This window comes from Nannobrachium achirus (genome assembly GCF_963921795.1).
Source record: "Nannobrachium achirus genome assembly, chromosome: 2".
Taxonomy (NCBI): Eukaryota; Metazoa; Chordata; class Actinopteri; order Myctophiformes; family Myctophidae; genus Nannobrachium; species Nannobrachium achirus.
In genome coordinates, this window is record NC_137811.1 from 44,210,736 (window position 1) to 44,271,683 (window position 60,948).

The 60,948-nt window shown below is 41.8% G+C and overlaps 1 protein-coding gene across 2 annotated transcripts; it reads left to right on the plus strand.

Moving 5' to 3' along the window:
* Positions 1-19,379: 19,379 nt before the first annotated feature.
* Positions 19,380-59,873, plus strand: dgat1b (diacylglycerol O-acyltransferase 1b). 2 transcript variants are annotated; one of them, XM_080745161.1, is made up of 17 exons: positions 19,380-19,768; positions 21,076-21,163; positions 28,044-28,084; positions 28,354-28,439; positions 37,209-37,261; positions 39,285-39,390; positions 50,023-50,151; positions 51,752-51,820; positions 52,104-52,207; positions 53,268-53,306; positions 54,007-54,048; positions 54,566-54,610; positions 55,562-55,674; positions 56,345-56,410; positions 57,171-57,258; positions 57,783-57,845; positions 58,222-59,873. In XM_080745161.1, exons 1-17 carry the CDS (start codon positions 19,500-19,502, stop codon positions 58,372-58,374), a joined length of 1,554 nt encoding a protein of 517 aa, XP_080601287.1. In that variant the 5' UTR covers positions 19,380-19,499; the 3' UTR covers positions 58,375-59,873. The 2 variants fall into 2 exon arrangements, with proteins under 2 accessions (XP_080601287.1, XP_080601288.1); XM_080745162.1 differs by lacking the exon at positions 19,380-19,768 and adding an exon at positions 19,920-20,069.
* The last annotated feature ends 1,075 nt before the right edge of the window (positions 59,874-60,948 follow it).

Below are 60,948 nucleotides of genomic sequence, written 5' to 3' on the forward strand. Positions count from 1 at the left end.
ACTCTGCAGCAGAGCGCTCCGTGGGCTGCGAAAATTTCTCTGTGATCCTAAAAGTCAGCGTCCTTAGGCGTGGTTTCATTGTTATGGTCAGCTAAAGCTAAGATTGTAATTTCTGCGGCAAGCACATGCGGTCACCAAGGCCAGGCTTAAGATGCGACTAGCACATGGCCTCTGAAGATTGCAGCTCGCAGTTTAAGCAGGGAAGGTACACCAGTGTCAGTCGCAGAACTAACTCTCCCTTCTGTCCTTTCATGTCCATGCTGAACACCGGGCCGTCTGCCCGACGTCCTCGTCACACGACCCCCGGAGAGAGCTGCCAGATTTGCGGCCCGCCCCTCTTCACTCTGCATTCTCTCCGGATCGGAGCAGCCACACCACCAGCACTTCTGGTGCCCTCAGCTAACTCAAGATCCTGCACGCCAAGCTATCAAGCACACACAACACAGGACTGACCGAAGCGTAATGGTTCCAAGCTGGAGTTGGACGCGTTTCAGTTAACGCTTCTGCTGCTGATGTTAATAGTGCTGCAGGCACTATTAGCAGGGTTGTTCCATAGGGTTTTATTTTGCATCGCTGCGAGTTATAAATTCTATCATGCAAAAGCTAGGTGGTTGCTGGGGTGTTAGTTAGGTAGGATGTGAAGCTGTATGGCGCTGTAGTTATATGAATTAAAGGTTTCATCGCTGCTTCTGGTTCTGCTGTCTATATATATATACGTCCATGTTGCTGCTCCCGCTTTTCTCTAGGGTGTTTTAGTATGGCTTCAGTCAGATTGCAGTATATCGTTATAGTCAGCAGTACCACCTTCCTCACCGTTGGTTCGGTCTGCCAGCTGCTAACATTCTTAATTATTAAATTGCTTTAGCAGTACTTATAGCGTTTTTGGCAAGCTGCCAATATCATTGCTTAGTATTTTGCCTTAGTAATATTCGCTCTGCCAGATGCTAATATGCTTAATTATTATTTTTGCGTTAGCAGGAAAGGCAGTTCATAGTTTGCCCCGCAGTAATGATAACTTAATCGCTAGAGTCACAGCAGAGCTGCCTTCCTCGCAGTTGGCTAGCACTGGCATGGGATTCTGAGATTTTGGCGTGCTTTGGGGGTTTGTAGTTTTGGGGGGTATCGGGCCAGGGCTCGCTGTAATTAGATTATGCCCTCGATGCTCATGGTAACATGAGGATCGTGGGTTCAGCGAGCCATGGCCCGAGGCAGAACCCCATGCCAAACCATGCTAACTTAGGCTATAGATTCTATGCTGTCTTATAGTAGAGCTAAGGTAGGCTGCCAATACTATGTGCTTAGATATAGGCTTAGATTCTATGCTGTCTCTATAGTAGGGTGCTCAATATGCCATGTTGTGTGATGCTTGCTTTCTGCTTCATTCTGGTCAATAAAGTATATCTTAACCCAAGTGATCGTCTCCTGAAATAGTGCGACGATTCGTAAGGATCAAAGCGAGTTCAGGGGGCGGTCCCAAGGGAGCGCACGCGCGGAGGGGGGTGGGTCACTAGGTCCTGCCCCCCCCCTTACCCATAGTTCTTAGGGAAGTCAGATGGTGGGACTCAGTCTTGTTGCATAGCACTGCCCCGCCACCACCCCAGCGCCACCTTCAGGTTCTGCCTTAGATCCCCCTCGGGGGGTATCGGGCCAGGGCTCGCTGTAATTAGATTATGCCCTCGATGCTCATGGTAACATGAGGATCGTGGGTTCAGCGAGCCATGGCCCGAGGCAGAACCCCATGCCAAACCATGCTAACTTAGGCTATAGATTCTATGCTGTCTTATAGTAGAGCTAAGGTAGGCTGCCAATACTATGTGCTTAGATATAGGCTTAGATTCTATGCTGTCTCTATAGTAGGGTGCTCAATATGCCATGTTGTGTGATGCTTGCTTTCTGCTTCATTCTGGTCAATAAAGTATATCTTAACCCAAGTGATCGTCTCCTGAACTACTGTAGGCCTCCATTCTACCGGTATACTCAACATTCTTTCTTTCTTTCTCTTTATTTCTTCCTCCCCCCTCCCTCTATCCCAGGCTCCTACAGATGTTAACCTTGTAGCACATTTTTCCTCACATTGGACAAGTGAGTGAAGTGAGAGAACAAAAGAGGACATGCGATTTGGAGCTCAATAGCCCCACCTTCAGGTCACACTGTGCACCGGTTGCAGTAATAAAAATAAAAAATCATCTTAAGTGTGATGATTCATGTTGTTTTACAGCAGTGCCGTATAGGACTGTAAATCAGTTAAAGATACCGTGCTCATATACCCGGACACAGAGTTATTATTATTATGCAGATAGAGATGTATGAGCCTCCGCTACTAACGAGGGCACTTTCAGGGTACATTCAAGCTGTTATATATTCGAGTGCAGGCGCAGTAAAACTCCTCAGTGTTAATTGGACTCTGAGAAAAGGCTTTTACTGTGGCCAAAGTCCAAATGTTGAAATGTGGCTCTGGCTGGCACAGCGCCAAACAATAACCAAGTGCAATTTCTGGTGGGTTTGTATTTTGCCCCCTTGTCTGTCTGTCTGTCTGTCTGTCTGTCTGTCTGTCTGTCTGTCTGTCTGTCTGTCTGTCTGTCTGTCTGTCTGTCTGTCTGTCTGTCTGAGTGTTCCTTTCAGTATAGTATTAGTATTGGTATCACTTGCAACAGGAGAAGGGCTGGGAGGCGGGATGAAGAGGATGGACACTGAAGTGTGTGTGTGTGTGTGTGTGTGTGTGTGTGTGTGTGTGTGTGTGTGTGTGTGTGTGTGTGTGTGTGTGTGTGGATATCAGTCTCTGCTCCCTGACTGTCAGCCTGCGTCAGTTAAAACGCTGAAACTGGCAGTTTCCCTGGAACACCACACACACACACACACACACACACACACACACACACACACACACACACACACACACACACACACACACACACACACACACACACACACACACACACACACACACACACACACACACACACACACACACACAATGCACTTGCACACAAGCATGCATGTACGCACGCACGCACATACATAGTTGTTGCATTTTTGTAACCAGACTCTAAATTACCTCGATATGTCCTTCTAGGTCCACAGATCTTATCCTTTATGGGAGTGCAGTTAAATATTTATCAGTTTGACTCTTCTAAAATTGGCCAGTCTATGAAATCAGCATAATGAGGAAAAGGTCCATGAATGCAGAATATGAGATAAAGCGTTATTGATCCCCAGAGGGACATTCCGGTGTCGTACTTTAGCAGCAACAGCAGCGAGAGTGAAACAGAGGAGAGTTACAGGTGAGAGTCAAGAACCAAACCTAGATAAATAAAATAATAAAAAGATAAAATAAAATATAGAGCTGCTGGCTCTAGATATGTGCAATGGGCCTCTGAATGAGTAAACATACTGTATGTACAACTAATCTATCATACATAAACAGAATATGAAATAAATAATACAAGTCCTTACCCGTTCAAAAATTATGTGCTCCGAATGATGTGCAGTTTGGGTTATGGGGTGTGCACAGTATTATGATGAGGGATTGAATGTAGGAGTCTCAGAAGTAATGTTGGAGAACCCAGATGTATCAGTGATGTCAGTCATCTCCAAATTTGGGCACAGCACCCTGTATTTAAATTAACATAAAAAAAACATATGATAGAAAAAGAAAAAAGAAAACATGCTCTGAGTATGCATGCAGCCCACCCATCTGACTACTTAAAGTGGTCAGATGGGTGGGCCCTGATCTAGAAAAGGTTAAGAACCACTGGACTATACAGTAGGTCAGTGTTTCTCAATTGGGGGTATGTGTACTGCAGGGGATAAAAAATGGGAATATGTTTAAACCAAATTACATCAATACCTTGACTAGTACAACTGTTATTGAATAGAAAGCAATGCTGATTTGCCATTATGCTGTATTTTAAACATGTTGGCATTGGAACTGGACTATTGATGTAAATGTTATAAGCAAAATGCTGTAGTCAGGGGAAGGGGGTACTTGGCTTCAGAAATCAGTTTAAGGGGGTACTGCAACCAAAAGGGTTTGAGAACCAGTGCAGTATAGGTTAAGGGGAACCTGTAAGATTGTATATTTGGGCGTCAACACAGTTATTAGAACATCTAACGAAGGCAGAGCTGAAGCAGTTAACAGTGAAGCTTCCACACATAGAGAGGACCGGAAAGAATCTCTTATGTTTCTCTTAGCGCCACTTCAAATGGTTAGCCTTCTCACACACACACACACACACACACACACACACACACACACACACACACACACACACACACACACACACACACACACACACACACACACACACACACACACACACACACACACACACACACACACACACACACACACACACACACTCCTTTCCCTGATCTGATGCCAGAATCTGAGGCTTTTGTGTGTGTGTGTGTGTGCACGTGCGTATGTGCGTGCGTACGTACGTGTGTCTTTGTGAATGTTTGTGTGTGTGCGCGTGTGGAGAGAGAATAAAGAGAACAGCTCCTCGGACAAATTCTGTCTAAATAATCTTCCTGTCCTGGCTGTTCAGATAGCAACACTGGGTCCCAGGAGGCTTCATTACTGTTGCTGCTAATTAACTAGCCCCAAATAAACACCACGCACTGCCTTCATTAACACAAACACAGCATCATCATCATCATTACACACTAGCAACGCTTTTATTTGTTGCTTCTTTTGCTACCATTTGGGGCAAATATGGAAATATAAACACCAACAACGTATAAAACAAAACACAATCCGCATCCACTACTATACAGTAAATCTAAATAGCAGTGTAACATTTCTCAGATATTATCCACTATGTCATTTCTAGTCAATTAACCCAAATAATTATTTAAAGGACGATTTCACCACTATTTCCGATATTTTTACATGACACTGCTATACAACGAAGCATAAAATGTTATGTGGTTAATCAGACTGATTTAAGGCTCGGACACACTGTACGATATTTAAGTGGTCGGTGATAATTGGATCATTAGTGTATTTCACACTACACAAGTGTCTTTCTTGAAATCGGCTGTCATAATATCGTTGTGGTTTTCACAATGTAAGATTGATCGCCGACAAGGGATCACACACTGCCAGATATTTCACGGGATCATCATCATCATCATCATGGGATATGACGTTTTTCCGCTCACCAGAGGCGGTAGCAGCAGCAGCAGCAGCACCTGTTTACCTGGTAACCATGGTAACCAGGTAAGACGTCTGTGAGCGTCTTTACGGGGACGTGGCACACCACGGGGGGTAAACGTTAAGGCGCATGTGGACGTATTGGTGACATCAGGGATCTCCATATATGGGTATAAAAGGGACAAGGGTGGAATTCATTTACAAGTGTGACTTGCGTCGCAACAACCACGCTGGTTATCATGAGGCTGACACAATATGTCCATACAGTATATGGGCATTCCCAGATATGGGCTTAATACTGATGACATCAGGCATCTCCATATATGGGCATAAAAGGGACAAGGACAGAATTAATTTGCAAGTGTGGTTTCGGTGACGCGAGTCACACTTACAAATTAATTCTGTCTTGGCCATATACGTATGGAGCGTGACATGAGGCGTGATTGACTGATGCACATGAGCTGCAGGTTTTCATAGTAATTGCGATCTACGGTCGCAATACACTGTAACAAGGACAACTGCAACAACAGCAGCAGCAACAACAGTAAAAACAAAATCATCATTAACAACAAAACAAAAGCAACAGGACAGAAACAACAGGAAAAACACGACAACAGGAAACAACAGGAACGAGGACAACAAAAACAACGGCAACAAGCGCAATAACAACGGCAGGGACAATCAACAATAAAACAGCAGTTACAGCAGCACCAATGATGAAAGAAGATTAATTATGCGTCTGAGAAAGTATAGCACAGGGAGGAATGAAGGGAGAACATTGTATTAGTGTGTATTACATCAGAATAGTTAGAGGAGAAATACTTCAAAGTCCTTTTAGGACAAGAATAACGCTTCATTACAATGCTTTACATAACACTGCCCGTGTGTGCATGTGCTTGTGTTCGTTGGTTCATGCATACAGTATGTGTACATACTGTACACAGGTGGGCTTGAATACCGGTATGGATAATGTGTTTGACCTTAGTACATGGTCATACACATTATCCATACTGTCTAAGTGTCAATGTATCTTTAAATGTGTGCAACTGTGTATGTATCTTTACGTGTGTGTGTGTGTGTGTGTGTGTGTGTGTGTGTGTGTGTGTGTGTGTGTGTGTGTGTGTGTGTGTGTGTGTGTGTGTGTGTGTGTGTGTAAAATAATGAGTAGGAGTTACAACATAATTGTATGCTGAATGTTCAGTGCTTCATTCTGTTCCTCCATTACAGCCCAGAGTTCAACAAACTGCAGAGAGAAACCCCTTTGAGTTAGAGGCTGTTAAAAGCCAGTGCAGAGCATAAACAATAGGAGACAGCTACACTGTACTCCTATGATCTCTTTCTTCAAAAATACGGAATTGATTACTTATTTGCATGCAAAGGCATTTGGCTACATAACTGCTCTGAATGTGCAACTCTTTGAAACGTCTGTTTGAACATGCTGCAGTATAGGACTATTCTTGATTTCTTTCAATAAGTGCAAGGTTGATTGTGTAAAAAGAAGAGAAAAAGCTGCAGTGTTGGAGTCACCATGTAGCCTACAATCAAGATTAGGCTTAATCTTTTAACCCAAGTTAATTTAATGCATGATTAATGGAAATCCTAATAAGACTGCAAGTGTGAATACAGTAGGTGCACCAAACCTGATCACATCTAGTATACAAATACCAAATACCAAAATATTTCACTCACTCACTAAATATTTATTATAACAAAGGCACTTCTCTATTTACCTATCTCTGAGCTACATTTTGATTGAGTGTTGAAATCAAGATATCATTACACTTCTACTAAAATTACATACAGTCACAAAATACGTTTTGCACACATTTCTAAAGTTAGGCAAAAGAGGAAGTTCTCAGGGATTGAATCTGCACCTTTATGTCTTTATGACTTCAATAAATAAAATCATTCAGTCATCATCACGTGGAGGCATTTGGAATGAAATAACTTCACAAGGATTTATATTTTATTATAAAGGTTGTTTTAGGAGCTTTTATAGGCAGACACATGAATGCCCTACATCATACAAGAGTGTTACAAAAGTAGTGAAAATAGCAGATAGCTTGCAGAACGGCTATATTAACTATTTTAAAATGTTTTATAAAAAAGGGACGGTTTTGGACATACCAGGTTTTCACTCGGCAGCACCGGCAATATGGTGCCACACTGTGTTTACCTTTTAGAAAGGTCTTCTCTGCCATGCAGGGTAAACAGCTTTTAAACCATGAGGTGACACTGGAACTCTCCAGTGAAACATAATGGAATTCTTTTAGGCAAGGTGGCTCAGCTCAGCCACTTCATAATAAAAGAGAGAAAAGTGGTGCAGCACATAAAACACTAGATAAAATCTCTCTTCATTCTGTCCCATATAAAATAACTTCCCTCAAACATCACAACACTCAGGAGTGAATGACATTTCCCAAGGCCAAGTATCAAATACAGTCTACTTCACACGCACAGACGCACGCACCCTCTCATTTTATAACTCCCACTCCTGGCCTTTACCTACTTTAGGTGGCATTAAAGTCCACCTGCTGTGTGGTTTGTCTCATGTGGAGGCAGGCAATACAATTTTCTATAACAAATTCTCTTTAAATTAAAAGAAAACGCATGCATCATGAGTGTGAACAAAATGTATTTTCTAAACATAACTTTCACCACAAAAGGTTGTTTTACTGGTATAATCCACAGGTAAGGTCCATAAGGAAAGCAAAGGTCCAAGGCCAGCCTGATGACAGGCAGCCAGTGGTCATTCCTGGTCAGATAACTAAAATCCAATCTCTAAGCTCCATAGTAATTTTTCTTTTATTTTTCTTGTTTTCTGTTCTTTTCTATACAGAAATCAACATGAAAATATTCATTCCAATAGATTTGTTATACTTGACTAAATCAGTTTATCATTCCTTTAAATGTGTATGTCCGAAACTGAAAAGCGATAAAAAGCATTAATCACACACAAAACAAGACTAAAGTCTGATTAACCAAATAACATGTTATGCTTCGTTGTATAACGATGTCATGTAAAAGTATTGGAAATAGGTGAGACTAGGAGAGAATTTGATTAACTGCTGCACCCTACAATCACGTTTATAACCACATATAAATAATATTGTTGAATGCGTAGTCATTCATAAAACACAAACATTTATTTCGCTTTGGGGGGGTGGGGGGGGGGGTGCCTTTATTTGGATATTACAGTGAAGACTGACAGGAAACTCGCTGATAGGCTGCATCAGTTCTTATCCAGTGTCTTTTAATAAAGACATAAGCTTAAGATTAAAAGCACCTGGATTGCCTACCTCACAACAAACAAGTTCAAGGGTCAAAGCCAGAAGACCGACAACAGAATTAGGCAAGACGCAAATATTGCTCCAGCCAATGATTGCCTAGATAAAAAAGTAGAGAAATAAAAGCCAAAAAAAGGTATACGTTTTCATTTTGAAGAACAGGTAGGAGCATTTTTAGAATGGCATTTCATTCGGGGAAGAGTAGTATTTCTTGGAGAGAGATTAGGCTGCAGGATTTTGACATATGATGACAGAAAGTAAAGCTTGAGTTTTGCTTCGACGACGAAGTGTTGTGTGGCGCGTCACTCGAAAAAAATAATGTGTTTTTTTAAAGACTATGTCACCTTCTCTGTCTCTGAGACAGGCTCCTTGACCAGAGAACGTTTGGGAATGGCATTCGTAGATGAACACGCACGCACGCACGCGCGCGCGCACGCACGCACGCACGCACGCACGCACGCACGCACGCACGCACGCACGCACGCACGCACGCACGCACGCACACACACACACACACACACACACACACACACACACACACACACACACACACACACACACACACACACACACACACACACACACACACAAACTATTTGTCGTCGAAGCATAAATCAGGTTGGACTGTGCTGTTCTCACAGGGGCTGGAAGGTCAGGCCACCACTGGAGAGCCAGGATGTCATGGCCGGTCAGAGCAATAGCTGCAGTGAAGGCAGAGCTCCGTGGGAGGTAGGGCAATGATCTCAACGTGGGTTCCGGGGTCCTTGAGAGGGTTCCAGGGGGTTCCAGGCAGTGTTGATTTCGTAGACTTAAACTAGAATATGAAAAAAGCGTTGACTACCTTTTTGCCAGACCCAGGGGGTCGGCCTACAAAAGGCTTTGTCGGTCTGTCGGTCTGTCGGTCGGTCCCTCTTTTCCTCAGTGTGCCTGTGTTTGCCTCTGACTGCTCATCTGCCCCTCCCTTCCCTTGCTCGGCTGATTGCCTTGAGTGCCGTCACCTGTACAGGACCAGCTGAGTTGAGTTGGCTGACGAGCTGCTGACACTATAAATTCCTCAGCCCATCTACAAGCTCACAAACATTTCCAGCTGCTCAGCCTATACAATCCTGTGTGTTCATGTGTTAGTTCAGTGCCATACTAGTCAAAACAGCCGATCTACAAGTTTTCATTGCGGGTCTGGCAGAACCAGGTGACCTGGTCTAGTTTCACTCAGGAAAACTAAACAAAACTAAGCAATGAGGGCGGCATAGCTCAGGGGTAGATAAACCGGTATTAGAGCACGAAGGGTTCCCGAAGGGTTCCCAGCTCGAATCCGGGCTCCCCCTGAGTTAATGTCGAAGAGTCCTTGAGCAAGACTCTGAACCCCTAGTTGCTCCCGGTGAGTAGGTTGGTGCCTTGCATGGTTTCCTCTGCCACCGGTGTATGAATGTGTGCGTGAATGGGTGAATGTAATGCACAATCTATGCAAAGCGCTTTGGATAAAAGTGATGCACCATTTACCATTTATTTTACCAATGAGGACTAAAACTATAAGACAATTTCGTCAACAAATAAAAACTAGACTACAAAGTTAGGTAGGGACTGATGGAGAAGAGTTCCAATAGAACTAAAAGACAAGACAAGTAATTTTATGTTTAGTTGCACTCGGGTGTTGCGCTCTGAAAATAGCTGATCTACAAGCTCACAACATGAAGGCGTTTTGAGCTTGTAGATCGGCTATTATTTAGCAAACGACCACATGTAAAATCACCATTGAGGCCTGCCAAAATACATTTTTGTTGACAAAATAACTGTAGATTTAGTGGACTAAAACAAAAACTTTTCAGATGACTAAAATATGACTAAAACTAAATGTAATTTTATTCAAATGACTGACTAAAACAAAATCTAAATTTGCTGTCAAAACACTGTTCCTCATGCAGCTCAATAAATAAGAACCAAATGGACCCTTATGGGTATCTTCCAGTTTACAAATGGAATGAACACTGAGGATTTTACTGTGTAGATTACGGTAAAAAGAAAAAAAAAAGATTATATATATCTAGCCTCGTGAGTTACCCTCCCCCCGGAAATCTAAATTCATTTGAAAGCAAATGAATTTAGATTTCCGGGGGGAGGGTGGTTCACGAGGCTAATATATATCAGCCTGCAGCAAGCTAATCCTTGAAAAGTACCGTCAACTCCTGACTCTTACTACACATTACAAATAGAAAAATCATACCCAATGTGAAGTGAGCGGTGGTCGTTCTTGCATAACGTCTTCAGACTAGGATTTGAGTCTAGGATGTACAGGGTATGCTACACACACGTTTTGCTATGGCAAAACGCTGAGGAAAAAGGCTACAGACACACGACGATGACATCACTAGACAAATATGATACTACGTACACACATTTTGCTATGGCAAAACGCTGAGGGAAAAGGCTACAGACACACGCACAGCCACGTATAGGAGCGGTTTACCACCGCTAAAAAAAACAATATATATATATATATATACTAGTAAGACACCTGAGGGTGACATGCGACCTGAGGGTGACATGCGACCTCGCCCTAAATGGCGAGGTCGCGCCAATTCTTGACCATCTGGCCAACCACAGCGTTTCTCTGACGATTCTAGTTGTTGTCATTCTGGGGGGAGTTTGTTCATGTTTTTGTGAGGGTATCAACCCTAGGAGACACAGGGAGAACATGCAAACTCCACACAGAAAGGCCCTATCGCCCACACCCTAGGTGGCGTTGGCGATAGGGCCTTTCTGTGTGGAGTTTGCCTAAACATGTAGATGTGGTACAGAATGACTCATATGGGCATAACAAGTATGTCATGTGACATCACTTCCTGTACAGACAATCAGACAGACAGCCATTGACTCCGGCCTAACAATGGCTACTGTCTATGACGGTAGTCCCATATGACATGATGGACTGGACTATCTCCATATATAGTGTTCTCCACATCTCCATGTTTAGGCCAATCAGGTTTTCTCCATTTCTCCATGGATAGGTCCAAATGCCCAACGTTGAGCTTGACAACGAAACGTTCTTAACACAGCCGCCCCCATATTTACTTTAGAACATATGTTAAATTCTAAGAACGTTTCGAGTACCGGTTTGATACAAGAGCGAATAAGCGCTACACTTCTGGAATCCTGTGCGGCGACTTAAAGTCGGATCCAGGCCTAATAACTTTATCTGGCCTTATCCGTTGCCACCTCCGTTACATTTTCTTTTCTCCAGGTGGATGGACATTCTTTCATAGGTGATCTAAGTACCGCACATTGTACCTCATCCACCCTTTCTTCTCTCTCCTTTCGGTATCTTTATCCTCCTCCTCCTTTTTTTCTTTTTTATTCTTCTCTTTTTTTGTCTTTCTTAGTCTTGTGTATCATTCTCTTTTTTTTTCTTTCTTAGTCTTAGCCGCCCCGTACAGGAAGTGATGTCACAACTCGCTGACATCACACTGACATCACACTGACATCACTTCCTGTACAGAATACACTCAAGCGACAAGGTTTTTCAGGGTAAATGCGACCTTCGGTCGCAATAAAAAAACACAATCACTGAATCCTCATGATAGTTTTCCCAAGCTCAGTCTGGGTTAGATTCCTCCTATAGTATCCGATCATTTCAACTCACTCATACAGGAACACAAACGAGGGACACCCGCGGTTGGTTAGATCATTGGTTCTCAAAGTGGGGTCCATGGACCCCCAGGGGTCCTTGAAGGAGTTGCAGGGGGTCTAAATGATAGTTAGGAACCAAATGGACCCTTATGGGTATGTAACTCAGAGAGTGTACAAATGGAACCAAAATGGTTCCATTTGACCAATCTGAGTTAAATTAACATTGATTGAATATAAACATGAATATAGATTGGGGTCTCATAGATAGAAATGCTATTAAATGGGGGTCCAAAGCCTAATGCACGTCAAACTGAAAATCACTGCTAAAGCCACTGGCCTTTTACCAATGCCAGACAATGAGGAAAATGTGAGGAGAAAGTGACAACTAGTCTCAGGGTCTGAACACTGATCAGCTCTGTAGAGCGGATAAAAATCAAACGGGGATACATGGCCAAATAAAATTAAACTGGGGTCCTTGAGGTTCAGAGTCACTGTGGTAGGGTAAGGCACTGGCTCCGAAACAGTCGGTCAGGACCCATTTTTGGGTCGCGGATTTTTTTTTATGGGTCCCTTAATTTTTTGTTTCCTACATTTAGTTTTTATTATTATTATTATTTCAAAACATTAAAAAAAGGATTTTCAATAGTTAAAAAAACAAAAAAAAAGTAAGTAATTTCGAATTAATAAATAAAAAGAAAACTAAGAACTTCCATAAATTTGAAAACAAGCTGATCTACAAGCTCACAACATGGCACGAAGCGACGCGTTGTGAGCTTGTAGGTCTGCTATTTTCAATAGTTTGGGTCCCGGGCCAACGTCTAACTTCTCTTTTGGGTCTCGAGCTAAAAGGTTTGGGAACCACTGAGGTAAAGACTGCATAACAGTGGCTTGTAGGTATGGGGTTGGAGACAGTTCCCATAGCAGTACGTTGGTATGCCCGACGCGCTCGGGATTTGAGTTTGTATGAACTGATTCGAATCGAGTCCTTCATCTCTCCCTCCATCATTCTCCCTCTTTCCCTCTGCCTCCAGTACACGTTTTTTTCCCCTCCTTCCAGAAAAGTGGAGACAGATGGAGTGTGTGTTTTAGAGTCCTTGGCTGAACTGTAGAAGTGCTGACATGGCACCAAACCTCCTAACAGCGCTATGACGTACCTATCTGTCACTTTACACACACACACGCACACGCACACACACACACACACACACACACACACACACACACACACACGCACGTGCACACACACAGTGCAACATGGCAGTACAAATTCGCATACACATAGACACACCTATCAACAGGCACCCTGTGTGCACACAACACACTTATACAATATCGCTCTCTATCAGTGTCAATCTACTGACTTATACCTTTATCAGTCCAGCCAGCATCCAATACTATCACCATCAGTCTTCACTGTCACACACACACACACACACACACACACACACACACACACACACACACACACACACACACACACACACACACACACACACACACACACACACACACACACACACACACACACACACACACACACACACACACACAGCTAAGCTGAGTGATGTTGGGAGTGTGTTTCTCTTCCCCGGGTGAAAGTGAGTCATCTATCCTTCCACGGCTTCATTACAACCAAGGACGAACACTATCTCTCTCCCCCGATCCGTCTCCATATCTATCTCTCTCCACCTATCTCTTTCTCCCACTCTATCTTGTTCTTTCTCTCATTTTCCCTGTCCATATCTCTATCATCCAAACTTTCTCCATTTCTCTCCCTCTCTCTCTCGCGCGCCTGCCCTTGAACAGGTGCCAGGGTGTTGCTGATGCAGTTTGGATATATAAGCAGCGCTGTAACCTCTCATGAGTGTCGGATGGCATGCATAGGTGAAAGACGCTAATCTCGAGGTTTGTAAGTGCACACACACAAGGTTGAGTTCTATTATTCGGAGCAAGAAAAACAAGTCAATGGGTCGAGACATGCATTTATTCATGTCTGTGGTCCAACAACAGTTGCAGTGGATGAATGGATGGATGGATGGATTAGAGAGAGAGAGAGAGATAGAGAGAGTTAGAGGTTACATGTGCCTGTGTTCCTGCCTGTCTCTCAGGGCTCAGACAGAGAGAGGACGCGTAGAAAGCCTTGGATTTGAGGCCCTACAGAACGCATGAATAATGAATGGCCAAAAACCTCTTATTCTCTAAATTTTAAATGGCCAGCTGCTATCAAAAATAACCTGATCTGCAGAACATTAGAAGACTCAGCACGCAACAGAGACAGCGGTCTGACTCACCTACAGTATAGCGAGCATGCAGCGTAGAAACTTGAGTGTTACTATTATTTAGTCTCTTTATTTAGATAAGGTGCAAACAACCCACACCTTTTATGCCTAATCATACCACACCTGTGGTACTACCAATGCATTACCACCTTGACACCTTATGCTTAACCTCATGTACAAACTCCTTTTTCTTCTTTTACCCTTATGGAAAGAAACAAAATGATGGAGCGAGTTTATGCTAAAACAAATGTAAGAAATGTAAACCTGTAAACCAGCGATTCGACAATAAACTTGATTCTGATTGAGTTATTCATCTGCAGCTCTGAAATAGTATGTACAGTATCTACACACAGCTACACAACTACATTTGTACACTCTCAAGAGTTAAGAGTTAATCCTTACTGAGGATTTTACTGTATAGTTCTGCATTGGAGCTTTTTCATCATCCCACATTGCTCACTTTTACAGGATCACAAAACATCTTCCACTCCACATCTGAGAGTTGTCAGCTGTAAGCTGGAGACATTACATTCGTTCTCATAGGTGCATTAATTCAAAAATAGGGGAAAGGGACTTTCAGCACCCACTAGTGGTTCAAATGCAATCTTTAAATGTTGACATTTTATGAATTATGTATTTTTATGGCCATAGATGGCGTGTAAATGTCCCTTCCTCTAGTTCTAACAAGATCCAATACCCTTAAAAGAGTGGCTTTACACTGTTCATTGTTGTGAACTCAGATATGGGGAAACACACTAAGCACTTAAACCCTATATAATTCATTGACCAGAGTCTACTAGGCCCCTCAAAATAAGAGAGAGGGCGAGCTGGACAAGTGGCATTTGACATGTGCTAGGCATGTGGCGTTCGAAATGGCAACGTTCCCAAAACGGCATATGCAATTCTGAAAAGTGGCATTTGATTTGGCATGAGCCAGCCAGGCATGTGCTGTTCCAAAAGGTGGCATCAAAACTGGAATTTGGCATGTGCCACAGTGCCAGGCATGTGCCGTTCCGAAATGGTATATGCCGTTCCAAAAAGTGGCATTTGGCATGTGCCGTTTCCAAAATGGCATATGCCGCTTCCAAATTGGCATATGCCGTTTCCATAATGGCATATATACCACTTTGGGAAACGGTACATGCCTGGCATATGCCAAATGCCACTTTTCCAGCTCGCCCTTATTGCAATTTTACTTACGCCGACAAACGTTTTATGTCACAAACTACGTCCATTGAACCCTATGGCAGACCCCAGCAGCGTGCTCTTTTGCCCGTGCATGTAGTTCACCCTGCATAATATAGTGTTCTCTTTTCTGCTGTGCTCAAGACGTTATGCAAGCTAGTGGTCATTCTGTTCCGTCTGGAGCAGTCAGAACTCCCACACAACATCAGGTGGGAACTGGCAGCCATGGTTTAAAAAAACAGAAACAGAAAAAATAGAAACAGGGAAAAAAAGAAACAGAAAAAAACACACCTAGTGTGAAGTGAGTGGTGCTATTTATGAGTTTTTTCATTACTTGGCCAACGTCCCGTTAGCCAATTACAACACGTCCTGTGAAGCTTGGCCAATGGAACCCTGTTTGTGCCAAGATATAGACCAGATGTAAGCCATATCTAGACCACATGTAGGCCATATCTAGGTCCAGATGTAGGCCATATCTAGGTCCAGATGTAGGCCATATCTAGGTACAAATGTAGCCTGTATCTAGGTCCAATGTAGGCCAGATGTAGGCCATATCTAGGCCAGATGTAGGCCATACCTAGGCCAGATATCTACCTTTATGCACATAATATTAACCACTATTAACAGTAAACAAACCAACATAAAGTTTAAGTGTATAGCGGGTATCTGCACATTTCTTAAGTGACAAATTAAGGACGTTTTAATTACCTCTAAAATGACCAATTAAACATTGGCAAATATTAGAGGCAGAAATTGTTAAAATGGCCGACCTGGATCTGCTATTTTCACAATAGAACCGTGTTTTACAAAATATAATTCCTCAACTCATGGTGCTCGTCAGGGTGTATGTCCCTGTTAATGTTGATTATTTTGGGGGTCGCCACTCGCCACTCACGGCCTGAACAGTTTGAGCACACTGATTTAAAGGACAAATGTCTCATCAGGATTTGGAAACATGGCGACTACTGTAACAATGTCTTTACAGGTCTCCCTTCCTAAAACATCGACCAGGCAGTGACAGTTGATTCCGAACGCTGCTGCTCGAGTTCTTAACACCAAGAGAGGGGCTCATATAACTCCAGTTCTCAGATCTTTACCCTGGCTTCCTCATGGACAAATAATTGATTTGGAAAATACTGTTAATTTATAAAGTATGGAACAGAAAATGTCTTATCTTCTTCTGTCATTGTTATGATCCACCTCAGGTCATCTAACCTGGGACGGGTCTACTTTCTGTCCCCGATCTAAACCAAAATATGGAAAAGCAGCATTCAGTTTTCATGCACCGCATCTCATCTGGAACAAACTCACAGAAAACTGCAGGTCTGCTCCAACTCTGTTCTTTTGAATCAAAGCTGATTATTTTTCTCTTTGCCTCTGCATCTATTGAGGAAATGTCTTTATTATAGCTTATTCTTGTGTTCTATTCTCTAAACTATTTTTAATTGTATTTAAATGTACAGTATTATGATACTTTTTGAGCAGGCCCTACTTTGACTTTGAGTCTTAATGTGTTGTGTAAAGCATTTTGAATTGCCTTGTTATTGAAATGTGTACAAATAAACCACGTCTGGTCATCAGATCAGTCAATAACAAAGGATTTCACCTGGGAAACAAAAACGCTTGGCACAAAATGTTCAAGCAAACAAAACAAACAGAAAACTAAACAAATAGAAAGCTGAGTTAGAGTTAAAGTGTAGAAACCAAAATGTCAGGGGAAAATTAAAAAAAATAAATTAGTTTGGCTGGTGGTAGCACGGTTCAAATAAAACAAGTCATCAGTTTCCTAATGATCTTTCCTCAAGGTCTCTTATCCTGACAACAGCAGACAGCCCCATTACTCTAATAGACAGCCTTATAGACAGCCAAGACTGATAAAGCTGGGTCAATGCCAGTGTGATCAGCTATACTGAACCGTCCCAGCATGGATAAGCCCACAGAACTAGAGGGAACGGGATACGCCTCCCTATCAGACAAGTTTTTTTTTACTGTAACTAATAGACAGTGCCTGGGGCAAATGACACGATACAATCCCCCATTAGCTCCCAAATAATAGACTTGCTGTGGCATGTTTAAAAAAGTGTCATGTTTTCAAAAGTGAAGTCAAGCTATTCTATTATAGCCTGTTTAAACCAGTAAGACTCCCTAATCGGGAGATAAGCGACCGTAGGTCGCTTATCTCCACAAATAGGGCAACAATTAGTTTTTCCAAAATCTTCCTGATCCATGTTGATGAGATGAGTGTAGACATGCTGTGTAGTGATTTTCGTGATTTTAGGGCAAAATCTGTAGGAGCAGTGTCCAAAAATGTGTTTTTAAAAATCGGCCTGAAGGTGGCGCTATATGGGACAGATTCATGTTGATGGGATGCGTGTAGACATACTGTGTAGCGATTTGTGTGATTTTAGGGCAAAAACTGTAGGAGCAGTGTCCAAAAATGTGTTTTAAAAATCGGCCTGAAGGTGGCGCTAGAAGAGGGGCATGTGAGAAATGAGGGGTGGGGTCTCCGCGTTGCCTTGGCGGACGAATAGGTACCGGCCCCGGCTCTCCCGGACGCTCCTAGCCCGAGTTACGGCATTTTATGTGAGCTGCAGTGGAGGGGGTCCTCCACTGGGGGCGCCACCACTTTTGCATCCGTTCTGGAGCACCAGGAGTGGGTGGTCCCCAGGAATTCCCCGTGAGCAGCCCCGTTGGGGTGGTCATTTGGTCATTTTTGCACATTTGGTCATTTTTTACACCTGGGGGTCCCCGAGAGACCTGGGGGTCCCTGGAGCTCCGGGGGTCCTTGGAGGTTGTAGTTTGCCAGGTAAGGAGTGTGTGTGCAAAATGTGGCATGGATGGGTGCAACGGTTGTGGAGATATGAGCAGGGCAAAAGTGTGACGTGTGACGTCTGACTCACGGAGGGACATTTTTTTTTACACCTGGGGGTCCCCCAGGGACCTGGGGGTCCCTGGAGCTCCGGGGGTCCTTGGAGGTTGTAGTTTGGCAGGTAAGGAGTGTGTGTGCAAAATTTGGCATGGATGGGGGCAACGGTTGTGGAGATATGAGCAGGGCAAAAGTGTGACTGACAGACAGACAGACAGACAGACAGACGGACAGCCGGTGGAGGTTTTGGTAGTAAATGCGACCTACGGTCGCAATGACATTACCTGCCTGCGAGGATGGAGCCCAGGCCTGTTGGCAGGCTGACACATGACTCCATTTCCCACTGTGACTGTTTCAACACAAACCAATTGGGATCCGGAGTAACCTGTCAGAGCAGTTACAGTTCACGGAGATGCAGTCAGTGGTGTAAAAGTAACTAAGTACATTTACTTAAGTACTGTACTACCATTTTGAGGTATTTGTACTTTTCTTGAGTATTTCCAATTACTTTTACTTCTATTCCACTACATCTCAGAGGCAAATATTGTAGGCTACTTTTACTCTACAACAATTATTTGAAAAATGTAGTTACTTTGTACATTTTGATTATTATTACAAAACAAAAAATACTAAATAGGCTACTTTAAAAAGAAATAGATGATCTACAAGCTCAAAATACGTTGCAAAGCTATTTTCAAAATATTTTTGAATTTTGTACATTCTGCATAATGAGTAGGCCTCAAAAAGTAGGTCTATTTGATACCAATACTTTTGTACTTTTACTCAAGTAAAAAAGAATTGAACTCTGGACTTCTACTTGCAAGTGCAACACAGTATTTCTACATTGCACCAGTAGTGATACTTTTACTTGAGTAAAACATTTGAGTACTTTTTACACCACTGCGGCGTCATCATGCATACACACTCCTACTTTGTAGGGCGGACAGTCCACGACTTCCTATTGTTAATGTTTACTACGATTGTGCAACAACAGAAGCAACAGGCATGCAGTCGTCTCAATGTAATGGCATAGCATATTGGCAAGTGATTTACTTGGGTGAAATAATTTAAACGATAGCCTGTTAGTGTGAGTTCCTTACACTATGGGGGATTCCAGCGCAGCACAGGGGCCCATCATAAGCCGCCGCCGTGGCAGAAGGGCTACCATATCGACAGGGAGAACGGCTACCCTGCAGCCGATGAATGGGGACTCTGTCCCGGCGTGTCAAACTGAAGCGACCGCTGCTGACGGACAGAACCGGGCTGTGAAGACACAACAACAAAGCGGGGTTGCAGACTCAGCCCACTCCAAATCATCAAAGAATGAGAAGAAAAGACGAACAAATCAGCTCAGCCTCAGTGACAGATTGTGGTGAGAAAAGTTGCAATGTTTAGTTCTCTTTCTTGGCTATGCAAAATGTCTAAAGTTGTCCAATTCTTTATGAGGAATAGGTCTACATTTTGACTAATGATGTGTATTCGCAGTGCAAGGAGGGACAGAGTTGTGTGCAAACATACCAGAGGCTGTTTCCTCCTGTTTAACTTTCCAACCGTGCAGAAGTTTATTTGAGGTTACACTGTGACGAGTTTGTTTGGGAAGGGTGCGTCATCGATTTACAACGCAGGAGGCCGTGCCGACGGTGGGATGCAGTGATGCACGGCGGGTTTTCAAGGTTTTTTCCTCCGCATCATGTGCCAAAAATAAAAATGCACAATCAATTTAAAATGTATCATTCACAAGAAATAACATAAGTTACTTGTTGCACTATAGGAGCCATTTCAGATTTCACCCCATCTTCCCTCAGGAATACACGTGAACTTGAACTGCGAGTTTAGTAGAAAACTGAAAAGTGGGCGGGCACTACTTGAGGACTAAAATGAAGTGGGCAGGTCAAGTGGGCAGTGGGCACTCAGTGGACACTCGAGAAGAGTGGGCACTAAAAGGAAGCAGATATTTGTGAAATGGGTGGATGAACAGAACATTGAGCTGTTAAAACAACATTTGATCATCAAATTTTGTTTTAACAGCTTGAACGGATTGAAGACTTTATTTAAGTTTGCATAGGAAAAGTTACAGTTTCATGACAGTACAGTTGAGTTTTTTTTACTCATATAAACAAATTCCAATCAACTCTGTTGACATGGCAATAAAGTATTGAATCAATTGAATTGAATCTCTATAAGTGGCTCTTAAAGTAAGGTAGGGATTTACACTGGATGGCTTGAGTTCAGTTCAATTATATTTTTTTTGTATTTTGTAGCATTCCTAAGACAAAAAAATAAAAATGTTATAGTAAATTTACCACCATTGATTCTGGATGGGGACCCAAATGCATTACTCTCCATCCGGGTCCCCATCCGGAATCAATGGGGGAAAATATACTATAATAAAAAATATATATTATATAACTAAAGTCTCCATGAGGTGAGTAATCACTAATCAATAGAAAAAACTACCCCAGGCACCCAGCAGCAGCTGCCAGCATTTTGAATTTTTGATGATAAAAAACTGTCTTACCAACCATACTCATTCATGTGAACATGTCTTGTCTACACTCTGATTGTCACATCACTTGTTGTAGGAAGCTCTGTGCCGTCAGTTTGTCTTACAGTGCTATGCATTCATTCATCAGTCATATACATCAGTGTATCCACCCACTCATTTCCCTTTTACTCCAGCTGTCACCAGTCGCGGGAGTCCTTGCTGAGCTCAGCCAGTGGTTTCAGCAACTACAGAGGAGTTCTCAACTGGTGTGTGGTCATGCTGGTAAGACACACACACACACACGCACGCACGCACGCACGCGCACACACATGCACACACACACACACACACGCACGCACGCACGCACGTGCGTGCACACACACACACACGCACGCACGCACGCACGCACGCACGCACGCACGCGCGCACACTGAAACATTGAAACCCATATGTGAAACACTGCTCTGATATGAAAATCCACATATTAGTCCATTCTACCCTCCCAGTACTGTTCTAAGCATTAATTAACTGTTAGTAAGGTACCTTTACCTCCTGGCATACCTTTTTCCTGTTTTGGTTCAATATCCCATAGCTTCATTTGGTTGGCTGATTTCATTGGTTAATTTGATTTATTGCAACCGAGCCAATCATACGAAGCTATGGGAAAATTAACTGGATGCCACCATGCTAAGACGTAGGAATACTAACCTTAATAAGGCATTGTTCCCATTTTAGACCAGGTCGATGCAAAAATCGTAGTTAAACTGTTAATAAGTGCATAGGTAACTGCTAATAAATGCATAATAAATATGTTTTAATGTTAATAAAGCAACAAAACAGCATAATAAAGGATGGTAAGGTAAGATATTACAACATAATAAAAGGCTTTTATTCATGTTCTTAAGCAGTCTATAAACATTTCTTATAACTGCTTACAAATCTCTTAACAATTAACATGTTTACTAACTGTTAATTAATGCTTATTAACAGGATGTTCATTTAAAGTGCTTTCAATCTCTAAACTATTCACTCAAATATAGACTGCTAAAACTGTGTGGAAATAATTAGAGACCGTCCTTCATATTGGGACTGAGGTGGTCTGATTGGTTTTCCACTGCAGTCAGGGCCCTGTTGTTCTAGCAACTACTGATTTTGATGTCCCCAGACATCAGTTGGCAGAGATCTCCGATTGTCTGGCAACGCAAGACTACCAGCATCTACACCTCGAAATCCAACACACAGTGACTGTGGCCATCTAATGTCATATCCAAACTGAACCAGCTGTAAGCTAAAGTCACTTGATGTGTCGGGACCCAACCATACCCCTCCTTTTACCCCAAGGGCAGAGTAATGGGAAATAGACCAGGTCAGAGGTAACAGATGATGTTCGGGGGCCGGGGGGACACAAGCTGGTAGAATTTGAAAAAAAGATACAGGATAGGGTATTTTTCTCAATTCACGGATTTACGAAACTTTACTATATCTGTGGTCTGTAAGGGTGTTTCTGTAGCAACTTTCAAACGTGAGATGTCACCTGATGTCACCCAATCTGATCATCCAACGTACAGTAGTTAGTCAGGACAAGACAGCTTTGTGTGTTTGGCCTTTAAAAGTCTTACGGTAAGGGCAAGGTACACAGTGATTGATACCGGAGCAGAGATCATAGATATGATACCTTCAGACTTGTCAGAAAAAAAGCATAAAAAGACATTCTTTATGATTTACACACATAAAAAAAAAGAAGAATTAATAAATCTATTAATGTTTATGATAATTCATTAGATCAAAAATAATAATAATGTCATACTGTACTTATATTCTAACTCAGGGGTTCCCAAACCTTTTTGGCTCGGGGCACCCCATGAATATATTTTTAATCCGAGACACCCCTAGATTATTATATTCCTAATTTTCACTCCCAGCACCTTATATTTATAGCATATTTTAACGATTATGTTGCGAGGAAAGCAAGATCATAGCCATTTTGGTGACTGAAAATAACTTTGTACTTCAAGTTTAAAATGATACTAAATATATTTTTAAATGTCCAAATAAATTTAAAATATTATCAAAATGATCTCGCGGCACCCCTGGACTGCCGTCGCGGCACCCCAGTGTGCCCCGTCACCCACTTTGAAAACCCCTGTTCTAACTGATGCTGTATATGTGCAGTATATAATGGTACACTCCTCCTCTCTTCCATACACACATCTGATTCGGTCTGCCTTCCGCTCTTTCTGTTTAGGCAAGCACACACTAACAGCAGTCTTAGTTCTTATGTGACCATTATGTGGAAATATGGCAGGGATCGGGCAAATTTATTGCAGGGGTTGCTTGCATTTGCTTCAGTTCTTGCGATTGCAAAATCCTGGAGAGCTTGAGGTGTACAGCCAGATAGATGCAAATATTTTATTTGGCAAATGCAGCTCTCTCCCTGCCGCCCAAAGCAGGCTCAGCTCTCTGCTGCCCACTCTGTAACTTACTGGAAGTTGTAAGGAGAGATTCCCAGCCCCATCACTTTGGAATGCATCAACTATCACCAGGTTCTGAGACCCCTCAGACCCTGTTTTCCTATTCTGGTCAGCGCAAATCCAGCTTTCTTCTTCTTCCTCTTTTCCTTTCAGCTGTTCCCATCAGGGGTGGCCACAGCGTATGACCTGCCTCCATCTCACCCTGTCCTCTGCCTCCTCTTCTAACTAACCTCATGTGCTCTTTCACTACATCCATAAATCTACTCTTTGGTCATCCTGTAGTCCTCCTGCCCGGCAGTTCCAACCTCAGCATTCTTCTACCGATATCACTCACTATGCCTCCTCTGCACAGGTCCAGACTATCTCAGTCTGGCCTCTCTGGCTTTATCTCCAAAACATCTGACATGCACTGTCCCTCTGATGTACTTGTTCCTGATCCTATCCATCCTTGTTACTCCCAGAGAGAACCTCAACATTTTAGTCTTTGCTACCCAGGTAGATGCACACATCAAAGGGGGCTTGAACCCCTGCCCTTTTATCCGCCTGTAAAAAACGTCCTCTCCAGACTATGAATGCAGCATTTACTAGGGTGAAAGAAATGCAAATACCCCCCTTTCCATGCCATACCCGAAGGCAGCATTCAGGAGAATTGCCTTTTTCTTAACTCTCCTGAACTTGAACGCAGCATTTTACGCGGAAAGAATTTGTACTGTGTAGAAAGCCATGTCGTACACAGAATCTTCAGTATTAAAGAGTGCCCCGATAGCTGATCTACAAGCGTTCTACATATCTACATAGCTGATCTACAAGCTTTCAACACGTCAAGCTGCTCTTGTAGATCAGCTATTTTGGGCCAAAATATGCTATAGCTCTGCTTCCTGTCTTTTCCTCAGTGTGACTAAACCATACAACATAGCTGGACTCACCATCGTCTTGTACACTTTCCCTTTCATAGCTGATACTTTCATATCACCCATCACATCAACATACTGTACGTTCCAACCTGCTTGCACTTGTTTCTTCACCTCTTTTCCACACTCTTCCATTGCTCTGGAATTTTCCCCCTAAGTACTTAAAATCCTCAACCTTCTCTCTGTAACCTCACTGTGCTTTAAGCGACTCAGTCCATACCATACATTTCAAAGTCTATACAGCTTAGTATACACAGTATACACTGAAGCAGGGCTTTTCAAAATGTTTGAAGTGAATGCAACGTAAATTAACAGCCTCTTGCTCTGTCCTTTCCATCCAAGTGCATTTATTTTCATAACTGCAAATATGTGAAGAAAAAATGAAAAGAAAAGACTATACACGTTAGTGAGTCCTTAATCCTGAGTGCAGGTCCTCTTTAAGTAAGATATATTTTCAGAGCCATTGCTCCATAACGTTTAACAAAAGAACCTGTTCAGCCCGGCAATAACCTTGTGTCGTGCTTTATTGTCACTATAGCTTTAATGGCAGAGAGAGGGAGGGAGCAAGACACGAGAGTGAAAATGATGTAGAAAATGAAAGAAAGAAAACATTGACACAGTTGATGAATATTAAATACAGTGATGCTGATGATTTTGTGTGTGTGGTATAAAGTCAAGCATGTTTATAAACATTTTCTGTAATTATTATTTGTGCAGTTGCATCCGCAGGGGCAACCAGAGGACTTTATTCCATCTTCCAACTAAGTAAACCTTTCCTGCGGAATTCCTCCCACAGTTTTGGTGGCACGCACTTGGGCCATATGTCAAATCGACCGGCTTCATTGGGACATGCATGCATGCTATTTTGCTAAGAGATACGTCATATAGTTTAATTTATATACATATATTTGTGAATTAATTATCTCCATTGATTTTAATTAAAAAATCACACCCAATGTGAAGTGAGCAGTGGTCGTGCTTGCATAACATCTTCAGACTAGGATTTAAGTCTAGGATGTACAGGCTATGCTACACACACACATTTTGCTATGGCAAAACGCTGAGGAAAAAGGCTACAGACTTATGACATCACTAGACAAACATGATGCTACGCACACACATTTTACTATGGCAAAACGCTGAGGAAAATGGCTACGGACACACGCACAGCTACGGACAACATACACATTTTGCTATGGCAAAACGCTGAGGAAAAAGGCTACAGACACACGACATATGACATCACTAGACAAACATGATGCTACGCACACACATTTAAGGCTACGGACACACACACAGCCACTTATAGGAGCGGTTTACACCGCTCAAAAAATATAAACATTTCCCAGATATGGATTTGATGTCTGACATCATCATGTCTGACATCATAGACGACAGGAGGCTGACAGAGTAGGTCCATATATAGACCACATGAGAATGACACAGTATATGTCCATATATGGGTATTCCAAGATATGGGCTTAATATTGATGACATCAGGGATCTCCATACTGTATATGGGCATGAAAGGTACATGGACTGACACAGAGATCTTCATATACGGGCTTTAAAATATTAGTGAATAAACTTTCCCCATTGCCTTGAAAGGAAATCCAGGGCAACCACACTTGCAATTTCCAATTTCATCTTCATTAGTTTGGTTGCTGTTGGCAACACAATATAGTTCTGGCCCAGCTTTCTTATTTTCACAATCCAGACTATAAAAAGTTCCTACATTGAGTTCAATGGGGGAGTGTGCAAGCTTGAGGATTGGACGAGCTTCACATGACGTTCTGGCTATCTAAGCAATAAATAGGCAACCACACTTGCAATTTCCAATTGCATATTTTCTAGTAGTTGATAATGAAATAGTCAACATTTCAACAGAAAATACTTTAATGATCAGTGAATCAAAATGTGAACAAAGCTACTAGAGGGCAACTCTATTTTATCCAGGGGTGCTGCACTGCCACTGTGGATTATGGCTTTGAAGGCAAAGAAAAGTGAAATTAAACAAAACCATCCACTGAAGTTGAGAAGCATCAGTTAAATGATGTTGGTACCCAGTTTATTTCTCCTTAGCTGTGTAGAAATCATAAAGAAAAAGCAGTTACAGTGCAAGATAATCCACCCACATAGATTAATAGAAGCAAATTAAAATGAAATTAATTAAATTATTCCATGTTTCTATAAATATCCGCTCCTTTTCAGTTGCCTCGACACGTCTGATTCTGTGTCAGATCTGGTTTCCTGCCAGCTTAGATGCACTACATAAAAAAAAATTAAATTTTAGCAAGACATTTTACTCTGTACTCGGACTTATCAAAGCATTTCTTGGGAATATCTTCTTTACTGGGACAGGACAGCATTGGGGGATGACATGCAGTGAATGGCTTGAGGCTGGAATTTAACTCTCAGGACTTAGTTACAGTAAATGGCTTAGAAAAACAAGCATGCCTCTATTCAAGATATTTTCAATTCAATTGATGGCCCTCCACTGACAGGTATGTCTTTCTAGTGTCAAGAGAGATCACTTGTTATACAGCACAAATGTCTTGTTTAAAGAAGCAATTTCAAGATAAGAGATTTGTTATGGTATTGTACCCAACAACTGGCCTTGACTCTAATATGGTGAAATCCCAGGCCTGATTGTATCCAATCAATGTGTGTGTTAGCATAGGCTACTACCTTATCCTCTATCAGGTGAAATGTCTTCAAAAAGCATATACAATGTTTGCAAGGAGAGTAAGACAAATCGACATTCAATAAATATACCTCAAAATAAACAAGACGCATCAATGCGAGATAGGCTCGGCATCTTTTTCAGCTTCTCTCCTCCTCTGTGCCCGAGCAGAAGTGATGGAATGGGAGAGGATGGGAGGCGAGGAGATAAAAACCAGTGAGGGCTGCTTGCTGTTAATCCAGGCTTTGAACACAGATCGTTGTGTTCATCACAGGAGGCTCCTCTCGTTGCCGCTGAACTTCTGTCCCATCCCCAGTTAGCAGCATGGGGGCTTTGTGTTGATTAATGAGATATTACAATCCTTTTAGACAGAGGGAGAGATGAAAAGAGGCAGAGGAGGCGGAAGCAGAGGCATGAGTGGGGATACACAGGGAGATATGGAGGAAAGAGTAAGAAGGAAGAAGAAGAGGAGGAAAAGAGACGGGGAATGTTTTATTCCATTCAATTCAATTAGCAAGATGGAGGGTGGGGTAGTGGAGACAAACAAGGGAAACGCGTGTACACGCCGTCCCTTATCTTTTCTGAGAAGTGTCACACCTCTCACGGACATGCGTCGATGCAAAACAACGTTTACAAACGCTTTAGTGTCACAACAGGGTGATTTAACAAAGGGACGAGGCTGTATGCATATCAATACACCATTGTCTGACCTGTTAACTTAAGCGACGTGCGCGTGACGTAATTAAAATTGGGTTCCCCAAACATTGGTGAAGAAAGAGGGAAGGAGGGGAAATGGTGACAAAGAAAGAAAGAGAAGTGAAAGAACAGAGTAAAGAGTGAATAAAGTTAATGAGGAGCAGAATGTATTTGCTGAGCTTATCTATGAGCCTGTTTAGCATCACCTCATATTCCTTTTTTCCATTTATGTACACGCAATCTGCACTCACACACAGGCACGTAGGCACACGCACGCACGCAAACACACACACACACACACACACACACACACACACACACACACACACACACACACACACACACACACACACACACTGGATTATTCAGCTAGTAACGTTACTATTTGTTTTGTTTTACAGGTGCTGAGCAATGCTCGTCTTTTTTTAGAAAACCTATTAAAGTAAGTATGGCTACAACCTTTTGCAAAGCATTTTGTATGGTTTTATCCCTTTGTCAAATTATGAACATAAATACTGTGCATTGTTTCACATTAAACCATGACTATGAAAGTGTAATGAACATTTCTGAAGACAAAATTAATTCCTGTCATTGTAAACATTGAATATCATGTAAATTATTACGTACATATTGTATATATTATACGGTATATACTGTAAATGAAAGTTGATGTCACATTTTAATACGTCTTTTTATGTTATGGTTCATTAGATATGGCATCCTTGTGGACCCTATTCAAGTTATTTCCTTATTTGTGAAGGACCCCTATAGCTGGCCAGCGCTATGCCTGGTAATTGGTATGTACACTTGAAAGCAGTCAGTTGCTGATGACTGTTTACTTTTGTTTTGATCATTTACGTACTGTAAGGTGTCATATGGTGTATTTGATATCTTTATGCCTGTTTAACTTACTGTTCTAATTGGCACTTTGTAAAGTTACTGAAGCAGCTGTAAGGAAAACATTATCTTTTCTTCTAATGAACTTTTTCATTAAAGACCCCCAAATCAATCATTTGACGGCAGGCCCACAGCTGAAAATATTTTGCCAGGGACCACCAGAAGAAAGATTTTTCCAAATTTATTCAAAATGATTCCAAGGCATTGCATTGCAATTCGTTTTGAGCTTGCAGATCAGGACGTCCATTTGTAAATGCTGAAAGTAATAATAGAAACGAAAACTGTTCCTCATTTTGCTGGGGACCCCATGGAGCCCCCAACCCCATACATTTTAAAACAAACAGACAAAAAAAAAATCCATAAATAAAATAATAATTAAGAAGTAGTATAAAGATCTACAAGCTCGCAACGCAGGGCGAATCGACGTGTTGTGTGTTTGTAGATCTACTCACTAGTTTGGGTCCCGAGCAAATGTCTAAACATCTCTCCTGACCAATGTCATGGTCATAACTGTAGTAACAAATTGTATGCTACTGTAGATATCTTTCTCATGCACATTGGAATCCAAGTGATCACTTTTTTGCCATTGGGCAATTCAAATGTAAATTGGCAATATTTTTCAGTACTATGGCCTTCAGGTTTCTGGGCCTTGCAGGGTTAACACTGCTACCCCCCTCCGTTTAAACAAGACTAGGCAATTCTAGTTTCCTTGATACAGCCATGGAACATGCATCTGCTGTGGTTGAGATAACGCAACTGTTTTAAGATAACTGCGAGAAACTGAGTAGTAACATTTCCGTAGCAACAATATATTGAGCCATGAATTGTGATAACCATACTGTGAATCTCGATTTTCCTCCAAAAGAATCTAGATCACGATTCTCACACGATTCACATTTTTTGAGAGCATAAAATGAAACCACATGTTCAGTGGCGTTTTGACGCATGCGGAAGTAGCTAATCCAGGTGCATTCTGGGGGAAATTGGCACATACCTATGTGCCAAAATGTTTGATGTTGAGACGTAATGATGTCACGAACGAAGTCGACGTCCATTGAACCCTATTGTAGACCCCAGCGGCACGCTCTTATGCTCGTGCTTGTATGTTTCACCCGGCCTGAAATTCCAGCTTTGGCCAGTAGGGCGGCCGCTTCAATATTTACAAGCCGTTCTGGGGGCTTGACTAGTATGGAACCGCGGCACATGCAACAAAAGTCTAGCTTGCGGATGTTTTTATTTTATTTTTTATATATAGAGATTTAAATAGCCTGTGTGTGTGTGTGTGTGCGTGTGCGTGCGCGCGAGCGCGTGTGTGTGTGTGTGCGTGTGCGTGTGTGTGTGTTAGTAAGAAGTAAGTGTGTGTGTGGTAGAAAAGTAAATAAAACGTTTGAGAAACAGTGTTGCAATGCAGTGTTGACTCAGTCAGTAAAGGACGTTCCCAATATCAATTTGATCTAAAACTGTTGCAAAACCACCTGTCATACGAGTTTAAATCAAATGACTCATAATAAGCAGTAAGCACACAAGAAAACATTTCTGGTTTGAAGTGGTACAAGTCAACTTTCAGAATTGTTTGTTTTTCAAACAATCAGTCTCATTCCAAACACATTTGCTACTTGGTTTTAGATGTTCATAAACTTTGTTTTCTTTTCGTTGTTTGTTCCATCAGTGAATGTCTGCATTGCTGCAGCTCGACACTCTCTTGAGGGACAATTACCTGCCCTACATACTGCAAACTGTTACTGTACTGCAGAGAGAGAGAGAGAGAGAGAGAGAGAGAGAGAGAGAGAGAGAGAGGGAAAAGAGAATGGGGGAGTGACAGGAAGAGAGGGAAAGAGGGGGGGAGAGAGAGAGAGAGAGAGTTTGGGGGTAAGGATAGAAAAAGGGGTGTAGGTAGTAATGTGAGAGGTAAGAAAAAAGATGGAAAGTTGTAGACAGTCCAGGGTTAAGGACAAAGATGGAGAGAGAGAGTGAGAGAGAAAGAGAAAGAGAGGTGGAGGAAGGCATTAAAGTGGGGGACAGAGAGAAGGACAGAGTTAATGTAAAGTACTGCAATAAGGGAGGGCAAGACGGGAGAGAGAGAGGAGAAGAGGTAATGTAGTGAAGTACTGCACCCAACAAAGATACGGGCAGCGAGAGGAGGAGGAGTGTGAATGGGATTCTCTTTACAGCATCACGGACAGTAAAGCATCCCAGCTCCCCTGGGGAGTGGAGTAGTTTCAGACTCACTGCAGCAACTTTTACTCTCTCTCTCTCTCTCTCTCTCTCTCTCTTTCTCTCACATACACGCATGCAAATGCACACAAACATTACCCTTTATGAATATAGTGTGTGCAGGGCGACTAGAGCCTCTTCAATCAAAATAAACAGTTTGGAACAGCGACCTATTCAACTCTTAAGCTCAACCAAGTGATGTTTATGTTTTTATTTTTTCTGTCTTTATTGATAGTATATATAGTAGAGAGACAGGATATGGGGAGAGAGGCGGGGAGTGACACGCAGCAAAGGTCATCGGGATCGGGACTTGAGCCTGTAACACACTGTCAGGCAGCTTAAAGGAGTAGTCCACCCCCAAAATGACTTTTTTTCTATTGATTAGTCACGCCATGGAGACTTGAGTTCAATAATATTTTAATTTTTTTGTCGCATTCCTAAGACAAAAATGTGATAACAATAAATTTACCCCCATTCGTTCCGGATGGGGACCCAAATCGATTCGGGTCCCCATCCGGAATCAATGGGGATAAATTTCCTCAAATCAAATTTTAGTCTTAGGAATGCGACAAATAACTAAAAATATTATTGAACTCAAGTCTCCATGGTGTGACTAATCAATAGAAAAAAAGTAATTTTGGGGGTGAACTACTCCTTTAAGTGCCAGCGGTTTCTGGCTGCCCAAAGGAAATGAGGAATCTCAGATTGAGGTGTGTGTGTGTGTGTGTGTGTGTGTGTGTGTGTGTGTGTGTGTGCGTGCGTGCGTGCGTGCGTGCGTGCGTGCGTGCGTGCGTGCGTGCGTGCGTGCGTGCGTGCGTGCGTGCGTGCGTGCGTGCGTGCGTGCGTGCGTGCGTGCGTGCGTGCGTGCGTGCGTGCGTGCGTGCGTGCGTGCGTGCGTGCGTGCGTGCGTGCGTGCGTGCGTGCGTGCGTGCGTGCGTGCGTGCGTGCGTGCGTGCGTGCGTGCGTGCGTGCGTGCGTGCGTGCGTGCGTGCGTGCGTGAGGTTGACGTTGATTTGTGACTTCAGTGCCACTGCAGTTGTAGCCATTTTGGGTCCTACATTACATTGTAAATGACAGTTCACCTTTAGGATGCCATGCTGAATTTCATACTTAAGATTGTTGAATGATGGGCAGAAGGCCATCCAAAAGCCATCGATCCCAAACAATCAAAAAGATTGATTCACCGTGAAATAACAAGACACCTGCCAAATACCCTTCCTGTGAACTCTAGCTTAACTTTGAGAACATTGGCTTAGACATCCCTCTCACTGTTACTACTGCTGTAGTTTAGAGATACTGCTCTATTTTCATCCATGTCTTACTAAACTCCTAAACTTTTTTTCTGCAATTTTGTACTATTTTTGAATATTTCAAATATTACAAGCTCACAACGTGTCGACTTAGATCGGCTATTTGAAGTATTTTTAAATGTTTTTCAAAATAGTAAAAAAAGGCAAAGAAGTTAAAGGATAAGGGGTAAGGCATGGACAAAAATATAGCTGACACAGTCTCAATATCAAAACACTACACACACACACATAGACTGTAGAGATCATGTGGATAAAATCTGAAGTTTTAAAATAAAAGTTTTTTACATAAGGCCCTGAGAACCCTTTTTACAGCACCAAACACAGGGAACTTTCACCCTGCAGGTCTGAAGTGATTTGCAGCCTACATGTAAAGGAACTACGGTTCTTCTGATTTGGATGATCGTGGAAGCCGTGCCAGGTTTTGTGTCTGGTCTGTCGGGATTCAAAAAAGCACATGGAGCGCAGATTGAAAGCCATCAGTGAAGCTGTGCTCTGAACTCAAGGACTCAGCCTGGACTAATCACACAGACTTATAGTCTGAGCTTGGGGCGTTTGAAAGGCTTTCAAGCAACCTGCAATGAAATGACTCAACACATTAAGGCCTGCAGGCCAGACTCGCTGCGAGCTAAATTATTATTTTATTTTTTAAGGGGAAGAGGAGACTGCATTGTGTACAATAGAGGACCTAGAGGAGGCTATTAGACCTTGTTTCTGAACTGTCTCTGTCCTGTGCTTTTCCTAGGCGATCTGCTAATAAAGTCATCAATCAATAAATCAATCATTAGCTGCACTAAGGAAGGAGCAAACGCTGAACAAAAAATCCTACTATTTGTCACATACATTGCTGAATGCGAAATGTGATCTGCGCATTTGACCCATCTCTTAGAGGTGAGCTGCAGCCGTGCAGCGCTCGGGAATCGTTTGTTGTTGATTTAAACCCCCAATCCAACCCTTGATGCTGAGTGTTAAGCAGGGAGCCATTGGGACCCATTTTTTACAGTTTTTGGTATGACCCGGCCGGGGATCGAACCCCGACCGCCCTGTCTCGGGGCGTACACTCTAACCATAAGGCCACTGAATCAGTAGGTTGAGGTTGGGGACAGTGGATTTTGGGAGGTAGGGGAGTGGTTGCAGATATGACCAACTGGATGGTGGGTGAAGGTTGATCCAGCTTGACCAAGGCGGATATAACCTCTCATTTAAGCTTGGTTGGTGTTTCTGGAGCCACAGTGGCAGATGCCTCTGTTGTGACTTGTGAGTCACCATTAAACCCCAGACAATCCATGTGACTCTAGACTATCATGGTGATGGAGTTGTGTTCTTCATTGATGCTGACACCAGTGAGTTGCTGCTCATTTTGTTGACACATTCACAAAGAGAGATCGTTTCCCTACATAAGTACCAGCTGCTGTCCCCTCCACTCTGAGAGAGTGCTGCTGCCAACAAAACCTCTCTAAGTTGAATAGATGGGCAGTGCAATCTCTTTTCTGAGTTTAAGGCTGAATCATTTGCTCATAGAATCAGTTTTCATTCACCTTTTTATTTTGAACATGTATTACAATGTTTTTACTGGTAATATTTAGTGTGGTTGCTTACAGGGCAGGGCAACCAGACTATAGTTCTTGTCCTGCTTTATTATTATTACTTACTTAGTACTGAGTTCGGCTGCGTATGTAGGTAGGTAGCCGTGTGTGTTTAAGCCCATAGCCAATCAGGGACCAGCATTTCTGGTAACGTCATCATTAACAGCCAATGAGGGACCAGCATTCCTGCTGATGCCAGTGGTGATGTCAGCGACCAGCATTCCTGGTAATGACATCATAAACATCCAATGGCGCACAAGTAGGCCATACTTGTGCGCAAAGAGCAAGTTGGCACCTCGACAGAGTGGAGTTCTAGTTGTTATTATTTCATAGAGTAACCCCCAAAACCCCAAAAGTCCTTTGAGTTCAATGGAGGAGTGGTGCAAGCTTGAGGATTGATCGAGCTTCAGTGACGCGTGATTATGGATGCCACTGGGAAAGATGGATAACCACGCCCCAAACTAATTTTTGAAGCTTGTGATTGGCTGAACCGGACGTAGGGAGCGCTCCGTTGTAGTCACTTGGACCGCGCGAGGTGCACCAAAACCCAATTATCATTGCGTTTATCGTGCGCTTGCCCAGGCCTTATGGCCTGGGCATAAATAGAACGATTGCATTCACCACGGCTTCGTAACTCGCACGGCGTTCCGCCGGCCGCGCGGCCCTGGCCCGCTCTTCGCGGGCACTCGCGCCTGCGGCGCTCGGGCGCGAAGAGCAGGACCAAGATCCGCTGGCCTTCGCGCCGCTTGCAATGTCGTGGACAATAACTGAAAACGAGCGCTCTATGCCGTTTCCATCCATCTTTCCCAGTGGGATCCATAATCAGGCTTCAGTGACACGTCATCATAATATAAATAGGCAACCACACTTGCAATTTCCCAGAATTGCACCTTTCTAGTTTGTCTTGTTACGGAATTCTGATGTTTTCTGCTAAACTGTATGCTACAGTATACAGTTGTTGCGTTACTTATTTACGTCCATTTGATTGGCAGTCGATGTGCAAAACGACTGCTTGGCGGGTATTTGGTAATTGCATTTAACATTCAAAATACTAACATCAGCTGTGTGTGTGTGTGTGTGTGTGTGTGTGTGTGTGTGTGTGTGTGTGTGTGTGTGTGTGTGTGTGTGTGTGTGTGTGTGTGTGTGTGTGTGTGTGTGTGTGTGTGTGTGTGTGTGTGTGTGTGTGTGTGTGTGTCTATTATTCTACCAAAGACAGTGGATAGGCTGATGGAAAACTAAACTTTATGTTTAGATGAGTAGACAATGCTCTATACTAGTTTACACGCCTTTTCAGTGTGAAATAACAATGAGTAGTGGTCTAATTTACAAATTGGGTTTTGTCTAAAACAAATGTAAAGGAACCACCATACCCGTCCCTGTACTGTGGGTGTGGGCCCTTCAGTCTCCTGTCTAGCAGGTGGTGTGTGCTGTGCAACACATATGCTCTGTTAGTGCTGGCTCATTTCATTCATAGGCTGTGTGTGTGTCTGTGTGTGTGACCTCAATGACCTCTGTGTGAGAACTGGAATATCCCTGAGCTGGGCTAGACCTGACTCGGAAACAGTGGCAGTTTCTGAGGACATTATTACCAACTGTTTAGTCTCAGTAAGGGCTACCGTTATTGATACACAACATCACATATCACCAGTTACTGCACGGAAGCACCTCATCATGTTACAACAACAAGAACAACAACAACACTGGACTGGTTTAAAACTACAGGGAAAGCTAGCTTGCCTCCCTGATGCAGACCACACAGTATCACATACAATATACAAGAACAATGCAGTTGATGAGGATATAGTCATCTTTACAGCCAAAGCCAGATTACAGGTCCTTCCAACCAGACTCAATCTCTCCCTGTGGTACCCTAACACATTTCCTCCTCATTGTCTGCACCATGAACACACTCCAGTTACAGAAACACTGTCACATATTCTTAATGGCTGTCATGTATATAAGGGAATGTACATTGCTAGGCACGACAGAATTGTTGACCTATTAGCTAAGGACATACGCTCATATGTTTCATCATCTGCCAACATGTATACACACTCACGTGTTTCAATTGCCATGTTCACGCACAATAATGAAAATGATGCCTTTTCAGATGTCACAGCTAACACACCAGATATTGTTGTTGTTGATGAGGACAGTAGAGAAGTGACCATTTTAGAAGTGGCATGTACATTTGACCACAGTCTGGAAGAGGCATTCCTTACAAAGGCACTTAAGTACCAACGTCTTAAGGATGCTATCTTACAACTTGGCTACAAGTGTAAACTACTGGTGTTTGCATTTGGAAGCCTTGGTAATGTCCATAAATCAGTAGTGAGGGGCCTGCAGATTGCAGGCATGCCCAAGCCAAGAGCGAAGGCATTGGCAAAATTCTGTTCAGTGTCTGCAATAATTGGCAGTCGCCATATATGGAGAAGGCGATGCTTCCTGTACCCATGACCTATACCCTAGCACTTGTTGTACAGCTTTTTCCAAGTTTGCTCATCCACTATTGTTTGCGTTCAAGAACTTCTTGTTAAATGTGAATGCAAATAAAGATGTTAAAATGTGTGTGTGTGTGTGTGTGTGTGTGTGTGTGTGTGTGTGTGTGTGTGTGTGTGTGTGTGTGTGTGTGTGTGTGTGTGTGTGTGTGTGTGTGTGTGTGTGTGTGTGTGCGCGCGCGCGCGTGTGTGTTTGTGTTTGTGCGCACGCGTGTATGTGTGTGCGGCTGTGCGCGTATGTGTGCGTGCGTGCGTGCGCACTTTCGCGTGTTTGCACGCGCACATGCTTGCCAGCCAGGTCTTGTTAACAGGGCAGGAGATTGACCTTACCAGACCAATGTTCTCTCAGTGGCAGAAGACACACCCTCATTTACATAATTAAATTAATTCAGTTGTGCTTTGCTTTATTAGCAGTTAGCACCACATACAAATGTTACACAATGACACTTCGGTAGGACTCCTCATGTCTTTACTGCATTTTATCAAAGCTTGTGCCAAATAAAATGAGGATGTTAGCAGTTCACCGCTGTCAAAAAAACATCTTAGGCATTTAGATTTTTATTAAAAATTCTTTATTCAAGCATGGATTGCACAATACATTTTTCAAGTAAAGGTCATATTTTTACTTACAGTATTGTCTGTGAAGATGAAATTGGAAACATTTTTAATGTAATCATTATCTATAATGTTCTTATTTGTTCGTATTCTATGTTTACAGCTGACAAATGTATTTTCCACCAGAAACCTAAATCTACCTTTGAAAAACAAAACATTTTAAGACTCATTTTAGGATGAGAGTTCAGTCAGATGGCAGTGAAATCACACCTACTGTAGCCTACAACACCTACTGAACCAAAACATTAACTTACTATTGTTGTTATGTACTAGACATGCAGAACTGTGGTAGTGTATTGTGTACGTATAGAACAGTACGTTTGTAGGTACTGTATATATGTTTCTATGTATGTATGTATGGGGTGCCAAACCATCATTTTAACATTCAGTAATGTTATATAGGATCACTGAAGAGCTAACGTGATTTATTTTTTCCTGTCTCTCTACAGTGTCCAATGTGTTCATACTGGTGGCTCTCTACACAGAGAAATGGCTGGCCATGGTGAGTTCAACATCAGTCATTAAATGACTGATGACCGACACTCTCAAATTTTGAGAGTGTCGGTGCACTTTGAGATTTAATTTAAAGAGGGATATATGTTATAGTGTTTTTGTTGAAAAAGAAATCCATTTTTTGTTTTAGAGGTAGAACTCTACATTCCGATCTTAATCATTGCTATAGTATTTATTCAGTAGCAGGGGTCTCTCCATCTCTCCAGTTAGTAAACAGAAAATAATATTTTCAATACAAATTTTATCAGGTCAGAAGATCATCTAACAGTAAAATGTATAGTATTCCAGTTACAATTGTGTCTGTTAACTAACTTACAAGTGTTTTCATCACCTCCATTCCCACTTGTTTATCCTGTAACCTGTATATGAGTTATCCTGATTGGATACATTTGGTATCCCAGCCTGAAAATGTATTTCCTGTTCACTAAAGAGATGGGAGACCTCTGTTGCTTAACAGAGACTCTGTAATGTAATGATTGCCATCGGAATACTCAGTAAAGCTATTTAACACTTACTTTAACAAAATAAGTATCACGCTTAAGTTTTGGGAAAACTCAAAGAGTGCTGTCACTATGTCCCCCTGTCAGAGTGCTCCTTGCTTGGACCTCCTTGAATGGCTAAAGGGCAACTTGGCCTATATTTAACCTGAATCCTATTGTTCTATTGTGAGGAGGACAAGAGAAGATCTGACTTAACACTTTCCGAAGCATTCTGGCTCCCCGGAGTGGCGAGCCCTCGAGAGTCCAGACCCACAATGCATTGTAAAGTGTAATGTCCATATTTTCACGTTCACTCCTCACAATAGAACAATAGGATTCCGGTTAAAAATAAGTGGTCGGCTGGTCGACCCTTTCAGATATTAGTGAATGGTGCCAATTGAATCTGTAAAATAATTCTCTGCCATGCAAACTGTGCCTACACAGTTTACATCAGCATCCTTAACCACTGGAACCCCAGCATCCATATTCTGTTAGTGGAACATTAGCCAAAAACAGCTGATATAAAAGCTCATGATTGTGCCATTTTTGCTATTTACTTGCGCCAGCAGAGCGCGCAAGTAACTGCGTTCGGTGCTGTCTGTTTCCGGCTGTCTGTTTTCGTCCGTCTGTTGCCGGCTGTTTGTTTCCGTTCGACAGTACAAAGGCAGGGCCTTTAGCCAATGAGGGAGCAGCGTTCTTGGTGACGTCGCCACCAACAAGTGCTAACCTGATATAAATAAGTTGGCACCGCAACAGAGTTCCAACTTGCCGACCCACATACATACAGACAGCACCAAACAGCACCGATCCGCGCCCTGCTGGCACACAAGTTGGCCATATATGGCCACGAGTGCACAAGAAGCAAGTTAGCACCTCGATAGAGTGCAGTATAGTTTTAGCTTTTTGCTGTAGAGCGGAAAAAAGAGCGTACAGAGTAACGTACTGCAGTTCAGGTCAGTTTTATTAAAGGAAAACTTTTGAACAATGGTTCATATTTTAGATTGTAATTAGAGAAAAGAAAAAGTGAGTGTTAAAATGTTTTAATTTGCTTTCTTTCTATCGTTTTATCACGTTTACCGTGCTAAAATGTGGGGCATGCGTACGCATGGGGGCATGCGTACAAGTGGCTAAATATGTCTTTTTAGACACAATGAGCCAGCAGTTTCTTTATTGCTATTTACAGTAACACTACTAGCCCCCATAAGTCACATCCAACCATGAAAGGTTGCGTTGTATCTTGGTTATGGGCTTATTCTGTGTAAAATGACATATTTAGTACTTGTACGCATGCCCCCAGCCACTGAAATAAAAATCTCTAAAACAATAGAAATAAGTAAATGAAATCATTTTAACATTCATCTTTTATATTCTCTAATTACAATCTAAAATATGAACCCTTGTTGTAAAAAATCAAAGTTGTCCTTTACGTCTAGAGGGTTTAAGCGGTGAGAATATGCATACTAGGCAGACAGAGAGTAGTGGATATAGTGAGCAGTTTGGTAACCATTACCCTCCTCTTCCTTCTCTTGTCAGGGTTCGTTCAGTGAGCGCGTGGGTCTTCTGGTCCACTGTGTCAACCTGTCAATCATCCTCAGCTTCCCTGCCGTGGTGATTCTCTCTGTCCCCTCCACGACTCCAGGTAAACACATCGGACACCATTGGACCAGTCACAATACAGCAGTTACCAGTGGTGTAAAGTAACTAAGTACATTTACTGTACTCAAGTACAATTTTGAGGTATTTGTACTTTACTTGCTTATTTCCAATACCTTTTACTTCTACTCCACTAAATCTCGGATCCAAATATGGTTCTTTTACTCCGCTACATTTATGTGAAAACCTTTTTCTAGTTACTAGTTACTTTGCAGATATAAATTATAATACTATAAAACTTACATAAACCACTTTAGCCCTATTTTACGCCATGGTACTTTTTGATGACAACACTTTCATACTTTTTCCCAAGTACATTTTGAATTACAGACTTTTACTTGTAAGGGTGCCCCCACACCAAAATACCTATGAGGGTGGAATCCGCGTTCCGCCAATGCATTTCAATGAGAGTGAAGCGGTTTCATGCCAGCAGAGGATTTCTGCAAAAAACGCTCCCTTCTCATTGAAATGCATTGGCGGAACGCGGATTCCACTCTCATAGGTATTTTGGTGTGAGGGCACCCTAAGGGTGCCCACACACCAAAACACCTAGAGTGGAATCCGCCAATGCATTTCAATGAGAATGGAGCGTTTTTTGACAGTAGAGGATTTCTGCAAAAAAAAACGCTACATTCTCATTGAAATGCATTGGCGGATTCCACTCAGGTATTTTGATGTGAGGGCACCCTCACAGAGTATTTCTACGTTGCAGTATTGATACTTTTACTTAAGTCAAATATGTGAGTACCTTTTCCACGACTTGCAGTTACTAGTGGTAATTTGCACTGGTGCTGTGCTTGACTGAAATATGGCCTGTGTTAGCATTACTCAGTCATGCTAAGGCTCCTACTCACAGTATGACAAGCACTTAATGAGCTGCTGGACTGAGCTATAGTGAACCCTAGCAATCCCTACTCTGGGGCTACAACATTTGGTGAAAATAGCCCATTTACAAGCTGGCAACATTTTATTCGTAGAATGAATGATGTCATTTTGAGTACCCAACATATATCACGAATAACGTTTCCAGCCATGGCCATAATACATGCGATTATCAGATGCTGTTCGACACATTCGAGAGAATACAGTGCATGAGGGTGGCATCATCAGCTTGTTTGTCGGCTATTTTCGGTGGGAATATTTGGGAGGGGGCCTAGTACAGAGCCCGTGGTAATCTGGTCAGCTATAGCAGTGGTTCTCAACCAGTGGTCCGGGGACCGCCGGTAGTCCCTGAGTGGGTTCCAGGTGGTCCCCAGCTAAATGGAGAATTGGTAACCAAATGGACCCTTACAGATGTTTTACTCTTGAGAGTGTAAAATGAAACCAAATGGACCCTTATGGGTTATAAAATTAACATTCAGATTATTGTTAAAACATCTGCATTACTTAATTTACAAGAAGTCTAAACAATTAGAGAATGTAGAAGATCAACGCTGGCCTGTTATCTCTCCTATGGTGCTTGGAATCTATGCTTCCACACAGCTTGGAATCGTGGACAAAACCTTATCTGACGACAACAAAATAGGCCTGAGAGGCTAAATCTCAATGGTGGTCGGCAGTTCAAATGCCAAGTAAATAATGGACCTTGACATGCAAAAGGTTGAAAACCACTGAACTATAGGATTCAAACGGCCGGCCCTTTTCATGACCAGCTAACATTTCACCTTCACAAACAGAACAGAACAGACCATCACATTGTCCTTCAGAGAAACAGCTGGCTTGTTCCATATAGTGCAGTAAAAGAAATCCCCTCTCGTACACTGTCATAATGGGAGTGTGTTAGTGCTTATGGAATCAGTTGGTCGTGACTGGATTGCACCCAGTTGGCTCTGAAGGGAGATGAGAGGGGGGGGGGGGGAGGAGAGGAGAGGTGAGCTGCCAAGGCAGGCGTGGTTTAAAATGACGGGTCGTCCAAGGGTCAACCTCCTTGTGTCTTCATCAGGTTGCCTGTCAGACAACAGGCAGCCCTCACTAAATATGAACAGACAGCTAAAGACCGTACTGCATACTAACTGTTGTATGATACACATTATTTTAGTGCATACTATGAATTAGGGCTGGGCGATAATAGACAAAATCTTCCCCCGTCCCCCTTTTTCATAACCTCTATCGATGTTGTGACTAATGTATTTCTTATTTTTTTCTCCAATGAATTGCAGATCATCTGCAAGCGTACAATGCTTTGATGCATTGTGAGCTTGTAGATATGCTATTTTAGAAAATATTTGAACATATAAAATAGGGCATAAGCGTTTGAGACGAGTAAAAGACGACACTTATGCCATATCATGAAAATAAAATATACAATATCTAAAATCCCATACTATATCTGGTCTCATATCACAATATCAATATAATATCGATATATTGCACAGCCCAACAAAAAGATATACAGAAAAATAGCTTTGAATATATAAGACGCATTTACTGTACATCACAGAAGTATGATTGACTATACAGCGTAGAAGTCATATGAGCCAGCTGGCAGGTCACAGCAGTGCATACATACTGCGGTTGGCCTGGACTGGCCAGCTTTCAGCCATCACTCAGCCTCCTCCTCTAATCTGCTGCCCACAGCGTAGAGGTAGAAAGTTGCAAGCTTCCACCGAGGCTATTAATGTATGGACTCAGCCAATGTGCCTCGTCATGAACTTGAAAACTTGTTTAGAATTTGTATAACAACCAAGGTCACACCTGTCATTTAGCCTCTCCAACAAAAAGAAAAAGAAAAGAAAAGACACAGCAGGGGCTTCATGTGTGTCATTAACATAATATATTTAGCTTGGATAACAGCAAGACGTCGTTGGCATAGCTTCATTGCTTGGACCTTCATTTTGTAGGGACACTATAGCACTTTATGGTGTTGGCATTTCAGTTATTTATCGATGGTAATGGTAGTCTATATAGCCAGGGGTGTCGCACCAAATTCTGGGCCCTGGGTACAAGGATTCACTGCGGGGCCCCTGTGCTTTAACTATTGAAAAATAGCAGACATACAAGCTCACAGCGCGGCACCGAGTGCCGCGCTGCGAGCTTGTAGATCTGCTATTTTTGAAAAATCATGAAAATCTCTGAATATTTCAAATCCTTCTGAGGTTTTTTGAAAAACCTATGTTTCTATGTCAGTGGTTCTCAAACCTTATCATGTTAAGGACCCCCAAAATGGTATGTATTTGGCCACGGAACCCCATCTCAAAATATTTAGTTCCAGGGACCCCCCAGAAGCAAAATTTGAGTTACAAATGTTCACTTAAAAAATACATATATTCAAAGATTTGCGCACATTTTCTCGACTTTTCAAAAATAGCATAGCTGTGAGCTTGTATATCTGCTATTTTTCAATAGCTAAAGTTACTAGGGCCCCTCCACCTTGGGCCCTGGTAACTCAGTCCCACTTTCCTACCCCTTGTGACGCCCCTGTATATAGCACTGGTTCGCAAGCTGTGTGCCGCGAGGGTATTGCAACTGGGCCTCCAAATAATTGGCAAAACACTAATTGCGACTGTAGGTCACATTTAGTATGAAAACATGCAGATCGTGTCTGTCTGTCCGTCCGTGTGTCACACCTCATGTCACGCTCCATATATGGCCAAGACATCTCCATATATGGAGCTGGCCAATCCCTCTACATCCAAGCAGCCACGTGCACACACCCATGTGCGCGACCTTGCACTTATAGTCAGGGAAAATTAGCAGAATAACTGTCAAATCTGGGAATAAATTCCTTACCAAACAATTTCTTCACCAATATGTTCGTAAAGGTGTCTAGTAACATATCTAACAAAGATTGAAATTCAACATCCCTAGCAAAATGTTTGACAGCTAGGGTAATTCTGGGTCTCATTCACTTACTATACACTGTACTATAAGGGAAAAAATCACTCCCAAAAATATGCAAGCATTTGTTTTGCACGAAAAACATTCTTTGGGCTAAAAACAGACCCAAAAGAACTATGGTTTATTGATGAGTCATCACTTTTCACAAGGTGTATGGGGTCCATTTTTGGGCCAAAGAATGTTTTTCGTGCAAAACAAATGCTTGCAATGGATTCAGAATAATTTAAAACACCTAGTTAGACCCCTCACATCCCACTTAAAGCAGATTTTTGGGAGTCATTTTTTCCCTTATAGTACAGAGTATAGTAAGTGAATGAGACCCAGAATTACCCTAGCTGTCAAACATTTTGCTAGGGATGTTGAATTTCAATCTTTGTTAGATATGTTACTAGACACCTTCACAAACACATTGGTGTAGAAATTGTTTGGTATAGGAATTTATTCCCAGGGTTTTATTAAAATTCCCTGACTATTAGGGCGTCTTAGTTTAACTCCTGCTTCTTAACGGTTGCGTATTAAGAAGCTCTGATGTTTTAGCATAGGGCGTCTTACTGGTACAAGACCTTTGGGGTGTCAACTCTCCAAACCCCTTACTCTCCTCTCCTCTCCTCTCCTCTCCTCTCCTCTCCTCTCCTCTCCTCTCCTCTCCTCTCCTCTCCTCTCCTCTCCTCTCATCTGTTCTCTCACAGGGAGGTGAGGCAGTAGAGGAATCGGTCCATCTGTCTGTCTGTACGCAGCGCCGCTGTTTACACAGGAAGGGCAATGACAGAGGGCAGATGTACAGTGTGTGTGTGTGTGTGTGTGTGTGTGTGTGTGTGTGTGTGTGTGTGTGTGTGCGTGTGCGTGTGCGTGTGTTAGGGATGGGCAATATATCGCGATATTTTATTTCCCCAATACTGTATCGTTGCTTCAGGCTGTAGTATCGCAATACTTTTGGAGAAAAAGAAATCTGTTCCTGTGCATAGAAACCAATGGTTGTAGTCCAGTCCTGACACTCCGCTGTCGTTCAAAAAGTGAAAATGGAAAGTGTTCATGAAATTTTGACTCAACTCAATTTGTCCATTGAGTTATGAATATAATGTGATGTACATGCATATTATTAGACAACAAGGTGGTACATATCACAATATATCGCAATACGTATCGCAATATATTGTGATACAATCGTATCGTCAACCAAGTATCGTGGTGTGTGTGTGTGTGTGTGTGTGTGTGTGTGTGTGTGTGTGTGTGTGTGTGTGTGTGTGTGTGTGTGTGTGTGTGTGTGTGTGTGTGTGTGTGTGTGTGTGTGTGTGTGTGTGTGTGTGTGTGTGTGTGTGTGTGTGTGTGTGTGTGTGTGTGTGTGTGTGTGTGTGTGTGTGAGAGACAGACAGACTGACTATTGGCAGTCCCTCTTCCTCACGCTCAGCCTTCAAATAATAACTAATAATTTTGCCTAGACAAAAACACTTAACTCGTCTCTATTCATAAAGCATTCTGTAGTTCCAGCCAAACCTGAATCCATGAATAATAATCAGTTTATTTGTTGTACATTTTAATGAAGACTTCTTGTGGGCGCTGTTGGGAAGTTGTTGGCTACCTTTTCTCTCACTCTCTCAAAAGTCTGCTGCACGAGGCTTATTATGATTTATTGTGAGATATAAAGGAAATGTTCTCCAACACGAACCAAACCAGATCTTTCTTTTAACCATCCGAACTCCAGCAACCCTATTTTCGGTGGAATTTTCTGCAAAAAATAGCTGATCTACAAGCTCAAAACGCATCACAACGCAATGGTGAGGTAGAAAAAAAAGTACAGTTACTGTATAACTAAGTCAGTTTCGGTAAGATTTTAAGGGGTTAATTCTGGCTTCAGTAATGTTGTATTGTGGCCCTGGCCGCCGGTGTGGTGGTGGTCTGGACAGCCTGTGCGTGTGCTGCGTGTCACCATAGAGTTATAATAGGCTATTTATGCTTTGTACGGCTGTGTCAGATGACACCGGTAACCGGAAATGATCAGCGCTCGATAGATCAACCTGCCGTCTCTACTACGGCAGGAGCTAGCTTTCCACGTAGCATCTACAGCTTCTGCTCAGCTCTGCTGCGTAGTCGCGTCGCCATGGGAACCAAAGCGTTGAGTAAAAGGGGTGGGAACCCGTCGCCGATGGCTGTTTGCTTAACGATTTGGACCGCAGTGGCGATTGTGTCATAGCAGCCGTAGTCCTGCCTCATGTTGCAGTAGTAGAAACAGGCTACTTAAATTCCCCAGTAAGTATAGAGAGGGCACCTGATAACCCCGCCCGTCCACTTGAGTTGCTCACCCAGCACATGAGGCGATTTCACCCCATCCGGGTTGTGAACGTGACAATAGTGGGGAAAGAAAATCTAAAAAAAAGTAATGTTCTAAAGTAACCATACCTACTATACATATTTACATAGACCAGTTAAATATACATTCTTTTAACTCAAAGAGGAGCAATGTTTAAAAGTTAAATGAACACATTATTGTGACAGGCCAATCTCGTCCCATATAGGCCTGTAATGGTCGAGCTTTATTAAAGACTGTAGCAGCCTTTTTTATAGTGAATGTGAAGTGAAACAGGATGCTGATGGTAGTAACTCTGAAAACAGACTGAAACGGAGGTGTTGCAAGTGTAGGATTGCAGTGCAGCAGCAAGCCAAGCCATGTCTCAATATCTACTAAGACAGAGCGACATGGGGAGATCTAGTCGTGTGTGTGTGTGTGTGTGTGTGTGTGTGTGTGTGTGTGTGTGTGTGTGTGTGTGTGTGTGTGTGTGTGTGTGCGTGTGCGTGTGTGACACTCCATTATGTCTTAGACCAGTGGTTCTCAAATATTTTTAACCAATGAAGACCTGAAAAATACCTAAAAATGTCTTCTAAATCCTAATGGTTTTCTGTTCTGGACTCCCCAGAAGCAAAGATTTGAGTTAAAAATGTTTGCTTTAAAGGAATATTATTATGTTCAAAGATTTGCACAAATGTTCACGTTTTTTTTTTTTTTTTTTAATTGCAGATCTACAAGCTCATAGCGTGGCACTTGGTGCCGCGCTATGAGCTTGTAGATCCGCTATTTTTGAATAGCCAAAGTATACAAAATTATGGTTAAAGTGGTTACGTGATACAGATGCGTTCTCAGTCTTAATGGGTACATTTAAAGCACTACCATACAAACCTGTTTACTGTAGGTCTATTTGGAACCCCCTCAATGAACACTGACCCTGGTCCCCACTTTGAGAACAAAATGTCCTAGACTCTTCTTCCTGGCTCTAAAACTGTGGAACAAACTCTCCCTCGTACTGCGGTCAGATCCGCAGACTCATTTTCCAATTTCCGCTGCAGTCTTTGATTGATTCATGTTTTTTTTTTATTATTGACAAAATGCATCACCATTTGTACACATCTGTCAGAAGGCTAAATCACAAAGAAGCTCGAGAGGTCATGTCCTTTTTGTGGTCCGTTAGGGGGTATGGGAAGCAGAGACATACGGAAGAATAACATCTATAATACTAGATAAAAATAGCAAAAAGATTATTATTATTAGTCTTTATTAATTTATCTTTATTATTTAATTGTATTGTCTATGACATACATGGGCAACTGGCGGCCCGGGGGCCACATGCGGCCCCCACCTTCACTTAATGCGGCCTGCAGGTTGATATTGGAATACTGATATAGTATTGATTTCAGCTGTTACAATCCCAAACATGAACTTAATTCCTTCAGTCTATATTAGTAGCTTAATGACTATTATAGTAGTATTAAAATGTATTATGTTCAATGTATTTGTATTCAAGTTCATAAAGTTAACATGAGTATATAATTAAATGTGTTTGAAATTAAATCAAAATGTTACATTTCAGGATTCCAATTCAAAATGAACAAAAAAAAATTCAGGATTCCAATTCAAAAGAAGCAAAAAATAGCCGATCTACAAGCTCAAAACGCATCGCAGCGTGATGCGTTTTGAGTTTGTAGATCTGCTATTTTTTGCTTCTTTTGTATGAGATACTAGAATAACAAAGTAGGACATAGCAATAAGCAATGTGGCCCTCTGGAGTGAAGGTGGAAATATAGTGGCCCGCGCCATCATCAAAGTTGCCCACCCCTGGTCTATGAGTATGAATCCCACTGTTTCTCAACCAATGGTCCATGACTACTATAGTGGTCCATAGGAAAATGTTTTAAAATGGAAATACAGTAAATGAAAATAATGATGACTCCACCAGGCAGTGTGGTACACTTCCCCTTCTCCATATTCAAACCTCCCCTTTTCTGTGGAATTTCTTCACCTTCCAGTAAATTACAACATTGACTCGTCATCGTAGTTCACCAGGTCATTTGGTGCGAGCCTGCGAGGTTTCTCAACTGATAGGACAGTAGACTGACAGGAAATGGGGAGAGAGATGGGGAATGACATGTGGCAAAGGTCGTCCGGGTCGGGAATTGAACCGGCGACGCCAGCAGGCATCATAGCCTAGTATGTGGTATGCGCCTTGACCACCAGGCCAGCGGGCGCCCCGAGGTTTCTCAACTAGTAGAAAATGACCAGGGACCACATGCAGTTCCTTCAGGGACCACCAGTTGAAAACTGATCAGTGGTTCTCAACCTGTGGGCCTACTGGCGGGCCTTGAGAAAGTTGCAATTGGGTCCCCAAATAATTGACAAAACACAAAGATTGTAGTTATTGGAGGAAGTGCCGTCACCTACAGGGAAAACGGAAACAGTTTTTTTCTCCTCACACTCACAGGGGATAGGGCGGAAGTCCTTATATGGACCAAACACTCTAGTAAGTAACTAGTACTATCAGAACATAGAACTATTTTGTTATTATTTTAATTAAATGAAATCACTTACCCTACGTAAAGTGGTCGGTAACCAGAAGACTCGCCCCAAAACTCACTTCTTTTGTGGAAGAAATTGATATGGTGTCTACCCTTTCCTCACTGTTGGGCAGAAACCAAGTTTCAAACGTTTATGTTTTTTTTTAATGCCCTGCTTCATCATACAAGACTGTCGCACAAAACTAGTGTAAATAGTGTATCTACAATCACACAACGTGGTTTTCACCATTTTAAATATTTGTTAAAATTATAAATACAAAACGAACGGTTTTAGGCATACAAAGTTCCCACCCGACAACAACAATATGGTTTCTATTGATAAAGTCAACGTATAGGCTGAGAGCACTAGCATGGCATTTGTGTATCTGCGTGTGTTTGTGTGTATTTACTGGCAAAGAAATGTTGATTAACCTCAGAATGGATCACATCAAAGCTTTTTCCACACACACACACACACACACACACACACACACACACACACACACACACACACACACACACACACACACACACACACACACACACACACACACACACACTCACACACACACGAGCGCGCAGTAAACAACATAAGAACTATAGTGTTGTGTCCTTGGCACATTTACACTGCTTGTACTGAGTTGAGATGATTTATTTCTCTGGGTTTACTTTGTTCTCTGTTTATGATAAAATGATGACCTCTCACTCTATCTCTCTCTCTCTCTGCATCCCTCTTTCACTCTCCACCTCTCTTATCTCTGCTTCATCCCTTCTTCTCCTTTGTCCTTCCTCTCTTTTCTCTCTTCTCTCCCGCTATCTTTTCTCTTTTTATCTTTCCCTTACACGGCTGGACAATTAACCGAAAATATAACAAAACTGATATTTAGAAACTATTATAACTGACTTATAATGACCAAATAATAGAGAACCAAGTTTTTCTTAATATATATATATTGTTTTCTTACGTATCAACTAATCTTACGTATCAACTAATCACCTCTAGTGTAATAATCTACTAAATTGATTCTGATTAATCACTTTAACATGTATTATACTTCATTGTACAATGTTGGTGTACAAAAGATCTGCAAGCTTGTAGATCTGCCGTTAAATAATCGTTCAAACCGTCGTTTGTTTGAACTTTGAAATAATCATGATACAGTATGTATTTGAAGTCATATGGTCCCAGCTACATAACAGTGTTCCTTTAACCCGTTACACATTATTACATTAACCATTATTTTATGCTTTAACTAATACAAAATAGAAGATATACAAGTTCAGGTGCCACGCTGGCAGCTTGTAGATCTGCTATTTTTTTTTTAATACATTTGTGCAAGTCTTTGTAATTAAAATGTTTTATTTTTTTCTTCTTAATACAAAATGTGGTGATGGTACAGTGCAGCACAACAACAAATACAATTATATACAGTCAGTCCAAGATAATACAGAAATAAAAATACTAAATAAATAAAAGTAGGAACCTCTTCACATCTTCAAGTCTTTGAATATTTTGACCCGATTCTATAAATGTCTTCTGAATCCTTCTTCTAAATCAGTGGTTCTCAAACTTTTTCATGTCAAGGACCCCCAAAATGATATGTATTTGGCCACGGACCAGTTAGTTCCAGGGAGCCCCAGAAGCCAAATTTGAGTTACAAATGTTTGCTTTAAAAATGCAAATTATACAAAGATTTTCACGACTTTTCAAAAAATTGCAGATCTACAAGCTTGCAGCGCCGCACTCGGTGCCGTGCTGTGAGCTTGTAGATCTGCTATTTTAAAGCATAAAATAAAGGTTAAAGTGGTTCCAGGTCTTAATCAAGCAGGTTAATCAAGCAGCGAAATATGATCTGTCTCCTGCCATATCCCACCTTGTCCCTGTCCCCTCTCTCCCCCCTGTCCCTGACCTCTCTCTCTCTCTCCCTGTGTCTTCTGTCTGTCTCTGCCTCTCTGTCAGTCGGTGGTGCGTTTGCTCTAGGCGTCTACACCATTCTGTTCCTGAAGCTCTACTCTTACAAGGACGTCAACAAGTGGTGTCGAGAACTGAGCGCCGTCAAAGTGAAGAATCTGCATCGATCTCTGTCCTGTAAGTTACACACATAAACACCTGTCTTCACTAACACACCCACTAGTCCTTGTTTAACTGTCTGTCCCTAAAGTGTAACAACAGCTCAGCGGTCACACAAGCACGCGCGCGCGCACACACACACACACACACACACACACACACACACACACACACACACACACACACACACACACACACACACACACACACACACGCACGCACGCACGCGCGCGCGCGCGCGCGCGCGCGCGCGCGCAAACATGCTAAGTGAGTGAACGTACACATGCACACTCACTTATCCGATCTGCTTAAGAATTCATGGAGAGTTAATGTTCTGTCAATAAGCTGCAGTTTCTGTTTACTTGGTTTAATCGATTGTATTCAAAGTGACTTGATCTCGACCCCAAATGATTCCATCCTTTATTTCCCCTGTTTCTGCAGTGACATCTAGTGGTGGACTCTTGATTCAGTAATCCTTAGGGAAACAGTATTTAGCAATGAATAAATGAGTAGATCCTTGCGAACCTAGGCCAATAAATAATATCTTACCATGTGCTAATGATGTGACACACACACACACACACACACACACACACACACACACACACACGCACTATTGCTATTTTTATGACTTTCTCTGACTTCGAAGTTTAAATCTATGAAGGTGGATTCTGCTTTTCAATGGGAATGGAGTGGTTTCTTGCCATTTGCGAGTTCTGCAAAAATACGCTCCATTCTCCATATAACTTAGAAAGGCAAAACAGGGAAAGAAACCTGTAGAAAAAATGCATTTGCAGGGCAAGACGAGCAGTAAATACAAATGGCACATCTGTATATACAGTACATGTATGCCAGTTGTCTGAGTGATTTTCAATATTCATTCAGCTGGGGGTTCCAGGGGGTCCCCAGCTAAATGAGGGGGTTCCAGGGGGTCCCCAGCTAAATTAGTATCCTTGAGGGGGTTCCAGGGGGGTCCCCAGATCACATACACTCTCAAGAACAAGCAAGAGCTATTTGAGAAAATATGGGGGAATTTTATCCAGTATGTCAAGGGCAATGATCTCTCGTATTTAATGGAGGAACCAGGTGTGGGGTAGCTGCATTCCCTCTGCGGTCGCTTGTCCGGCCTTGTGGCGTGGGACTCTGGGTGTGATTAGTATGGATGGTATATGTGCTCTTTGTATCATTGTTGTTTAATGCTCTTGTGTATCGTGTTTTTTTTTTTGTTGTTTTCTTTTTCGTATGTTGTAGTACTTTCTTTTGTTTTGCTTGTTTTGTCTGTAGGTAGTCTGTTGTTGTCCTGTGTATGTTGTTTTGTATGTTTTTTGAAAAAATGAAAAAACAAAATAAAAATATTGTTTAATTTTTTTTTTGCCTGTGGCGAGTCTGGCGACGCCAGCTAATTTAGCTGCAAGCTCACAACGCGGAGCCTTGTGAGCTTGTCTATTTTTGAAAATTCTTTTTTGAATAATTTTACAACTCATCTCTGATGGGGGTCCCTGGAATTAAATGTTTCCAAGGGGTCCTCAGCCAAATACATTATGTCAAGGTAGACGGTTCGGTTAGACACCTGCAGAGCCACGCCATAATAAAATATTATAAAAAACTGTAACTGCAGGTCCATCATCGCCTCACTTCAGCGCAGGACCCAGTCTGGTCTGTTACCCCGGCAACCTCACTATCAGAGGTAAGCTACAGTTATTTGTTTGAAATGAATAGGATTAAAGCAGTGTTTGTCAACATCAGACCACCAGACTTTTACCTTTTATGAATTTGAAAACATGACATTCTGCTGACTTTCTACTACATTTTGATTCCAATACCTTTGTACTTTTCCTCAAGTACATTTTGAATTCCAGACTTTTACTTGTTACGGAGTATTTCTACATGGAAGTATTGCTACTTTTTCCTGTACATTTTGTTAGTGCTTTTCCCATCACTGTCTATTTCTCTACCACTCTCCTCAATAGATCTGTACTACTTTGTGTTCGCTCCTACTCTCTGCTACGAGCTCAACTTCCCGCGTTCCTCCAAGATTCGCATGAGTTTCCTGCTGAGGAGACTATTTGAGATGGTACGTATAGACTAAACAGGTCTCTTAAATCGGCCATCTAGAAGTGGTGACTGTGGGGTTTCATTCTTGGCCCTCTATCGCTGCCTGTCTGCTAATGCTTGGATTTGTTAGCCGCTCTAAGCCTCCATTTAAAAGGAAAATACAGTTGGTGTTGACTTTACTGACTGATTGTGCAACATTAATGTTCCAGTGCACATTTACTGGATCTGTACTGCAGAGCAGATTAACCACTTGAATCATAGCATCCCGATTGTGGGCATTTCATAATAGGCAAAGATTTTAAGAAAACAGTTGAACATTCAGCAAACATAGCAGATCTAAAAGCTCACAAAGTGACATGACACATTTAAGCTTGTACAGTATACTATATAGCTATGATACTGGCTATATTATATACAGTATAGTTAGATAGTGGGTAGCTGTTTTTGGCAAACAGATTGTTTTATAGAGAGAGAAAAAGAAAGCGACAAGGATATACCCCAGGGGGACCCCGGTCAAAAAATTATATAGTGTTTAAAAATCGAACCTCTGTTCGAAGTGGAGCTGTGTGTGTGTGTGTGTGTGTGTGTGTGTGTGTGTGTGTGTGTGTGTGTGTGTGTGTGTGTGTGTGTGTGTATTGCAGTTGATGCTCAGGGCAGGCTAGACTCAACAGCACCTCTCTGGTCACCCAGGGTTACTACATACAGGCTACATACAGACCCACATACCCACATACCCACCCACATACCTACACACACGGCCACGTATAGGGAGCTTGTGTTCCACACAGCTCCAAAAACTGTAAATAGTACAGGGTCTTTCACTCTCTGTCTAGGGCTCCAGGCAAACACACAGCGTTCTTCTGATTTGACTATTTTCTTATTATTATTATACGCAGTCAGTGTGCTAAATATAACAGACCATTTGTCCATTAAGTGGACAAATGTCCTTCCCTTTACTTACGTAAGGCAACTCTGTTGTTCACCATAGTTTTTGTTGAAGAAAGTTGGGTAAAGCAGCTTTGTTATTGAGGATATACACTACAGTATCAATCACCCTGTGAATGTGTCTTTCTCCCCAGATGTTCTTCACCCAGATGTTAGTTGCCCTCACTCAGCAGGTACAGCCTTCAGATGTTACCTCACATTTTTACGTACAGTAGTTAGATCACTTTGGCATCAGTTTAAGTGTGTTTTACATTTAGAATGGTACTGTTAAAATGCATTAAAATATCTGGGTACTGGTTCGGATTGGTACAGTACTTTTGGGATATAAAGAACGTTATTTTTGTCATGCTGTCATGCCTTCTATAGTATGTTAAAAAGAAAGAAATCTAGATATTATTTTAAATTATAACCACCAGTGTGGGTGTGCGTTTACATGTATATATAAAAACTAAGTTGGGTTTTGTTGCATAATACATGAAGTCTTCAATGTAAAGATTGAATAATGTGAGTGTTCGTCTATTATGAACACACGTAAGAAAATCTTTTTTGTATGTAAATATGGACAACAGTTTGAGTGTTTATACACTATGAACTTTGTGTCAAATGGTAAATCCAAATGTAGAAAGGATAGGCAAGAATAAGCTTTGAGCTTCAGCCTAAGCCTTTTAGATCAATTAGAAAGAAATGTTGGATTTCAATGTGAAATGTTTTTATTTTAATGAGGATCTAAATAAACTAACTAAATAACTAACCAAACCACTGTCTCACTTTAAGTTTAATGTAATCATACTACTCACTTTCACAACATGTTACAGTATAAATTAATTTGGTATTTGTTTTTTAACCATATTCTCTTCCTTTTCTCTCCGTCAGTGGATGATCCCCATCATTCAGAGCTCAATGAAACCACTAGAGGTAAAGAAGAAGAATGACTGCTGCTTCAAGCACAACACAACACAACACAACACAACACAACACAACACAACACAACACAACACAACACATAGACAACCCATAGTCAGTGCTGTAAAGTAACTAAGTACTTTTACTTAAGTAATGTACTTAAGTGCAATGTGAGGTATTTGCACTTTACTATACTTTAGTATTTCCAATTTTCAGTACTTTTACTTCTACTCCACTACATCTCAGAGGCAAATATTGTACTTTTACTCCACTGAAATGTTTTGAAAACTTTAGTTACTTTGTAGATTTTGATTATTACTACAAAACATGCATTAACCACTTCAGCCCTATATACATTTCGGCCATTTGAAAATAGCCAATGTACTTAGCTAAAACATGTGAGTACCTTTTCTACCACTGATCGCCATAATTCCTCTCCTCTCCTCTCCTCTCCTCTCCTCTCCTCTCCTCTCCTCTCCTCTCCTCTCCTCTTCTCTCCTCTCCTCTCCTCTCCTCTCCTCTCCTCTAGGATATGGATCTATCCAGAATGATGGAGAGACTCCTCAGATTAGCTGTGAGTAAAGGCACTCAAACCAAAACCACATCAGCCATTGAGCTGATGGACACAGCATGACACGACAAGCACAGGAAAACACTATCCTATTATTTTCGTTTTATTTTTTCACTTCTCACCAGGCCATGTATAGAGGTTTACACACACACTCTCAATACCAGAAATCCTTAAAGTGCAGTTTGTCGACTCCAAACAAACCTCCTAAACAACCCACTGATGCACCCAGACTCAGGCCGTACGCAGACTTAAGCACACATTGTCCACACAGCAACTTTACGTTTTGATTTGCAGGTTTACTTCACCAAATAAAGTGCATACAAACAGGTTCTCAAGTTCTGGCATTGTTCTCTTCGCTGTGGCTGTGGCTCTGGCACTGGTAAAAAAAATATATATAATAAAAATTAACTAATGATGCCAAATAATACTAAATAATCACAAATATAATAATGAAAATAATAACAATAATCGAACAAACAAAACCAGTGCAATGGCTTCTACTCCTTATTCTACTTTATTGACAGAGCTGTGGTTTGATGTGTTTAATTTAGAGCTTGACTGATGCCAGATTTTTGGGTCCAATGCCAATCCTGATTTTGGAGAGTGCTAGACCACAGATTACTTAGATTGTGTTAACAATAGATTGTTAAAGTGTCAAATATCCTAATCAATTTGAAAAACTTAGATTTGAAATTAAAGTTTCTATTTGAGAACATAATTCCCTTTTTGTCGTCTCGAACTACAAACTCGCAATGCATTGAACATGTGGTAGATTGTAGATCTGCTTGTAGATCTGCTATTTTTGAAAACCTTTGAACATTGTCACCTACTGTATAATGACATGCTCAAAATATGGATGCCACGTTGAAAGTGGTAAAAGATCGTCCAAACGGAAAAAATGGGCCAGACCCATATATTGGTCTGACTTTTCCTTTCCTCCCTCTCTGGTTCTAGGTTCCTAACCACTTGCTTTGGTTGATGTTCTTCTACTGGTTCTTTCATTCCTCCATGAACTTCGCAGCTGAGCTGCTATGCTTTGGGGACCGGCAGTTCTACAACGACTGGTGGTGAGTGTGTGCGCGTGTACATACTGTATGTGCCGTTTCAACTCTTCGGTATTTGATATTTTCCCGAAAATGTCCTGCAAAAACATTTTTTCCACAGGTTTCTTTCCCTGTTTTGCCTTTTGCCCAATTTTCATGGAGAATGGAGCGTATTTTTGCAGAAACTCACAAATGGCAAGAAACCACTCCATTCCCATTGAAAAGCAGAATCCACCTTCATAGGTGGACATTTAAACTTTGAAGTCAGAGAAGGTCATAAAAATAGCTAAAATAGATCTACTGTCTTGCCAAAGGCAGGACCTTATTATAATTCTATGGTCAGGACGTGTGACGTTTTGAAATGGCACATCTGTATGTGTGCGTGTGCGTGCAAAAGATCCGATAATATGTCCTCCAACTTGAGCGAGGTTCTATAAGGTCTAGTCCTACCATAGGACTCGTGACAGACTTGTGTTTGCGAGTGGATGAAGGCTTCGAGGATAATAAGCTCCTGCGGCTCGTGCTGTTTTAGGATCAACTCCTGTCCTCAATGACGGTACACAGCTAAAGGAATTGAACCAGAGAGCATTACTAGGTTTTTAAAGCTCTTTTCCTGCTCGTTCTGTTGTCATGGCTGCAGTGTGACCCTTTACTGTTAAACTGTACTGTTTCCTGGCTCCTCTCTCTCCTTCAGGAACTCGGAGACGGTGACATATTTCTGGCAGAACTGGAACATCCCTGTTCACAAGTGGTGCCTACGGTGAGTTATTCTGCATGCACGCACGCATGTACGCGCACACACACGCACACACGCACGCATGCACGCACGCACGCACGCACGCACACACACACACACACACACACACACACACACACAATTCTAATGCTCAGCAAGAATGAAGCATAGTTTGTTAGTTCATGCAGGACACAAGAGTCTCGCTCGCCTCGGCTGTAATCAGCTGTCAGTCAGCTCCTATTCCTATTCCTCATTCACAGCTCTGTTGGTCATTACGTCACATCTTTCATACTACAATCAGTGCTCGTGCTCTGTAAGGGAAGGCTCTTTAAATACGGCTTGCGTTCACTATACATGTAGCTCTGCTTGTCTTGCTGCCTGCTTCGCATCTGCTGCTGCCTCCACTCCAGCCTCCACCTTTTGATCAGAGTCTGGCATAGGCTCAAATACTTGTGATTTCATGTCTGCTGATTCAAGCTAATATATTGTATTGCTATTGTACTGCTATTGTATCCCTATGTGGGGTTTTGCATAACATTCCCTGATTTTGCCTAGCAAGCTGCTTGGACAGAATGCATGGAACATCTCCGAAAGCAGAGCCTTTAACGCCAAGTTTAACCGTATTCCATTTTGTTGAGTGTTCCTTACTAAATTGGTATTAGCAGACCTGGTCAAAGGGAATAACAGTTTTACTCACAGACATAAGAGATAGAGGTAATGGACACTGATGCATGGCTGACTTCCTCTGTATCTTTCTTTCTCCATCCATCCATCCATCTTGAAGCCACTTCTACAAACCCCTGCTGAGGAGTGGATTCAGCAAGATTGCCAGCCAATCAGCTGTCTTCTTTCTGTCTGCATTCTTCCACGAGGTAAAAGATTGAGCTCAGTACCTACTGTAGGCACTAAACTGCTCCACACTGTGCTGTACTGTAGTGTTGTGGAGATGTGGCAGACTGTTGACTGTATGAATAGAGAGTACTTAATGAACCATAGTAATGGAACTGCTGTGGAGTTCAGAATACTGAATGTCCTGATGGTGTAGCCTAGTGATTCTGTCAGACTTTAAATAAATAAATGCACCATAATATTAATGTGCATTATATATTATATTTGTGAAATTACCATTTTAGGCACTTAACTTAAAGTTCTTATGCCGAGTTACTGTGAAGCCTGCATGCTCAGTTGTGTGTCGGTGTGTCTCAACACCAATCGTAAGCTTGCAGATCTGCTGTTTTCGGTGTGAGACATGACGTGCAAACGGTGCAATCATGTATAAATCAGGCTTATGAGTAGAATTAGTAGTAACAATCATGTTATTGTGTTTTTGTCTCTCCTCTGAATAAGTTGTAATAGTGTAGTATTCTAATAATGATAGTTTGTCTTTGTGTCTTAGTACCTGGTCAGTGTTCCTCTGAGGATGTTCAGACTCTGGGCTTTCATGGGCATGATGGCTCAGGTGAGACAAACTGTTGCGCCTTTCAATACTTTGTCTGCTATTGTATTTATGTTGACCAAGGTACTATTCTCTACATAATTATAATCACAGTTACTGTTTAAATGTTTTAAAATGAGCAAAAGATAAACATGGCAGAAATAATGTGTAAAATGACAAACTATAATACAGGCCAGAGACTGTTGAAAAAAGAAAGGATCTTTCATTGATATCATGTTAGTACAAGGCGTACACTTAGCATAGCAGAGGATGAACTTAAATTACTCATTGTAAGGATAGTGAAAAGCGTCATAGTTCAAACATTCGTAACAAGGGGGAGTTTAAACGATTTTTGTTTACACATTTATTTATTTTTTGGTTTTGTTTACTAAATCAACAGCTCCCGTTGGCATTTTTCGTTGGTCACTACCTGCGTGGCAACTATGGCAACGCAGCAGTCTGGATCTCCCTCATCATTGGTCAACCTTTTGCTGTACTGATGTATGTTCATGACTACTACGTCATGCAGCATGCACTAGAGGCAGGGCACTGACTGACTGACACACACACACACACACACACACACACACACACACACACACACACATACCTAACATTGTTCCATTGAACACTAATAATGGTATTGTACATGCACAAACTTTGGAAACTCAATAACAATATTTCATCATGGTACAGATCATGGGTATAGGAAGCACCGCCTCCTACATATATGGCGACTGCCAATTATCACAGATACTGAGCAGAATTTAGCCAATGCTTTATCGGCTCTTGGCTTGGGCACTCCTGCAATCTGTAGGCCTTTCACAACTGATTTATGGACATTACTGCTCTTTCCATATTATGAACACATGCAGTTTACATTTGTAACCTGTACATAGGAGGATGTATAAGACGTTAAGACGTTGGTACTTAAGCACCTTGTTAAGGAGTGCCTCTTCCAGACTGATCAAATGTACATCACTCCCTGTCATAGAGCACTACTGATTATAATATTTTGCTACAAAGTACCCTAATGCATCATTAGGAAAGAATATCTTAGAGCCTAGAGTAGAGTATTTTGTTTTTCTAGACTATCGCACGCACGCACGCACGCACGCACGCACGCACGCACGCGCACACGCGCGCACACGCGCACACACACACACACACACACACACACACACACACACACACACACACACACACACACTACACATTCTACAGTAGTTTCTTGCCAGTCTCTTTGATAAACAATTTGCACATTATAAATGATTGTTTAGAACTGTAACAATGTTGGATAGGTATAATGTAAATGTATTTACTACAATGTGCAGGGACATCCACATTCAGTGAGTCATCCTTATCTCACGCTCAGTCTCTTTTCATGCTTCTATTTTTGTATTAAGTAGGAAACAACTCAACCATTCTTGGTAAAAAACAAGTAGCAACATTAAAAGGAAGGGAGAAAAATCCATTAAATAACCATATTTTTACTAGTATTTACTTCTTGAGAAGTCTTGTTTTGGCCTCTGTTCAAAACAAGACCCATGAAGAGTTTTATATGTATTTTAAGGCTCTAAAGTTTCTTTTTACACAATATAATTCAAGGTATTGAAAAATCATTGAGAATATGCCTTAACTTTTGATGACCAAATAAAATAAATTAATATATTTATAATAAATGTCATTCTATAATGAGGTGGAATATTGCTTGGAGGATTGTACTGTGTATGTACAGTACTGTACTGTACATAGATTTTGGTGTTGGCACTGCAAAACTCTACAGTAACCATCGTTATGTTCAGGTTAGGTGTCTTGTACAATGGCCTTTTGAAGTGATTTTTTTTTAATCTGCCAAGACGTAGACTATGCAAAATCACTGAATGAATCTCAGGTTCTCTGTATTTGTTTTTATTTTTATGTTGTTACAGTATGATGTCTGTCTCCTTCATCATAATGAAATCTTAAAGAAAGTAATGTGGCAATTGGCAAAACCATGCATACAGTATCTGTTTCTTTCAGATGTACTGAAATACAAAAGTGAATCTTTCAGTTTTGTTTATGCCTGTGGCTTATTTTGTGACAATGAGATATTACTGCAAATGTGTTATTTGAGCAATATTGAATTTACTTAAAAATCGAATGACTCGAGTCAAGATTCCTAATGAATGAAAAATAAAGTAAAGATCTAACTTGGCAGAGACAGAGATGGGTCTGTACTTTGAATGGCTAAAGTTATACTTTGAATACGGTCATGCATTGGTGAGGAAGGGCCAGGTTAATCCTCTTCATTGCTATGTTTTTTCTTCATACAGGGGAAATGTGTGGTTAGGTTTTTATTGGATTGCATGTTAACACATTTATTTGCATGTGAGAAAATAATTCATAATAATTTACAGTATGCAGGATAGCTCATCATGAAACGCTGTGTGATTGATGAAAAGGGAGTTTGGCAGGCCTTGATGCAGTCGCAACGGCTGATTTTACACCTTTGTATGCTGAAAATATCCAATCTACAAGCTCACAACTTTTTATTTGTTGATGAAATTGTCAATATATTTAGTTTTAGTCATCAATAAAAACTAAATAAAACCTAAGCTATGATTCATTGCTTAGTTTTTATTTTATTTTTTTCAGTGTAAAAAAGTCGACCAACATTTCTCGTCATAGTTTTAGACTGCTAAATCAACACTGGTACGATCGCTGTTCACTCGGCCAAGATCGGCCCACACGAAGAATCCCACAACAACAAACCTTCACAGCGTAAAGTTAGTGACAGTTGAGTGAACTGGAGAGAGGAGCAGAGAGCTGGTGGAGAGAGGCTGACAGGCAGAGAGCCTGAAGCAACCATGACTGATAGAAACACTCTCCTATAGTTCCCTTCTCTGACAGAAATAGTGCAGTCCGAGTCCACTCCAGTTTGAGACGCTTTCTGTCTATTATATATAGTATATATAATGGGCATAATAATCTGTTATATATCTATGTGTGTGAGAGAGAGAGGGAGATAGAGAAAGTAAGGCAGGAACAGATGTATAGCATTACTCTACAGAGACGGTGTTAATCATATCGGTTTTTCTTTTAACTGTTTACTTGAAGTACCCGTATTTTCCGGACTATAAGGCGC

Excerpts from the sequence above, each read along its gene's own strand:
- dgat1b (XM_080745161.1), top strand. The coding sequence starts at position 19,500 with ATGGGGGATTCCAGCGCAGCACAGGGGCCCATCATAAGCCGCCGCCGT. Across the intron at positions 53,307-54,006 it reads TAGTTGCCCTCACTCAGCAG|TGGATGATCCCCATCATTCA; the intron begins GTACAGCCTTCA and ends TCTCTCCGTCAG. Across the intron at positions 54,049-54,565 it reads GCTCAATGAAACCACTAGAG|GATATGGATCTATCCAGAAT; the intron begins GTAAAGAAGAAG and ends CCTCTCCTCTAG.